We start from the raw sequence: 69,660 nt of genomic DNA, 5'->3' as shown, positions 1-69,660 counted from the left end.
GGTGTGGATCACTGAGGTCGGGTGAGCCTGAGTTTTAATGTGTATGCATGTTAGATTTGTGTGTGATGAGGGGGCTGCTTTTGAGGCCCGAAGTGCCACCTGACTGTTCATTAGTCTCTGCAGCCCTCTGCATGTCTGAGAGGGATGGATATGCAACAAGTCCAGCTGATAAAATATGTATTTTGTCCTCTATCATGTATTATGTCATAGGACCAGCACCTGCAGGTTCATGGGCAAACCTCATGACAATGTCACGTGAAGTGGTCCGAGTACATGTGAATGACTCAGCTTAGGAGATGGGTGTGCCTAACAAGCTGAATAATGTAACCTGTGTGAATAAGGATTTTAAATGAAGCTCGCACTGTCTGACACTGAGGACACATTTGTAAGGCATGTGCAGCTCACACGTCAAAAGATTATTCACTCTCTTTATTCATATAAAGGAGTCTCAGCTGTCTCTATAATTGCATTTGCACTGTTCATGTGTGATATACAGTGCAGCGCTGCAGGCAGATTTTACACTAAAGAGGAGCCAAGGCGAAGAGAGAAATTCGTCTATGTTGCTAATCTCAATTTTTAGTCAGGGGAAAATGTACATTCCAAAGAAATGCTGTAAATAAAATATTAACCACACAAAATTATTTAAAAAAGCCCCTCCTGATTTCACTATTGGAGCTAGTGCTTAGCTTTGTGATTTTAAGCTAAGCGACCAATCATATTTTACAATATTCACAGCAGATGTCTGGCAGCAAGGCAAAACACACAAACAAATCAGTGAATGTTCCTAATAACAGATTAAAGAATGACACTGGTGTGATCTTACCTCCATAGTTTAGCTGCTTAGCCCCGTCTATAATCTGCTCTGAGACAAAGACTGATCAATCAAGACTGTCTGGGACCAGTGGCCAGGGAGGTCAGAGGCTGGCAGAGGGATTTGGGCTTTAAGTAAATATAACATCATATATTCCCTCTCCTGTCCCATTCACTTGTCCATTGAAGTCTGAAATACAAAATATATTTTCTGACAAAGAACAAGCTTGAATATAGATGATCACATTTCCTCCTGTGTCCCATAGTTATTCATTATTTAGCATGGCATGGATTGATTTCCAGCACACTAAAATGACACTGTGTGACTCAATGAAGCGAGAGTGTAGACTTGCTTTCTATTCTAAAGGGTGCACGGGGGTGATAAAATGTTAATACCGTGTAGCTCCTTGGTTACCTCTTCGAATTCTCCTCACCAATGTGGACGCCGTCACTGTTTGAACGGTTCGGCTGTGATATAGAAAAAAGTCTTGGATCAGGTCCAAAGTGGGTCAAGCGAGACTCATCATCATCAGGCCTCTTTTAATGCAACTTTGCCTAGACTAATCTAGCACCAAGCTTGATGTTAAGTATCTTAGAGGAAGATGGAGCAATGTTTCTAAATACAAGGCTTTTCAGATTAGGTTTGTGGGCTGAGTAAAGGTTCTGCTTGCTCCGATGAGAGTAGAAGATAATTACACGACTGAGCTCTTAATACAGTGGCCTTTGTAATCATGTCAGGAGAAGAAGGGGTTATTATGGGGCGATGAGATATTTGGGGGATTCTTTGTGTGACCTTAATTGTTTTTTGTTTTTTTTTTGCGTATTTTTGAGACAAAACATAAGTCAGAAAAATAGCTTTTCCCTCCTTGACTTGTAAATCATTTAAGATAAACCTAACCTAAAGGTTGAGGGCCTGAATTTGAACTAAATGTGTCGTGCATTCTCAGTTAATTTTCTGTTGGCAAAAATTTCAGTTCTCAATTTTAATTAATTAATCTGTGAGAATTGTAAGTCTTACTTTTATTTCAGTTGTATCATTCATTACAGCCACATTGCAATATTCAACTCAGCTTTTTCTTTCCATGTAATATCAAAACGTAGAGTCTGCAAATTTGCAATATAAAGTAAAGTCCGTTGCACAATATTTAGCAACATCTTTGACTGTTTGCTCAGTCCAAGCTTCTTTTGTTCCATCCGACAGTTTACCTTTTATCACCCCACGACTGTCGGACCCAGAATCAAGTTCAAGTTCACGGGTGCACCATCTCGTCTGGAGTTTAGAGTGTCTGGGGCCACCGTCGCGCTCCAGACCAGAAGAGTGATGTGGCGTTGGGGGGCAGCACAGCCTTTGACCCCTGTAGTTGCCATGGGGAAGAGGCCGAGGCGCTCAGTAATGTACCAGTGAAAAGGCTGAGCTGTCAGAGCTGTCCAGCGTCTAAACCCTCTCACATACGGCGCAGGTCAGCCAGGAAATGTTTAGGCAAAAAAAGTTTGTCATGCTTCTCGTTTCAGGTCCTTGATAAACTGTTATTATATCCTTGTAAAATATGAAACCAATTATATGCTTTCTGTGCACATAATGATTACATAAAATTAATTAAGTAAATTAGAATGTTTATGTGTCTTGTATATCTTTTAGTGCTTATAGGGCTTGAATGTGGCATAAGGCCAAAAATGTAAAAACTAATTTCAGTATTATTTGGAAATAAAGTTGGCCCAGACATTCAGATGTATGTGAACAACTGCAGACAAATCATTATGAAAATGGCTGCACTAATCGTAGGAAGATGATTTGCAAGCCAAGAAAAATAAAGAAGAACAGGAAAACAAAAAATAATATTGATAAATATTTAAAAACAATTTTAGTTTATTATTTGCTGTACAAATTTGAATCATGTTTCATACATTGTGTTCATGTTAATAAAAAACATAGCCTTTTAAATATTACAACCTTAATTTATTGTGAATTCCCCATCATTCTAAATTATGCTTGACTTATTTTTTCCGTTTAAATAAATGTATTTGAAAATATGTGTATATATGTCACATGGCAGCTGATTCTCAGTGGTTTACCATTCTTAAGCTTTAGTGCTTAGTGTTGCACCACATGGTATTTGCTGAGTTATGTAAATATAATCATTTTTCAAACATGAATCTGATCATTTTCCAATAGTGGGTGTCTAGTATGTTGCTTGAGTGACCGTGCATCAGAGTGAGCATGCAAATCCAGTGATTGTAAAATGTGCACGTTTCCGTGGCCCCCCTCGACACTGTGAGCGAGTGTGGCCTCATTTACGGATGCATTCATTCAGGGGAGGGGTCTGCTGAATAAAAGAGCTTGTATTTGCATACGCTGCATGCAGTCTGCAGAGAGGGAGCAGTCCAAAAAAAAAAAAAAAGATATCAGAGGTGGACAAAGAGAAGGAGGACAAATCCTTCATTGTGGGCCGAGTTGCAGAAAAGGCTTGTCTGAAATGGGGAGTGGGTGAAAATTGACAGAGAAAGAGTAGGGTTTGGTTCCCTGTGGGGATAAAAGCCTTAACATCCCTCTATGCATACAGGCAGAAAATGGAGGAGAAAAACACACAGAGCAGAGGCCTACTTTGGAGCATATAAGACTCACAATCTTACATAAACAACTGTTTAAGATAAATCCAGTGTTTTACTTCAATATTTAGATCTGTTTTGTTTTATGTTTGGAGCATTCCTTTGTGATTGACTGTCACTAATTTATCTGTTTCTTTTCTGGTAGGAAGTACTATGTTCCCATGAAGAACTGGCCTGCGACTGAAAGGACACAGAGAATTAAGTTCAGCCGTAAAGGAAGAAGACGTGTTGTCTATGCTGACAATATAATTGGGATAAGGCCATTGTTAGCTCCAATTTTATTCAAATGATTTGTTTGTTCTGTAAAATGTGCATATGTATAGACTGAACATATTTATTCTTCCAGTCTCAATGTGCCAAATCTGTCGTTTTGTAATTTTATAATTGGTCTGCTGTGAATTGGATGCTGTTTTTCAGATTTGCTAAACCGATGAAGTATAAATACCTGACAAGCACCACTGAACGAATGTTGAATTAAATATGGTGCTATTTTTTATTTTTTATGCCTGCAGCGTTTGAGACTGCTTTCGCACTGACGTGAATGGCAAACAAATAAAATGTTTTGAATTGAAACGCAGTTGTGTGATTAATAGAGATATCCTGTCTGAGATATTTAAAAAGGTTACAGTGTGCAGGCCGAGCGCGTGAGGCTGAGTGACCCGCATTAAGTTTTAATTAGTCGCAGACAGAGGACGTGTGTTGAATCTGCGTCGATGGGAATAAAGTTCAGCAGCCACAGGCCCGCTTCACCACCTGACCTCATAAATATAGAATGATAGACATTGCGAATATTTTGACTCTTAATCTTATATAAATGATCAGATGGCGTGGTGATACACTGGAGGATAAGGGCCTAGTTTAGCGACTGCGCAACAGGCAAATATGGACTAGAGAAATATCCCGCAAATTTAAAGGATTTTTATTATTAATAGAGAGAGAAAATTCATAATTTTATGGGAGCAAAGCTTTTTGGAATTAAGGGCCGATCTGGAGCAGGAGCGGGACTTAACTCAGTGTCCAGCAGCTTTTGCGTGTCCGCAGTCAAACAACAGATGTCCACGCGTTGGGTCAACAGCGGATTAATGTCGCATCCTCGGACCAGGCAAAAAATCTGATGAAAACAAGCAAAACAGTTAAAAGTGAGGCATGTAAAACTTGTGCCAGTCAATGACATTTTGCAGAAAAATATCTATATTTTGGCCTATAGACGCAATGAGGCGTCTCCCCCGCAACCCGGCCCGGATAAGCAGAAGAAAATTGACCTACGCTATGGCAAAAAATCAAAACGTGTCCTCTAGTTTCACAGTTCATTTCAATTGGATTTTTTTTCTTTATAATTATAGATTTGATAAAACCTTGGGGAAAATATAATAGTTTTAAACTGAGCTATTTTAGCCATAGCACAGCATGGACAGGCCCGTTTACAGTTCATTGTGTTTTAGCTACTAAATTTCCAGAATAGACCTGAATAAGAATAAATGTTGCCTATTGCTGTTGTTATTTTTGTTTTAGCAAATACAATTAATTTATTGTAACTGCATTGCAAAATGTGGATTTTTTTTTTTTTAAATAATAGTCTACTTATTTTGGGGGATATCTTTTAGCCGAGAGCCCTCAAAACATCTCTATCTGAATTATTTCTTTATTTATGATTCACTTGGGAAAAAAATGTGTCTACATTAGTCTTAAATATGTCTCTGAATAGCTTATGTTTTTGAATTTATTCCAGCCTTTAATACATAGAAATATATTAGCCTATATCAAAATATGTGTTTTTACAAAGGGCCAGCAACAAATCAAAATAGAATAAAATAATACAAAATGTTTTGTCATTATCTCTAAAATGTCTTTGACAGTGCATTGAAATTCTGATCAGAAAAACTGGAAAAACACCAAAATGTGCATCTTTACCATTCATCACTACAGCAGCTGTATTTTAGTGATTAATTCTTCGCTCTGCTTGAATGCAAACCAATTAGTGGAATCAGCCTGTGTGCAACCTGCTACTGGAACCAAACCCCAAACGCTGCTAAACATTTTTATTCATAAGCTACTTTAAGTGCAGTGCACCCTTCATGTTTTTAATATACTGTATAGCTTTCGTACCATATAGGTTTACTTCAGATGTAGTGTGTTCTGGACCTGCTTGTTTGGTCCCAGAGCAGCCTTCTGCGGGTCAGAGGTCGTGACTTGGACAGTCCCTCAGAGGACATTAAACAGGCTGCAGAGAAGCCCAGGTCAGGGGCCTGTCTGAAGCACAGCTAAAGGTCAAGTGTTCACAATTAAGAGGCCATTTCCTTGTATTCCCCAGTGACCACTGGCCCTGTGGATGGACAGGGCACAGGGTCATTGGACAGGAAGTCAATAAAAACTCACTACAAACCAATTAACTCAGCTGCAACATCTTTGAAAGAAGCTTTTCAAATGACTATAAAACATCATGAGAAACACATGGATTTAAGTCTTTATGCTGATTAGATACAAGATTATCATCACAATTATTGATGTTCTTATACAACTTTATTAATATTGCACACGTTTGATGAAATTGCAGTGTGCGAAAAAAATGCACTTGAATGAATAGCCCAAAACACCCAAAATACAAACACATGAATACAAAACATGAAATTCAACATTTCATTTAAACGCAAAGGAGAAAAGATGAGTTGATCTCGACCCATTTAATGTCATTGTGCAAAAACATCTTCAACGTTCATAAAACAAAATCTGTGGAATGTGTGCAAGCATGCAAGAGATTCCTCACTCATTTTGGAGGGAAAACGTGGAGCTGTTTATGCATTTTGAGGCACTGAATGAGTGGATGTGTGCATGACCCTTTAGCATAAGAATGGTGATGGGGCCTGTGAACTCCTCTGACTTTGACCTTTCTCCACGATCTGAATGGTGCGGCTGCCTTTCACTCGGACCTGAGCCTTGGCCTTGCCTAAACTCCTAATCACACTGATTTAATGTATCCCAAGTCCTCAGTGCACTGTTTACTGGAGGGACACAGCTCTGCCTCTGGGCCCCTGCACTTTGGCAAGTTCACAGAAACTGGTCTGAAACAACAGGGGGCCCCTGTTCCTGATCCAACTTCCAGATCCTCTGACTACGGAATAATCAGTCAGTTCCTTTGGAAGTCTACACATTTATTTTACATTGGCTTACATTAGGTAATATAACTACAGCTGCTGGCACAGAGTATAAACATGCTGATATTTTGACATTTATTTAGTAAGAGGAATAACCTCTTGAGATGAGTCGATATAATCCCCCGTTTGTCCAGGAGTGTCCCATTGTAGAAAAAAGATTCAGTTGTAATCATCTGGACTCGTTTTCGAGGGGTCCTTAAAGACAAGTACAGCAGCACATTTAATGGAGAGGAAATGCTCATGTAAACAAAACCAACAAAAACACACTGTTGGCTTGTTGTGCTCATCCCTCAAAGGTTATGGATACCAATTAGGGTGGTCCACTTTATCTTAATGTCTGGATAATACTAAAGAAGAAGCAATGGCTCTATTTGGCCATCTTTGGGGCCTTTTTGAGGTGAGTTCAAGTTTAAAATACAGTGACTAAAGATGTCTTTTTCTGAAGCAGAAAACAGCTTAATTTGCAAAAAGAAAACCTAACAAAGATGTGGTAATGCAAAGCATAAAGTATAGGAGTCAATCTATATGTGCATACCTTCAGTTGTAGCATAAGCCTCATACAGTAAAATTATATAAGCTTTCTTTAAAATGTCACCTCGATGACAAAGTGGAGCCTGGAGGAAGATGGAGAAAGGCGTGTGCGGCGTGTGCGGCGCATGCTCAGTGTCGGCGTGACGCTGTGAGGGGGCGAGGCTGCAGCTGCTCTCAGATCTGCTGTAACGTCCTGCTCGCTGGGCTGGGATATGCTTGGGTATGTTGGGACTAACAATGGCAAGAGGTGGATTATAACAATGAACAGTAATATCATGTTCAATGTTTGTATAGAAAATACTATTGTTTCCAAAAACAATTCAAAGGCTCTTATGAAAACCAGCCATCAGGGCTGATATGAGGACTGTTTTTCAAGTCAAATGTGTGTTGGATTTTCTCTGTTTTGTACAGCCAACTTTTTTCCATTTGCCTCCCAATTTGTGGGTTTCAGCTTCCTGTTTACAGACGCCATTTTGAGTACCTTTGACCATTTAAAATTTATATTTTGTTTTGAATTCATAATCGTTAATTTTCACTCTGGAATCCATTGAAATCAGGCAGGGCGACAAGCAATGATGGGAAGAATTCTTTAAAAATCTATTTACTTACAGATAGCTGAAAACTTGAGTAAAAAAGTATTTTGCAAAGTATTCCCTTACATGGTCCAATGAGAGTACTTTGAACACTTATGTTTGTTACACATTTATTTATCAATGAAGGACATCTTGCACATGCAATCATCACAAGGTCATCACAACAGTGTTTTCATATTTTTTCTTTTTCCCCCCCTCACTAATACCTTGCTGTATTTGTATTCTGATAACCACCAAATTAAAGAGTAATTGGAATAGTTACTAAAAGAAAGTTTGCTAAATACATATTTACACGCCTTTAGTCACTTCTCAACACTGGCAACAAGTAAACACTAGAATGACCCTTACACAAGAACTATAAACATGAAGATTTTGTAATAATTCATGTAAAAATCATACATATTTCCACATCCTCTCCTTCTTCTCTGCAGGAATGTAAAGGCACATTCCAACAGGCTGCAGATTTGGGCTGATTTACCATTGTGTGCAGGGGTGCAACAGCGTGTCTTATGTGTGACTGCTGTGTTAGCCTCTGACCCCAGACTATGTGGAGGGTCGTCGCGACACAGAGTCAAGGTCAAGGGGAAGAAGGGGGATGTGGGGCGGCCCGTCTGGGAGAGGAGAAGCCAGACGGTCCCAGACGAGGCGTCTGTGACGTGAGTGCACCCCTCAGATCAGAGCCTTGTCCCGGGGTTCCTCAAACGCACCTCTGGCCCTCAGTCGTTTAAATGAGGGCCAGTCGCGTCTAGGAACAGTCTGGGTGAAGGTTCCCAGAGTCTGAAATAACATATTTAAATATGCAAATGTTCATTCTAATCTGCAGTTGAGTGAATCAAACAGCCATGTCTGTCAAGAAAACATTTACATTTAGGTATTTGATTACTTGATTAATGCAATAATTGTGATATAAATGTTCGTACACAAATATAAATATATATTTTTTATTTTTTTGTGTTACAGTGGGGATAATATCCATTATGCACATATTGTATTTTTTTAATGGAAATAGCTAAATTGAATTACTTCTTTGACACGTTTTTAGCAATGTTTATGAAATGTATTACATTTCCCAGCAGTTTTATTGCCTATATTTTGATGAAAATAATCATTTGTAATGTCACTCAGCTTTTGTAGTCATACATATTAAGTTGTCAATGATCTTTTAATACAAAATAAAGCAAATTATCTATATACTTATTCATCTTTATGCGTGAGATTAATGTCTGTGGAGAGAAGGCCTAAAGTAAATGGGCTCAAACGCTACAGTGAAAAAAATGACATTATATATTGTTTTGGTGGACCTCTATTCAACAAAACAGTAATTTATTTTTCTGCAGAAGGGACACTTGTTTATGTTGGGCCTTTTGTTTTGTCTACAAAGTTAGTAAAATCTTACGTTAGATCACAGAATTGACTTTATTGCACCGGAAGCAGAGAACAAAAAGCTACACTAGTCATACATCAAAAAATAAATAAATTGACATCGAGTGTCACGCCTTTTCCTTAGTGTTGAAAATTGAGTTTCCCACTTGCAGTAAAGTCATTATTAGTGACCGCCTGCCATCCCTTTAAAATACCATGTCATAATGAGCATAATACAGTTTCAATGGTTTACTGACATCAGAGTTAAAAATGCTAGGGTCTTACGTCTTTATAATAAACAATAAGCAACCATTTTTAATTTCCAGTGTAGTAATGTCAGTTAGTTTGCTATTTTACAACAAAAGATGGAAAACAATACTATTTTCCAGACTCAAAACTGTATTTGAGCTCGATTGAAGTCGATATTTCTAGTATTTGTCTTCTTTCATCAAAAATGCTAAGTGTCCGTCATAATCTCAGTTACATAAACAAACAATGTGAAACGCTATTATAAATGTGTTTAAACCAGGCTCTGACATCACTCACATGTGTCTGAGGGGTTTTCATTTCCCAAAACGACCTTGATTTTTCAGTATTTTATGATATTCTGAGGTTAATCCTGCAGTTTCTCTACTTGAATCACTTTTGCCTCTATTCTGAAATTGAGAATGCTTTCGTTTACAACTTTTAAAGGGTCTACGGTTTGCGATCCCACTTATACTTCCTCGTGGTCCAGAGTTTATCCTGCCCTTGGACCCCCGACCGCTCTCCCTGCCAACCACCACAACCCGGCACGGACATTTACACACACTTATACGCGTACATACAAACACACACACATTAGCTGAAAAGGCCATGGGACCTCCCGGGCTGGCGAACCGCACTGGAGCGTGTAGCCACCTGTCAATCAGCACACCTCGCCCAGCCTTAAGAGAGACATTTCTTCTGGGACAACAGCAGGCCCCGTCCCTCCCCATACATTCTGCCTCCCCTAGCAACCATCCCTGGTTTGACTGAGAGGCTTTGTCCCCTCACAACGGGAGTGCAGCATTGAGCCCCGCGGCCCCATAGCAACCAGAATTAGAGGGTGCCAAAGGGGTCTTTTCTCTGAACGAGGTGTAAGTTCTGTTCAGGTCCGTGCGTCTGGGATTCATATCACGACCCTGAATGGCGTCCCCTCCTCTTGGTAAATGCCGGTGTAACAGAGCGTATGAAGGGGCGAGCAGGGAACGGATAGGATCATGGCTAATCTGCTGTTCCTCGCCGCTGTGGTCCGAATGCGACACTTAAAGCCCGGCCTCTGCGGACAGTTGGAGGCGCGAGGTGCACGATGTGGGATACCTGCGGAGGGGAGGGCCGGGATGGGAACACGGACGGGTAATATGGGATGTTGATATAAAAAAACATGAGTTATCTACGTATGAAGGAAGGTGCGAGTTTATAATACGATATGTGACGGGCACGTTCTAAGATTCGTCATGATCTCAGGTGCTGGGCCTACGATACTCTATGTGAGATTGACTGTTTTTGAAAGAAATATGCAAAATTAAAAATCCACAAATGTTGAAACTTTAATATATCGTGTCCTTTCAACTGACAATGATCACACCCTTCACACGAATTTCTGACGCTTTTAGGAAAAACTGATTTTGCTTTTGTTTAGTTGTGCTAACAGAGACGATGTTAAACTTTGTGCCAGTTTTTGTTTCATGAGAATAGGCCTAACCTGTCTTCCATCTCAGTTTTATCCTATAGGGAAAAACTACTGGTATATAATGGGCCAACGTGAGTTTGGATACACTATTTTATGCCTATTTAAAGGTGCACTCCTGTATGTATGAACCCGCTTGTCCCTATGTAGATGTTATTGCTTTATCTGGAATATAACAGTATTTAACTTCAAATAAAACATGTATTCTTATGTGAGTGGGGTCGACTTTCCACAGATCTGACCAGAAACTTGGCATGGCGGCATCACCTGCGGCAGGCCCTCCACCAGAAAGGTTATAGAATGCACATTTAAGTTCCAGTACATTGTTTTTTACATATATTTTCTATCGATACAAGTCTTCAAATTCCTATATCCTAAAATACACGGTTATATATATAGTTCAGCTGCTTGAAATTAACTTTTGGAAACCCTAAATCTGCGGGGAACAGGTTTAGACTGAAAGGCTCTCAGTTGTTGATGAACTGTTTTGTAGACTTGGCTCGCCTCAGTGAAAGTTTTATTGTGCTGTTTAAAGACAGAACAAGGAGCAATAAAAAGAAGGGGGGAAAAAAGCCTGTCAGAGAATGCACGGGTATGAGTTATTCTCTTTCAGTTTGGACCTTGGGGGAATGGAGTCGGACACAAAGCACCACACCACTGACCACCATTGACCAAAAAGTCAGCCTTAACCTCCCACGTCGCACTTCGCACAATTCCCATTTTGTACATTTCCATATTCTGAAGATTACAAACTGATCTGTAAGTCGAAACAACATCTCAGCACGAAGAGAAAACATGCTATTCGTGGCATGCTCTTTATGGTTTTATGAATGAGCATCACCCACGGGCCCCTGTATGGAACGCCGCATTGTGTCGCGTCTATTCTGCTGCACCCACGTTCCCACCCTCGGCTTTTCCTGGAACTGTCAATCACAGATCATGATTGAGCCGCAATGGCAGTCACAGCAGTGGAGAAGTGAGGCCTCATTTTGTGCCTGCTCAGCCCCTCATTCATGCCCTGTTGCCCCCTTGAGTTCTTTTTTTTGTCGTCTCCCTCAGCCTCATTGGGGTCCCCATCTCTCTCCCTTGTTCGACATGGATTTCCTAAAGTTCGTCCTCTGTGGCAAAATTGTACGTAATTTTCACTACTGTAGTAAACACAGTAAAAAGAGGAAAAAAAGACTAAAAGTACTAAACTTTGCAAGTGAGTGTATGTACATAACAATAATACTAAATCACTGCTCAATATTGTGAGACAAAACAAAATCAATGGGGGGAAATTAATGCGTTTCCAAAAACTAAACTATAATCCAATATAAATAACAATGTACATTTCAGTTGCAGCAATATTTCACAACATAAAGACACGGGGAGAATCTTAAAGGATAATGAAAGTGTACTTTATCGTAAAAAGATCCTTCAATTGCTCTAAAACAAATAAAACGTGCACAATTTCCACTGCAATTTCCCACAATTGAATGCAACTCACTACCTCCTCTGACCATATAAATCCATATTTTTGGTGCACTGATGTCAAGAGAGGAACGGTTCTTATTAAAGATGTGTTTGATTTGGTTTAAAAGGGCCAAGCGTTGGCTCTTGAAGTGTCTGATGCATAAACATGAGTACAGTGGAGAGCGGGAAGGCCGAGGGGACGGGGGTATCAGGGGCCCGTGGGCAGACTCTCTTCCCAGCAGGGCAGCATCTCGTTTAATTGGAGCACTTGTGGCACCATTACCTCCTTTACTCAAACACGTTACTGATGACAAAAGAAAACAGCGCTAAGCCACCTTTTGTTCCAGAGCCGAAGGAAGCGAGAGGAGCTGTATTCCTCCAAGAGACCAATGCGTGGGAAGCGAGAGGACTCCCGCCATAACGTACTTTCAAAAAATAAAAAATAAAAATGCAACTCATAAATTGCATGTCATCAGATTAATCTATTGAAAATAATACAATCATAAAACTGCACTAATCGGGGAAAAACAAATAAAACATTATTGCTTCAACAATTCTCATTTATTTAAACAATTTATAATGCAAGCCTTAACAAAGCATCATATTAGAAACAACTTTTTATTTTTATTTTGGCCACACAATGACTTTGATAACTTATGTATTTTAGTGAAAGTTTTACTAAAATATAAAGTAATAATTTCTGCCCTCTCTCTCTCATCTGGCACATCTCATACAATTGTTGGCCATTGTTAATAGGGTTAGGATTAATAATAAAATAAATGTATTCAAATGTATAAGTGACTTCCAGTATTATGTCACAGTGATTTTGCACTTTAGTTTGAGGTTGAACTACTGACTTGTTTGTTGTCAGTGATCACATTGTCTTGTGAGAAAAATAGGGGTGTGACCTTTACCCCTGGCCTGACCTCGTCTCAAAGGACAACATCGTTAGGACAGAAATACAAACAGTTTCATTATCTTATCTTATACATTGCTTTTATTGTGGTTTTATCAGTTTATAATGTAATTTAACAAGTGACATTCATAAATACATTGCACATTTAGCTCACCACTTTTTCCTATTTCCTAAGTACGGCTAATCTTGCAGCTCCCGAAAATACTATTTGATCATAATATATTGAAGACAATAAAGAGTTTAACATTATAACAGGCATATCATGAATAATTTTTTCACATTTCATAAAAATAATAAGCAATATATGGAAAATAGGTGAAAATATACGTTCTACATACAAGCCAGGGTTAGATTAAAGAAAACAAAATGATAAAGTGCCAACCCGATTATAACTTTTTTTAATTATACACATTTATAGAGGCAAAATTGGTTTTAACAGTCTGAGCCAACGCAACTCCGTACGACCTTTTCTTTTGAATGAATCAAAAAAGCCTGAGATGATCCAGAATTTTTTATAAATACTGAAATTTCCTTATCCAACATTTAGAGATCAATTGTGTCAGTTCTGCTCCATGCTAAAATTTGACTCCACGCTGTAAAACAAACAAACAGACAGATAATACAAAAGTCAATAAACAATGAAAAGGATCATGTACACAAAGCATTACAAAAGCATTACTGGGTTCATGCGTAGTGGCTTATGTCCACAGCTTTATATGACACTGTGTTACGACCAATAATGTTCACGTTGTCTTGTTTTTAGGTCAACAGACATCCAAAAACATTGTTTATGTTTAAAGTCACGCTGAACAATGTTTAGCCAAAACCCCGATAGACAAACATGCTCCGCTTTGCCAAATGCTGGGTGTAATTTCTGCTCTATCTTCTGACTTCATTGTTTTTCTCTTCTCTTTCAAGAGCTCAAGGAACAATGACATCTGGAGCCTGAACAATTTAGGATCTGCTGCCACCGTGAGGACACGATGAGGCACAACACTCTTATACAAAGGTTGAGGTCATCAAACGAGCTTAAAGTACACTTACACATCCTTGTTCCGCATGTGGTTGTTGTACTGCAAGATTGGTGGAATGCTTTCTTCTTCATCCGGCACCTGCAAAAACACAGAAAGGAAAACAACAACATCTGATCAGAAATTAAGATATTGTAGAGTAAGAAAGGTTTGAGCCTCACCAAGACTAGCACGCACTTGAGTTTTTTAATTTATTATTATTATTATTATTATTTATTCAATTTTATTTTTATTTCCCATATCATTTGTTTTGCTTTTTTTTTATTTATTTTTACCCCCTCTTCTGGTGTAATAATTGCTGTTGAGTTTGTGTATGCTTTATGTTCTGATGAAAAATAAAATAGTAAAAAACCTAAAAATAAAATAAAAATAAAGGTTTGAAGTTCACATAAAAAAAAACATATTTATAACACAACAACAGAGCCCTCCTACCTCCCAGTAAACCTCGTCCTCAAAGCAGTTGTCATCAGCGGGATCGCCCCAGATGGGTAAGCGAAGAATACACCCTGAGAAACAGATCGACACCACTGTTATTCTGGAACTGTTTAGCTAAGTTTTGACGCCCAAAAGTTCCTCACCAACAAGGATCCCTCCTCCGATCCCAAAGCACAGCGCCACACAGAGTCCTGCAGCCTGATGCCCTCCCTGTTTAGTGGGCACCATGTCTTTGAAGTCGCCCTCGAAGTCAAAAGTGTTGATCAGTCTGAGACAGAGAAGGGAAGCTTAGAAATCAGGCTGCATTTGCTTAAAACTCAGATGTTAAAGTTGTTTTTTATTGTGTTTATGTTTTGTAATGTGTCCTTAGATGGTAAAAAAAATGCTTATGAATACATTTTATTATTACTTTTAGTTTGCTTTTAGCTTTGTATTGAATAGCTCTTTAGTTTTGAGCTGTACAACTGATATTATTTCATTTACAAACCAACAACAAACCCAGGATTCTCTAACTTCAAGAAAATACATTTCTATAGTGGTAAATTCAAATGTCACCCTCACCCTTCACGACCATAGACGGATTCAGATGCCGCCGCAGCTGTAATGGCTCCCACAATCCCACCGATGACTCCCGGCATGGCATGGAGGTTATGGACCCCGCATGTGTCTTGGATTTTCAGATACTTCTCCATGAACGGCTGAATAAAGACGGATATACAAGAATAAGGATATGGCTGAGGGCAGAAAGGCGCGGCATGGATGTGCGGTAGAGGCCTTACAGTGAGGTAGATGTAACCCAGAGTAGAGATGATTCCACAGCAGAAACCCACGATCAAGGAGCCATAGGGCATCAGCATGAACTCAGCCGCCGTCCCAACCGCCACGCCCCCAGCCAGCGTAGAGTTCTGGATGTGAACCTGAAAAACAAGAACTCTCGATTGACCTGGAGGCGAGATTCAGTTTTGTCATTTTTGTTTATTTAGTTTCCTTGTTAAGATAAGATAAGATAAGATAATTCTTTATTGTCCACACATGGGGAAATTTCAGTGTTGCAACGCAGTAGATACAGATAACTTATAGGAAGTTTGAAAATAAAAACACTCTTAATAGATGAACTCTTATTAACAAAACTCCTCTCATATCTTAATAGGGAATGGAGGAAAATAATAAAATAAAATAAAATAGATAAAATAAATAAAATAAATAAAATGAATAAAATGAATAAAATGAATAAAATGAATAAAATGAATAAAATGAATAAAATGAATAAAATAAATAAATCCTCTCCTTGAACCGACACCTTAACGTGGTGGAGGGGTTTGAGTGCCCGAATGATCCCGGGAGCTATGTTGTCGGGGGCTTCATGCCCCTGGTAGGGTCTCCCAAGGCAAACAGGTCCTAGGTGACGGGTCAGACAAAGATCGGTTCAGAAGCCTCTTATGACGACGACACGAACAAGGCCGTTTACGTCGCCCGGATCGGCGTCACCGGGGCCCCATCCTGGAGCCAGGCCTGGGATGGGTGCTCCATGGCGAGCGCCTGGTGGCCGGGTCTTACCCCACGGGGCCCGGCCGGGCACAGCCCGAAAGAGCGACGTGGGGCCGCCCTCCCGTGGGCCCACCACCCGCAGGAGGATCCATAAGGGGCCGGTGCAGAGAGATCTGGGCGGCAGTCGACGGCAGGGGCCTCGGCGACCAGATCTCCAGACACAGAGACTAACTCTGGGGACATGGAATGTCACCTCGCTGGGGGGGAAAGAGCCTGAGCTTGTGCGGGAGGTTGAGCGATACCGACTAGATATAGTCAGCCTCACCTCCACGCACAGTTTGGGCTCTGGAACCCATCTCCTCGAGAGGGGCTGGACGCTCCACTTCTCTGGTGTTGCCCGCGGGGAGAGGCGGCGGGCTGGTTTGGGCTTGCTGATAGCCCCTCAGCTCAGCCGCCACGTGTTGGAGTTTACCCCGGTGAACGAGAGGGTCGCGTCCCTCCGCCTTCGGGTGGGGGACAGGTCTCTCACTGTTGTGGCGGCCTACGGGCCGAACAGCAGTGCAGAGTACCCGGCCTTCTTGGAGTCCTTGGGAGGGGTACTGGACAGTGCACCGACCGGGGACTCCGTTGTTCTACTGGGGGACTTCAACGCCCACGTGGGCAATGACAGTGACACCTGGAGAGGGGTGATCGGGAAGAACGGCATTGGATCCGCTGGCGGAGGAGGAAGCCGGACAGACTTGGCAGACCCAAGCGCATTGTGAGGGTCTGTTGGGAACGTCTAGTGGAGCCCTCTGTCAGTAGGGTATTCAACTCGCACCTCCGGGAGAGCTTCTCCCATGTCCCGGGGGAGGTTGGGGACATTGAGTCCGAGTGGACCATGTTCTCCACCTCCATTGTTGATGCGGCTGCTCGGAGTTGTGGTCGCAAGGTCTCCGGTGCCTGTCGTGGCGGCAACCCCCGAACCCGGTGGTGGACACCGGAAGTAAGGGATGCCGTCAGACTGAAGAAGGAGGCCTATCAGGCCACTCTGGCTTGTAGGTCTCCGGAGGTCATCGATGGGTATCGGCAGGCCAGGCGAGCCGCGGCTCGTGCTGTTGCAGAGGCAAAAACCCGGGCCTGGGAGGAGTTCGGGGAGGCCATGGAGGAGGACTATCGGTCGGCACCAAAGAAATTCTGGCAAACCGTCCGGCGCCTCAGGAGGGGGAAGCAGTGTCTCACCAACACCGTTTACGGTGCGGGTGGAGGCCTGCTGACCTCAACTGGGGATGTCGTCAGACGGTGGAAGGAATACTTTGAGGATCTCCTTAATCCCTCAGTCACGTCTTCCGAAGAGGAAGTAGAGACCGGGGACTCGGAGGCTGGCTCATCCATCACCCAAGCTGAAGTCACTGAGGTTGTTCACAAACTCCTCGGTGGCAGGGCTCCGGGGGTGGATGAGATCCGCCCTGAGTACCTAAAGTATCTGGATGTTGTAGGACTGTCTTGGTTGACACGTCTCTGCAGCATTGCGTGGCGTTCGGGGACCGTGCCTCTGGACTGGCAGACCGGGGTGGTGGTCCCTCTGTTCAAGAAGGGGGACCGGAGGGTGTGTTCCAACTACAGAGGGATCACACTCCTCAGCCTCCCGGGTAAGGTCTATTCCAAGGTACTGGAGAGGAGAATCCGACCGATAGTCGAACCTCGGATTCAGGAGGAGCAGAGTGGTTTTCGTCCCGGTCGTGGAACACTGGACCAGCTCTATACCCTCCATCGGGTGCTCGAGGGCTCATGGGAGTTTGCCCAACCAGTCCACATGTGCTTTGTGGATCTGGAGAAGGCTTTCGACCGTGTCCCTCGGGGTGTCCTTTGGGGGGTGCTCCGGGAGTACGGGGTCCGGGGCCCTTTGCTCAGGGCTGTCTGGTCCCTGTATGACCGGAGCAGGAGCTGTGTTCGCATTGCCGGCAGTAAGTCAGACCTGTTCCCAGTGCATGTTGGACTCCGCCAGGGCTGCCCTTTGTCACCGGTTCTGTTCATAATTTTTATGGACAGAATTTCTAGGCGCAGTCAGGGGTCGGAGGGTGTCCGGTTTGGGGACCACAGGATCTCATCTCTGCTGTTTGCAGACGATGTTGTCCTGATGGCTCCATCAAACCCGGACCTGCAACATGCACTGGGACGGTTTGCAGCCGAGTGTGAAGCGGCTGGGATGAGAATCAGCACCTCCAAATCCGAGGCCATGGTTCTCGACCGGAAAAAGGTGGCTTGCCCTCTCCAGGTGGGTGGGGTGTCCTTGCCCCAAGTGGAGGAGTTCAAGTATCTCGGGGTCTTGTTCACGAGTGAGGGAAGGATGGAGCGTGAGATCGACAGGCGGATCGGTGCAGCGGCTGCAGTGATGCAGTCGCTGCATCGGACTGTTGTGGTAAAGAGGGAGCTGAGCCGAAAGGCAAAGCTCTCAATTTACCGGTCGGTCTACGTTCCTACCCTCACCTATGGTCATGAGCTTTGGGTAGTGACCGAAAGAACAAGATCGCGGATACAAGCGGTCGAAATGAGTTTCCTCCGCCGTGGGGCTGGGCGCTCCCTTAGAGATAAGGTGAGGAGCTCGGCCACACGGGGGGAGCTCGGAGTAGAGCCGCTGCTCCTCCACGTCGAGAGGAGCCAGCTGAGGTGGCTCGGGCATCTGTTCCGGATGCCTCCTGGGCGCCTCCCTCGGGAGGTGTTTCAGGCATGTCCCACCGGGAAGAGGCCCCGGGGAAGACCCAGGACACGCTGGAGAGACTATGTCTCTCGGCTGGCCTGGGAACGCCTCGGGATCCCCCCGGAGGAGTTAGAGGAAGTGTCTGGGGAGAAGGAAGTCTGGGAGTCCCTGCTCAGACTGCTGACCCCGCGACCCGGCCCCGGATAAAGCGGCAGAAGATGGATGGATGGATGGATGGAAAATAGATAAATAAAATAAGTAAAATAAATAAAATAAATAAAATAAATAAAATAAATAAAATAAATAAAATAAATAAAATAAATAAAATAAATAAAATAAATAAAATAATGTAAATAAAAGTAAATTAAAGTAAATTAAAGTAAAATAGCTAGCATAATACTAATACTAATAGTAAGTAAACACTCTTATTTACATCAGTTATATGCACATAATAATGGCCTTAATTGCTTGTGAGTATGACAGTAATTGCACATTGTTGTTACCATGTCTAATTTCCCATGCTTCTGGAAGACACTGGAGATAGCCACAGTTGTGAGCACTGTAGAGGCTAAAGCTAAATAGGTGTTTATGGCTGCTCTGTGCTGGCCGTCTCCGTGGTCAGTGATGGCAGAGTTGAAGCTTGGCCAGAACATCCACAAGAAAAGTGTGCCTGAAATACAACGTTTAAATGAGTTTTGGAAATGTACAACTTAAATTCACAATCGTGTGTGTGGGAATAGAACTTACCAATCATGGCAAAAACATCGGAGTGGTAGACGGAGCCCTGCAGACGACTGCTCTGGTCCAAGTTCGGTCGATAGAGCATCCACGAGATGGCGAGTCCATAATAAGCTCCAAAAGTGTGGATGACCATGGAGCCGCCGGCATCTCTGGCCTAAATTGAAGAAGACGTACTGTCATTTTGTTGTCTGTTAAAATAGTTAATGTTCTTGATAATAATAATGTTAGTAAAATAAAAAATAAACAGGTACAGGCGGGTGATATGCCTAAAATACCATGATTCAGATTTGATCATGATTCATGTTGTTTGTAGGAGTGAGCCATATTGACCAAAAATGTATATCTCAATAATTTATATAGCAATATTCAGACGCTATTATATGTCAACCAACAGAAATGTATAAAAACATGTCTTATATGTATTTGTTGAGGTGTAATTATCAGACAAATGTAAAATGTCTGTAAAATGCATCAGAAAAGTGCAGAAACATCTCTTTTATACCCTTATTTGACAGTTTACGTCACCTTTTCTATTTTTAATCAGCTCTTTTTGTGGCATTTTTTACCATAACAATATTAAGATAAGATAAGATAAGATATTCCTTTATTGTCCCACATGGGGAAATTTCATTGATGCAACGCAGGGAGATACAGAGGTAGATACAGAAGAAAAGAACAGATCACTTGTAGGAAGTTTGAAAAACACTTTCAGTAGAAGATCTCCTATAAACAAAAACTCCCATATTACACTCAACATTCAAATTTAGCACATCTTCAAAACAACAGGCACAGTTTTATCTAAATGTTGATATAAGATAAGATAAGATAAGATAAGATATGCCTTTATTGTCCACACATGGGACAATAAACATTATATATTGCCGGCCTAGTGGTTGGTCTAACTGACACCTGCCAATTTGTTTTTATCATAATATTGCCCATCTCTACTTGAACATCAACAACACCCAATAACAAGGGAACGAAAACAGCAAAAATATCAGTTGTTTCTCACAGATCTTTTAAAAAATAACACTGCACAGGAACAAAAAATGCTTTGTGCGTGTAAACCGTGCAGCTCCATGACCAGAGTGTGACTTACATGTATAAGATTGAGGATGATGTACTCTTCAACAGCAAACAGAGTGATTCCAAACAAAGTGAGCACCAAGAGCTGGACTGGACTGACCTTCCCCAGCACGGCTCCGTAGGCTATCAAACATCCAGCCACACAAAAGTCTGCGTTGATCAGACTGCAAAAAGGAGACGCTGAAGTTAGGACGTGGAAAACGCACAGTGCTTTTCTCTCGCTCCTCTTACATAAATAACTGCATGCGTTTCATTGTATATTCTCTTGTAAAACACTGACTTGGCAACGCTTCAACGGTTCCATTTCACAGAGGGTTGACTTTTGTTTACCCTACACACGGTCTCCTAACATTCTGTACCGCCAATAACAGAACAGTAGGCGCAAGACTGGTTTCTCCACCTCTGTGTGACTGTGGAAAATATGCAGGGGGAAACGACTTTTTCCCAAGTAAGAAAACAATAGGAGCCAGCAGTGAGTCTCGGTAATGCATGAATGAAATGTTATATAACACAGTGCATCTAAATACCGTACTTTCCGGACTATAAGTTGCACCGGAGTATAAGTCGCACCAGCCAAAAACTGCATAATAGAAAAGAAAAAAACATATATAAGTTGCACTGGAGTATGAAATGCGGTTGCAAGTGTGAAAATAACAAACAATATCACATATAAGGTCCGACTTATAGTCCGGAAAATACAGTAATTCAATTTATATCATATGTGTTCACAAAACCAAAAGAAACACCCACCTTTCTATTCCAATTTTGATCTTGCCATCGGTGTAGTCCAAGGAGTGGAACCAGCCCTGCATCAGAAGGGCCCACTGGAGCCCGAACGCTGCGATGAGGAAGTTAAACCCCACTGCTCCGAAACTGTAGCGCTTCAGAAACGTCATCAAGAAACCAAAACCAACAAAGATCATCACATGGACGTCCTGGAAACCTAGAGGAGAAAACACAGGAAGTCATCTGATTAAATGTTACACTGTAATGGGGAAACTTTACGCGTCGTTTGCCAAAAGGGAGAGGAGAATGAGGGCAGAGTGGCTCTCAAAGGCTGCATGTATTTATTGCTACCCACATTTATCGTTTGCATGGCTGGTGTCATTGATATGCTTAGATGACAAAGGCTGGCATCAAGTTTAGAGCTCAAAGATACAATTAGTATAGAGTGTACTGGAATATAGTTTCCATATACATGCATGTTTCTATATGTTTTCACAAAATAAATAAAATAAATAAAATAAATAAAATAAATAAAATAAATAAAATAAATAAAATAAATAAAATAAATAAAATAAATAAAATAAATAAAATAAATAAAATAAATAAAATAAATAAAATAAATAAAATAAAATCAAACAAATCAAACAAGACAGGACAAAGGAAAAAAAAACTAACTTATTTGTATGTCGGTGTAATCCCTCATTCGTCCAGGCGTGTTCCATAGTAGAAAAAGCTTCAGTTGAGTCCAGATGACTACAACTGAAGCTTTTTCTACTAACTTATTTGTAGTATTGAAAATGCCAATTAAGGAAGAAAAAAATAAGCCATAAAAGTCCAATTTCTGTTAAATTTGTCCGTTTCTATGTTGAGAATATATGCAATTTCAACAAAAAATTGAAATATTATTTTGAATATACGTTTACGCTCCAGAAATATGTGTCCCCTGAAAGAATTCAAATTAAGTCTCTTCTTTTTAGAGTCTACCTGTAGCTGTATTGACAGCATTACAAACAATATTAAGTTGACATGTATTGAAGCTCTTTCACATCTCTACTGTGTGCACTTATCAAACACACTGTCCTGCCACTGTTGGCTAGTCTCACCATATGTCGGGACAATAGACACAGACATTCCTAACCATTGTGCTGAACGATAAAAGAGCCAGTAACTCAAGCACGAGCTCACACACTCTCATACACACTGCTCAACACAGCGGACAACAAACCATGTCATGAACAACATTTATCACTGGACATCCAACACCTTCATGATAACGAGGACACTGACACCGCGAGATGTGCTGCTGCTCTACTGAACCCCACCCATGCCACATAGTGCGAACGAGTTTTCTTCGTGGAACTGAAAAGGTTATGATAAACATGTTTGAGTAGTTTTTGTTCATTGTAGCTAGAGTTAGAGGACGCGATGGCTGAAAGATCCCCTGGGAAAAATGGATGCATCTTCAGATCATTGTCAGCAACTCGCTATGTAATTAGTTCATTGTAAACACAGGATTTTGGGGATGAAGACAATGGAGAAAAATGGAAGCATCTGACCAATGTATTACTGTAATTCACGTAGATTCTAAATGTGTAGATTATCTTACTTAAAATAAAAATTAAAAAACAAGGACAGTTTTCAAGGGATTTGGATGAAGACAATGTAATAAAAAATGTTGTTGTGTGTCAAATGTTTGAAAGAATAAAGTCAAGATTTGACAAATGTATTCGTTCACATAGATTCTAAATGTGTAGATTATCTTACTTAAAATACAAAATAAAAAACAAGTACAGTTTTCAGGGGATTTGGATGAAGACAATGTAATAAAAAATGTTGTTGTGTGTCAAATGTTTGAAAGAATAAAGTCAAGATTTGACAAGTGTATTCGTTCACATAGATTCTAAATGTGCAGTATGGAGTATTTTACAGAAAACAAAAGTTATTCCAATGTCGGTATGAAAATAGTCACCTTTAAGATAAGATAAGATAAGATAATCCTTTATTGTGCCACATGGGGAAATTTCATTGATACAACGCAGGTAGATACAGAGGTAGATTCAGAAGAAAAGAACAGATCACTTTAGGACTAAACGACTGCATTATTATGAATTCACATCCCTTAGTTATGCCGTACAGCGTAAAAACGGTCAAACTTACTTGGATATCTGAAGTAGAAATCATTCTCGATGTCACTCGAAATCTTTTCGGTTTTCTTGTGCTCGACCCAGTGTGTATCCGACTCCTCATTGTACCGGATAAAAACACCAAAAAGAACAATCATCGCTATTTGCCACACAAAGCAAACAGCTGGAAGACTAATTCGCACGTTTGTATTTTTCTGGCGGTCGCACAGTTCCCTAAAGCTCTGAACGCACCCCATTTTTTAGATTATTTTCTAAATTTCTAAACTATTTGAGAAGAAAGACGCAGCTTAAGTCTCAAACGGACCTGTTCATTCTGCAAACAACTGAGGATAAGCTGGAAGGGAAGGTTGCTTTACCATCATGACGCACCTCAAAGACACACCTCCAGTGACAGTTACTTAATGTGAAGCACCTCTCTCAAGGACTCCAAGGATAAGAAAGTTGTGTTTAGTCAAGTTCTGTGTAAATAGCAACTCAATATATAGTTTAAATATACAAACACACACAGTTACATCCACTCTGACCACAAACATCACAGACCAACTCATTATCTTCACCATTTCATTGTATTGTAAATCTAAGAACAGACCCTTTGGCACTAGTTAAGATGTGTTACAATGACTTTCTATTTTATTAAACATTATTGACAGAGGAGATTGACAGTCAATGTTCAGAGTATCACAGTGACATCTGTGGGGTCATTCACTGAGCTTCTCACATTTTGCCTGAAGCAGTAAAGGAAATGTAAACAGATGTCCTGGATGAATACAAACAGCTCCTGAATGAGCTAGAATGAGGAAATGCTGGGGTGGAAAGTAACTTGTTTTTTTATCAACTTATACTATCTAAAGGATTCAAAACATACATATTATTATTCTATTTTCTTTTTACATTTATTTCACATATGTTGTGGTCCTTGGCATAAGCGTGTACTCACGTAACCATCAAACAATAGTATTTGTCGTACTAATATCAACAGCCCTCATAGTAGTAGACAGGGAAATATTGGTAATTGAACAAATAAAATGTGTTTACGAATAACAAAAATCCAATAAAAAGTATACCTTTAATGTATACCATAATGGCTCAGGATATAATCGTGTTTCATGTCATAACAACTACCTTTTGTAACAAGTTGCTCTTTCACCTCTGGACAAAGCTTAAATTAAACCTTTGAATTGTTCTGAAAACAGATGAATAATACAAGGAGCCTCTCAATAGTACTCAGAAGTGTGTTCAGTGACTTTCTTTATGTCATCTTCAAAGTCTAAATGTTGGTAACCTCTCTCAACACTCTGTAAGCTTTCTGGTGGAGGTGCTTGTCTCTGCTGGTAATGTTATTACTATGGCTGAATGTTTCACAGAATGACATGAAACATATAAATATATACCGGTATTGCATGTATTCAAAATGTATGCCATTGTTAATGTTTTCATAACTCATTCCAACTTGAGGTTTTATTGTTAAATTAGTTTAGATGTGGTTTATGTCTTTTTTATGCATGTAGTTTATTTTTAATGGGAATGAAAATGATTGTTATATTTCTAGGAAGTTACACTAAGGCATTAGTGATCTACATCAAAGCGTTGTTAAGTCAATACTGGTCTGTTTGTGAGTGCAGCAGGTGAACATAAAAGCATTTTGTACTGGTACAATGACTTCCACTGGAGGGCATCATTAAAAAGACTGAACAGATATTCATACTCACATGCCTTGCCCAGGTTATTGCAGCCGTGGTGACGTCAGTCTACCAGATAATGTGCCTTTCAGCCGTGTGTTGTTTCTAGACATTGTGTGGCTTGGTCATAGTTCCATTTGGATCCGGCTTATGGCCTGTCACAATAATCACTATGTTGACTCATTGCTCAATAGATGAGATGAACAATAATGGTTCTGATATAAAAAAAAATTTAGGGCTCAAAATGTATCGTTTGTACCGTAAAATATAATTGAAAAAAATGGTGCAGCTTATGTTGCTTCACAGCTATTGTTACTGTATTGTAAATATTTTATATTTATTTATATATCTGTGCAAATAATATTTGCACAGATATAAATGTACAAATTGTGTATATTGATATACATTTTGCTACACATATAATTTTTGAATAAATAATTATTGAGCTTCTGTGTCCAAACTCCTCATTAAACAATTATGGTGATTAGTCATTCATTATAGAGTAATAAACACTTCTTGCCTTTGCCGCTTGTCTCTCCACTCTCAGAACCTTCAGTTTTAACACATTCGCTTTGTCGAGAGCTATTTTAAAGTCAACGTTTAACCCCCATTCCCTGTCCAGTATTAGTAATGCTTGAGAAAGCATTACTAATATTTGTTTAAAAAAGCTGCGGAAACAAATTACTTGAACGAGACTTTATTTACATTTGTACTTTATGGGACAATCTAGGCATTCAAATGTGAAGGTCATAGATACAAGATCATCGTATTAAGGCAACTGTAACACAATAAGGCCTAGTCAATAGTATAGTCACGTACAATAAGCAGCCTGAAACATGTAGATTACTTTATGACTTGCTCAAATGCTCTACAAGCTGCTGCTGCAAACTGACAAACTCATCCTCAGGGAGAAGATACTTGCTGATAACTTCTGTGACGCTTTCTTCTGTTGCCCCGTCAAAGTCTGTCCTGTTTTTAAACGGCAAATGTCCGGCCAGCTCACAAAGGGCAACATTAAACGCCGACTCCTCCTTTGCACCGAAGCAGGATTTTCTGGGCCACACAAAAATGCGAACACCTCCCCTCGAACTGCTTTCTGTTCCACTGGGTTTGCCATCACAAGCCGCACATCCTCTCGTGAGAAACAAATTATGGGCAATGTTACGCGTTACAAGAAAGTCTGTCACTCTGCGTATGTTTTCCGACACGTGTTCTACAGACGTCGCTTCCGTGTAGAAGACAAAGGCGGCGTGGAGGTTCCTTAAGCGATAAAAGCCATTCTCAGGACGTAACGGCTCTATTGCGGCGGATTCCAGGGCTAGTTCGTGGTTGAGGTAATATCCGTGCAGGTGAAGGTGATTGACGGATGCAAACGCTCCAAGACTGTTAAAGCCAACACGGAATCCAGGATCAGAACTCAGGAAAACACTTTCTATACCAACCTTAACGGCGAACTTTGTCAGAACTTGGGGACTACGTTGTAACGGATCAGGAACAAAGAGACAGTGGCCAAACTCTAGAGGGCTGATATTCACGAGCACTAACATTTTGCCGGGCTCTGCAGACTTTGTCATCTCGCATATAATTTCCTCAGGGTTGATTTTGTTGAAATTGAACTGTTTGTCATTGAACTCTTGTCGAATGCTCAGAATCTCTTGAGGTTTGCGTCGCTCTACACCTCTTTGTATATTGAGCTGAGCCACATAGCCATGGCTGCCAGGAAGAACGCGTGTTTGCAGGTCGTTCAGTGGATAGCGAAACAGACCCCTGTCCATTATGTCTGTCCAACCGTCTCGAAGGACAGTGTCAAATGGGGCAGGTTTCTGTGCAGTTGTGTCCCCGGGTCGGTGCACGTGGGTGAGGAAGTCTTCATGGCTGTACACGAACTGAAGCACCATGGCTGGACCTGTTGGAGACCAAGCACAATCAAGGTTTATTTTGACAACAAGCTCAATTGAAAAGACAGGGAAACAAGCAGAATTATTCACAATGGAGGCTTTGTTTATGCCATTGCCAACATGGGTCAGTTTAGCAAACACCATATTGTATTTATACTCGACCCAACACATTAAAATAGTTAAAGAATACAGCCAATTGCAGTTCATAAATGTATGACTAAGTAGTTCCACTTTCATCTTACTCTTGTTGATGTCTAGCTCAGTGTCACATTTCAACCATTGACTAAGCAAAATAAATGCTCACCTTTTCACAAACTGAACATTAGCCAAGAAACGACTCACAGTCTTCAGATAAACACAATGCTGTTGAAATAGAACAACAACTATTTACTTAAACTAGTTTAGGTTGTAAATCCATGAGCTAAACTCGATCTACACATGCTCTCGTGGGTCATTCCTTATTGTGTTTCCGGTTGAGGTTTTTCAGAATAAAAGGCCAGATCCAGCGTACAAGAAAACGTGTCGTTGTAAAAGTTGTAAATTATTATTAAAGTTACATTCTTAATCAAGGTATGATGAGTTAAAAAAAAAATACACACAAGACAAACAATCCTATAAAATATATGTAACATGTGAAAAATTGGGTTATTTACCATAGCCTATGAATGATGTTCTATAGGCCTGAATGACCTAGTAAAAGTCCTCACTATTCACACATCCTTTTGTGTTTAATCAGACTGTAACTCTGGACTATTATTGCAAATGAGCAGCTGTCCGATGTATCTAGAACTGACCAATCAGGTGTCGGGTTTATTTCTGTCTCTGCGTGCCTTTGGTGATACAACAGGGGGAGACTGGCTCTGTCACAAACAGTTTGGGACAGCCACAAACTGCGTGCAGCACACTTTAAAGCTACTTTCACACACGAGGGAAAGTTGGAAAAGTGAGAAATAATGGAAGAAAAAGACAATCAGGTAAGAACGTTCTCTCCTAAATTTATTAACTGTCAAATTGCTTTCAAAATATATTTTTGTCAGGAAAATCCCAGTTGGATTAGCCATAGCTCTGCTGTGTTTCATTTTTAGGTTTAGGCTTGTCAACTTCATACAGATATGTCTCATACACTGCTTTATAGGAGTAAATGGTTTTCATCATGCTTTTTTATTTACCTTTTTTTATTTCTATTTTCTCAAAGGCAGGAAAGAGAGCTGCTGGTCTTCCTCAAAATAAAACCATGACATCAGAGCCCAATACAAAGGATTCACCATCACCCACCAAATCTTCAGCCCAAGGTTTGTCCCTGACTCAATGGGGTTCTATTTTGATATAAAGGCCTTTGGAATGACTTACTCATAGGGTTCCAATAATTTATTTAATACACATTATGACGGTAATTACGCCTATTTTTCACCTTGGATTCAAAGATAAAACATAATTTGATGTACCATTATTATTTACCATTATATACAAATAGGCCTAAAGAAGAGTAGACGGTAGTTTACGTAAGTAGAGCTGAAACAAGTGATTTGACTTATCTCAACTCATAGATTATTGAAAACATTGTCATTTATCTCGATTTGACACAGAGTTTTAGGACTCGAACACAAAAAGACCCTGGAAATTTAGAACTTTTGATGAAAAACTTTTAGATATCCTCAACAGTGTGACTTTAGTTTTATCTAGAACAAATTTCAAGAAAATCTCATATTCAAGGGCAAAAGTAATACGTCAATTTAAGAAAATAATCACCAGATGTGGCAATCAATAGTTTTAGGCCACAAACTTCTTATTGTAGATTGCTGAGTCAATGTCGGCATTGTCTAAGCCAGGTCTTGTCCAGTGTTGTCATGATTAAAAAGCTTCATTGTATTTTAACATGACTCAGTGATAAAGGTCAGACACTACAATTTATTTCAGAATATCTATGACAAAGGGTTAAACCTGGCAACAAATCATTTATATTTTATCTTTTACCAGGTCAATCTGGCACCAGTGCCAATCAAGAAAATGCCACCAAGCCATCGCTCCAGATTTTATTCAACACATTTACAGTCAAGAACGGAGAAGACATTAAAATAGAGATTCCTGTAATGGGACAACCTGCACCAAAGATTGAATGGAGAAAGGGTGACCAGACGGTCAAAGAAACATCCAGACTCATGATTGTAAACAAGCCGACCATGACACTTCTTCATATACGACACGCAGCCAGAGAACACTCAGGACAGTATGCAATTGAAGTCAGTAACAGTGCTGGGAAAAGTGCTGGAGAAATTAGTTTAGTAGTTCTGGAAAAGCCTGACCCTCCAGTCGGACCAGTTAAGATCGATGAAGTTAGCTCGGACTACGTTGTAATCTCATGGGGGCCACCGGAGTACACGGGAGGATGCCAGCTTGACAATTATGTTGTGGAAAAACGTGAGACTACATGTATGGATTGGCAAACTGTGTCTGCAACCACAGTTCGAAGCACAATCAAAGCCACAAAGCTGAAGACAGGCAGCGAATATCAGTTCAGAGTGTTTGCCGAAAATAGATATGGAAAAAGTACTTCAATTACTTCTTCTATTGTAATGGCACAATTCCCTTTCAGTGTACCCTTAGCCCCAAGCCCCCCGTATGCTTCCACTGTCACTAAATACAACATGGTAGTCGAATGGGAGCCACCAACCAATGATGGAGGAAGCCCGATCACTGGCTATCACATCGAGCGAAAGGAAAAGAACAGCATTTTATGGACTAAGCTTAACAAGCTAATCCTTAATGACACTCGCTTCAAAACTACAGGACTTGCGGAAGGCATTGAGTATGAATTCAGGGTGTATGCTGAGAACATTGCCGGACTTAGCCCACCTAGCAAAACATCTGAGACTTTTGTTGCTAGGGACCGATGTGATCCACCAGGTAAACCCGAAGCTGTTGTCGTAACTAGAGAGCATATTACTTTGAAGTGGGATAAACCTAATTATGATGGCGGCAGCACGATTACTGGCTATGTTGTTGACAAGAAGGAGCTCCCTGATGGTAGATGGATGAAGGCAAACTTTACCAACGTCATGGAAACTGAATTTACAATCACAGAGTTGACAGGAGGTCAGAGCTATGAGTTCAGAATAACTGCTAAAAATGCTGCAGGAGTTTGGAGTGCACCATCTGAAAGCATCACCATAATGGCTCAGGATATTATCGAAGCACCCACGGGTGTCATAGACCCTAAATTAAAAACTACCACTATTGTTCCTGCTGGAGAAACATTCTCTATTGAAGCTGATTACTTTGGAAAACCACTACCACAAGTCGCATGGCTAAAAGAGGGCAAGGAAATTGATAAGAGTACAACCAGAATGGAAATCAAAACAACGCTTACCCACACAACTTTGCTCGTTCGGGATTGTATACGCGCTGATGGTGGGCACTTCATGTTGAATCTTAGTAACATTGGAGGTACAACCACCATCCCTATCAATGTAAAAGTATTGGACAAACCAGCTCCACCAGATGGCTCTATAAAAGTCAAAGTTATTAGCGCAGAGAAATGCAATCTGCATTGGAATCCACCAGTAAACGATGGCGGTGCAACTGTAACACACTACGCAATTGAGAAAAGAGAAACAAGCCGCGTGACATGGACAGGAGTTGACTCTCAAGTTGAAGGTGTGACTTACAAAATGACAAAACTGGTGCCCGGTAAAGAGTACATATTCAGAATTGCAGCTGTGAATAAATATGGTGTTGGTGACTTCCTTGAAACAGAGGCATTTGTTGCACAAAACCCTTACACTGTACCGAGTGCTCCCTCCATCCCTTCAGCCAGTGCCATTACTGGGGACTCAGTTGTGCTCACCTGGGAAAGACCTGCGAGTGATGGAGGATCAGAAATTGATGGCTATATACTTGAAAAACGTGACAAAGACGGCGTCAGGTGGACAAAATGCAACAAAAGACGACTCAATGACTTGCGTTTTCGATGCACGGGACTCTCAGAAGGACACTGCTACCAGTTCAGAGTTTGTGCAGAAAACGCTGCTGGTGTTGGAATGCCGAGTGAGCCAAGTGACTATATCAAAGTTTGTGATGCTACCTACCCTCCTGGACCGCCAACAAATCTCAAAAGCACTGGCCATTCTAAGAGCACAGTTTCTTTAACCTGGTCAAAGCCTATTTACGATGGTGGATCAGTCATTACCGGGTTTGTAGTTGAAATGAAAGAGGCAGGAGAAGAGGAGTGGAGTACATGCCCACCAAGCAAAGCAGAAGATACAAACTACACTGTTAGAGGACTGAGAGAGAATGCAGCGTACAATTTCAGAGTGTGTGCTGTTAATGTGGCTGGTGCAGGTGAATTTGCGGAACTCCCAGAATCAGTTGTGGCTACTGAAAATGTTGAGCCACCTGAAGTTGAATTAGACTCATCTCTACGAAAGATTGTCAATGTTAGATCCTGTTCTACTTTGCGTCTTTGTGTCAACATCAGAGGAAATCCAGAGCCTGAAGTGAAGTGGTCCAAGGAAGGCGGGGCACTCAGTGAACGTGCCCAAATTGAGGTAACCCCTTCTTACACTGAGCTAATGATTGAGAACGTCAACAGAAACGACACGGGAAAGTATGTGTTGATAGTTGAAAACTGCGCTGGCTCAAAATCGGCTTTCATCAATGTCAGAATACTTGACTCCCCCAGTGCACCGACGCAACTGCAGGTGAAGGATGTAAAGAGAGGTTCTGTGTCCATCTCCTGGGAGCCACCTCTTATTGATGGTGGGTCAAAGATTACTCATTACATAGTGGAGAAGCGAGAAGAGGCCAGAAAGGCTTTTGCGAGTATATGTAGTGACTGTGTAAGGAATTCTTGCAAGATTGAAAACCTGAACGAAGGGAGTTTCTATTACTTTCGCGTTCTAGCTGTGAATGAGTTTGGAGCTGGGATGCCTGCAGAAACCACTGAGGCAGTGAAAGTTGCTGAGGTTCCTCCAACTCCCGGAAAAATCGCTCTTGTGGACGTGACCGCCACCAGTGCAAAATTAACATGGGAAAAACCTGAACATGATGGAGGAAGTAAAATAATATCCTATATTCTTGAAATGCAAACTGAGGATGATGATTCATGGACAACATGCTCAGAAAGTAGAGCCCTTGAAGTAACAGTTGAGGGACTGATAAGAGGAAAGGAGTATTTTTTCAGAGTAAGTGCTGCTAATGAGAAAGGAAGAAGTGAACCAAAGTTATTGGCAGCTCCTGTTACTATTAAGGACAACAGTGCAAAGCCAGTTATAAATCTATTGTGTAACTCATTCAGTGTCAAAGTAGGGAATGACTTGAAGATTGATGTCCCATTTAAGGGTACTCCACAACCAATAGTTGAATGGAGAAAAGATGGCATTGATTTGAAAGAGACCAGTAGAGTAAATGTGCAGACAATGGAGGAATCCTCTCAAATAACCATCAAAGACGCAACAAAGTTAGATGTTGGAACTTATGAAGTGTTTGTTTGCAATCCAGTTGGCACGACATCAGCCGAAATCTTTGTCAATGTGTTCGAAAGACCTGGACCCCCGTGTGATCTTACGATAGAGGAAGTGAGTGTTGACTTTGTGAATTTATCATGGAAACCCCCAACGTATACTGGTGGATGCCAAATCAGCAATTATGTTGTTGAAAAGAGAGACACTGGAAGCACCTTTTGGCAAAGTGTGTCTGCTACAGTAGCGAGAACATCTATTAAGATATCTCGGCTTACTCAGGGCATTGAATATCAGTTCCGTGTTGCAGCAGAGAACCGCTATGGTAAAAGTTCATACGTTGATTCCGATTCAGTTATTGCACAGTATCCTTTCAACCAACCTGGTCCTCCAATTGACCTTCATGTTATCAGTGCATCAAAGTCTGCTGTTTTGATTGCATGGAAAAAGCCAGAAACAGATGGCGGAGATCCCATTATGGGTTATCACATTGAATGCAAAGATCAAAGCAGCATCCTGTGGACAAAGTTAAACAGAAATCTTGTCAATGAAAACCAGTTTAAAGTGACAAGCGTTGAAGAAGGTCTTGTTTATGAGTTCCGAGTTTCTGCTGAGAATATGGCTGGCATAGGACCATTCAGTAAGACATCCGATCCTGCTGTGGCACGAGACCAATGTGACCCTCCACGAAACCTCACTGTCACTAATATAACTAATGATTTAGTTTCCCTCTCTTGGGACAAACCAGAATATGATGGAGGAGCAAAAATTACCGGATACATTGTTGAGCGGAAAGAGTTGCCTGACAGTTGCTGGCTGAAGTGTAACTTTAACAACCTCCTGGACACTTTCCTGGATGTCACTGGCCTTACAGAAGGGGAACAGTATGATTTTAGGGTTATGGCGAGAAATGCAGCAGAGCTCCTCAGTGCTCCTTCTGAAAACACTGGGCCTATTACGGTACAGCATGACATAGAGCCACCTAAAATTGTCATGGATGATAAATTTAGACAGGTGATAGTCATCAAATCAGGGGACCTCTTAAAAATAGATGCTGATATCTCTGGTCGCCCAAACCCCACAGTAGCTTGGGTAAAAAATGGTAGACAAATTGGATCTAAAGGAAGAGTTGACGTACACATAACCAAGACACATACATCTTTAGTCATCAGAGAATGTGTGCGAAAAGACTCGGGACAGTATACTCTTAATTTACAAAACGCTGGGAGTGCCACATCAAGAACGATCACATGCAAAGTTCTAGATCGACCAGGCCCACCAGCGGGACCTTTGAACATTTCTGGTATTTCAGCCGAGAAATGCACTTTATCATGGGAACCGCCTATGGAAGATGGTGGAGCTGAAATAACACACTACATCATTGAGAAGTGCGAAACCAGCCGAGTATCTTGGACCCTAGTTTACAATGACAAGATGGCAACAACCTGCAAAATAACAAAGCTACTCAAAGGAAATGAGTACTTGTTCAGAGTCAAGGCTGTAAATAAATATGGAGACGGTGAGACATTGGAGAGTGACCCAGTCAAAGCCCTTGAGCCTTACACAGTTCCCGCCGCTCCTTCTGATGTTGAAGTCACAAGTGCAAGTGTCGATTCTATGACCGTGTGCTGGAAGAGACCTGAGACGGACGGTGGAAGTCGTATAAGTGGTTATGTCATTGAAAAGAGAGACAAGCAAGGTGTGCGATGGGTGCGTGTGAATAAAAAGCCTGTTTATGATCTTCGAGTCAAAGCTACTTGCTTACATGAAGGCTTTGAATATGAATTTAGAGTCTTTGCGGAGAACGCGGCTGGGCTAAGTGAACCGAGTGCCCCAAGCCCATTAGCTATGGCAGAAGACCCTATGTTTCTACCTTCCCCACCTGCAAAGCCAATTGTTGTTGATTCCACAAAGACCTCTGTAACTCTCTCATGGAATAAACCACTCTTTGATGGAGGTGCAGCAGTCACTGGCTATATAGTTGATTTCAAGAAAACGTCTGAAGAAGAATGGGTCACTGGAGTTTACAGCAGTGATAAAACGGAATTTACTGTAACCGGACTCACTAGTGGTGCAGAGTATGTCTTCGTCGTAAGGTCCACAAACAAGATTGGCGTTAGTGAGCCCAGTCCGGAATCAGACCCTCAAGTCGCAATAGAGAGAGTGGAAGAACCCAAGTTTGACGTGGGCCCTGAAATGCGCAAAGCTCTGCTGGTTAAAGATGGTGCTACCTTCACTTTGACTGTACCGTACTCTGGTAAGCCTACTCCCACTGTATCTTGGGAAAAAGCAGACGTGGACCTAAGAATACGTGGATTGATTAACACCACACACACGACCACCTCGATAACGGTGGAACAAGCCACACGAGACGATTCGGGCAAGTACAAAGTCAAATTCCAAAATCTGGCCGGAAGTGCCTCATTAACTTTGAGTGTGAGAGTTTTGGATTCACCCGGTCCACCAACTCGGATAACAGTGAAGGATGTGACCAAGATTTCTGCTACTGTCACATGGGACATACCAGAGAATGAAGGAGGGGCCCCGGTTACGAATTATATAGTAGACATAAGGGACATCAGCAGAGTGGGATGGACCAGGCTCACCGACAAATGCCACAAGTTGTCGTTCAGAGTGTCAGACCTGGAAGAGGGCGGAATTTACTTCTTCAGAATCACTGGAGAAAATGAGTATGGGATCGGAGTACCGGCAGAGACCAAGGAAGGTGTAAAGTTAACAGGTAGATAAGATTTATTAGAAATGCATAGGCCTACCCATGTTACCTGACTTTGACACTATACCAAATGTTGCTGATTTCTGGTTTCTCTTCTTTGCAGATCCCACAGATTGGGAGACAAATCCAGGAGCATAGCTTCTTCAGAAGTAAAATTGTGACGATGAAGTTAAAGCAACAGCTTATGTTAACTTTGCAAAGTTTTATAGGCATATGATTACATAGTATGGGATTAATAACACCTATAATATAATTTTGTAAACAAATCTGATTTGCGTGTTTTATTAAATGTTGTTTATTGACCACGTTGGCCTGTTCTTTCTCAGCTGATGTGACCTGTTGTAAACCAATGTCAATTTCAAATTTAGTCTTAGAATGTAGTTACACTGTGTGTGTGTGTGTGTGTGTGTGTGTGTGCGTGTGCGTGTGTGTGTGCGTGTATATTTGCAAGTACAGGATTTTGGAAGGGCTTATACTTTTTTGAGCACTGGAGTCCCAGTTCTAGAATGACTAAAATGCATAATCCAACACCCTTGTAAGAAGGTTAAAATTGATTTTGCAATTTTGTAGTATTGCTAACATTCTCAGACTTCATTGTAGCTTTGGACCAGGGGAAGTGGGCAAAAATAGTTTTTAACTATAATTATTACACATTTAACTATTTAGTTAAATATATATTTGTCAAAATGGCCCCATTTATATTGAGTCTAGTTCTAAGAAAACCACAGAAACCAAACACCACGTGACCACAGAAAGGCGGGGCGGAGAAATCTGACACCGACCGGAAGTAAGTGATGCACTTCGACGACGCTGTCCTGCCTAGAAGTTGAGGACGCTAAACAACAACAACTAAACTACCTTTTAAAGTCATTTCACAATGGGCACCACTGCAAGCCAGCTCGGGAAGGAGCTGTTGTCAGAATACCAAGTAAGTGCCGTAAACGCGTTTGTTTTGTGCGCTGAAGTCGCTTGCGTAGTTGAACAAGTTATGACAACCCAGCCTGGGTGTAATAACATTAACTATTAACCAAGTATTACCATTTTGTTGTTGTTGTAAGTATTTGCCTTTGAGAGAAACATGGCAACGTGTTAGTTTACTTCCAATTCGTATACAATATGCAGATGATCAAAAGTTAGTTTGTTAATTGTGGCTTAATGCATTGTTTTCTTCCCTCTTCAGGAGCTGACATTTCTGACAAAGCAAGAAATCCTCCTGTACGTCTTTAAACACCTGTCATTTTTAATTTTCAAAACATTTATTACATCAGGTTTACTCTTTTCTGTTTTGTGTAGTGCTCACAAACGATTCTCAGAGCTTCTTACCAAAGATGAAAAAGACATCCCAAATATCAGGGTCCCAATGGAGCGGATTCTCACCCTCCCAGAACTCAAGGTAATGTTTCAATCCACACAATTTAAAGATATGTTTGGGATTTTTCACACCGATACCAGTATTTGACCTTTGCTGTTGTTCTCGTCACAGTCCAACCCTTTCAGGAAACGGATCTGCCATGTCTTTTCCACATCGCAGCACAAAGATGGAAGCCTTACGTTTGAAGATTTTTTGGATCTTTTGAGTGCCTTCAGCGATTCGGCAACAATGGAAATCAAATCCCACTATGCCTTTCGTATATTTGGTAAGTGGATAATTGAACTGTAATCTGCAAAAGCACTTTATGATACATGGAACTTATTGAAACTGTTTTTTCAGACTTTGATGATGATGGGACCCTAGACTCCGATGACCTACAGACGCTGGTGAACTGCCTGACCGGAGATACAGAAGACACAAGACTAACAAGTGAAGAAATGAGACAGCTCATCAGCAATGTAAGTCTTTAGACAAACATAGGCTACAGTTTTAATGTTTTATTCTTCTTCTTACGAGGATGTTCATTATTATTATTTAAGATCCTTGACGAGTCAGACATCGACAAAGATGGAACAGTGAACCTGTCAGAGTTTCAGCACGTCATTTCAAGATCACCAGATTTTATCAGGTAAAGCAAACATGGGATTTAGTGGTAGACATTTAGTAAATACCCAATTAATAATAAGAAAACATGTTTTTTTTCCCACAGTTCTTTCAAAATTGTTCTGTGAAGACTTGTACTTGAATGGCCTTAATGATGTTTGACAATTATATTAATGATTTCATATACCGGTTTTAAATTATATACAACCCTGTGGATCTTTTAAAATCTTTTTTATTTTCAAATATTTCTACTGAAAAATAAATCATGTCTTTTAAAAATATTTACTATCAAGTGTTTTCATGAGACACAAGGCCAACATGAGTTACAGAGTAATACTTCCTCGTACGCTGTACAAAGTCCTCGTCTATTATCATGAGGGGGGTTTCTTTATTTCTTCCTTCCGGGCGACAGCTGCAAAGGTGTTCCACGCTCCACAGACTACGTCAGTAACATGCAGCTGGTTCTTTTGAAAAAACTCAACACACTGAGGCTCATCTGAACTTATTAAATTCTGGTGTCCAAGTTGTCCATATCCTCCTATAAAAAATACATTCATAAACTTTTGTGGTAAATATTAACATTACAAAGTTTCCTTGCAGTAGAAGCAACTTACCCCAACCCCAAGTATAAAGGTTCCCTTCAGCTAAAAGGAGACAAATTGTTACACATACTATTATGTATTACGTTAATACTATTATGATTTTATATTTCTTAAATGACACAAAGAGGTCTCACTTGTTACTGCAGCTGTGTGTCTTGAGCCACAACTCACAGCCTTTATATCAGATTGTGGGTTTAGGTCAAGGAGAGCAGGGAACGCCTGGATAGATATGAACACCTCTGTGTCGTCTTCAGCTTGTGATGGTTCATCCTCCGGCCTTACGTCCACAGTTTGGGATTGTGAGGCTGTGTATTATAAAGTGTGTTATGGCTAAATACATTTTTGTGAAATCATTCTTTAATAGGATACTACATTTCTTTCAAAAAAATATTATTTTAACTTAATTATATGAACTCAACAAATATTATGTTGCAGAAAATAAGATTCTATAAGGTTTGAAGAAGTCTAAATCCTTTATTATAATTATGCAGTTAAATTCACCAAGAATCATTTAGGATTAAACAAATATTTATTATGAGAGAATGTACAAGAAACAAAAATGGAAATTACATAAGCCACCCGCCCACAGGGAACTCTTATGGCAAGTAACTGCAACTAATATACTTAATAATGATGATTTGAGAGCTTGGTATATAATAAAATATTGTATATTTATATGCCTTGTGTTAAATTGTCTACCTTTGTCATGGCTTTTCTGCTGCTGGAGTTTTTTTACACCCCGTGAAGGAAGTCCAAGTTGGCCAATCTCGTTCCAGCCCCAAACATAGAGATCGGCAGTGGCTAAATACAAGATAGACTGATGAATATTTTACATACAATAATAAATACAAATCGATGCATCTCAAGTACTTACCGCTAATACAACAAGAGTGCCAGCTTCCAGCAGCTACAGCTTTCATAGGTACTCCCCAGAGAGCCTCCACTGCCCTGGGCTCGTCCTCAGAAGTGAGGCTGCCATGGCCCAACTGACCATGACTGTCAAGCACACAGTCACCATCACACATCATTCTGCTGCTACAATAACCAACACAAAGATGGTGTTTACCTGCCCTGTCCCCAAGTGTAGACAGCTCCAGTGGCACTCAGAAGAATCACATGCTCTGGTCCCAGGGCGATGCTCTTGGCTTGAAGATGTGGGGATAAAGGGCGAAAGAAGGGCGGCTTTGAGGCGATGTAGCCTTCAGGAGCTAAAGGGAGCTTCGTGGGGGGGTCTGAAAAATGAATAATATCATTTAACATCGTAGAAATTAAGTTTTCAATGGTGGTCGTCCTGACATTGTTTTTGAAACTGAGACATTTTGACATTTCTTTTCAATCTGACATTAACATGATCAAAATTTGTAAACAAAATCATAAGAAGCCCTTACTGTGTCTTTGTTGGGTGGCCCCCAATTGTTTAATTTATAACTTAATCTTAAACCTGTGATTTTAATTTGTGGTGTGATTCTGTGAAATAATTGTAAGGAAGAAGTCAAAGCAAATTTGAGTGTAATTTAGAAAGAAATATAAAAAAATAACAATGGATAAGTATGAGGAAATTGCCTCAAACAAACAGCAACAGTTTATACTTTGTTGTTGTTGTTATAAGTGGGAAGAGTAGTAAAAGTACAAAGTGGTGGTCCAAGAAACTACTTGAAGTGTAATGTCTGGATTGAAGTTTATATAATTGGAAAGATAAAACATAGACAGACACAGAAATGAGAAAAACAAAACAATATCTGGTTGTGGTGCAAGAAACATAAATGTTCAAATCATTTCATTTTTTTTCATTGTCACTTGTAGATTTACCCACAGGGGGAAGAGGAACCAACACTTTCACTCAAATTAGAAAACCGTTTAATCAATTGTTAAAAATAATATAGCAGGAGTAAAAGTGTAAAAAACGTAAAAGCGTCAAAACGAAGTACAAATTTTTGAAAAAGTTACTCAAGTAAAGCCCACCTCTGGTTACAATTGATTTTATATTGTATGGAATATTTCTGTTTAGGGATTCATGGAAAAATCCAACAAAACGTTATGTAACAATGTTTTAATGTCAAAAGTGTGCATTTTCAGTGGATACTTTTTTTTAAAATGAGGGAGCAATGTACCCATTTGCATCCATATTGCCTGATGCCAATACACACTGACACTGTTGTGCAGCACGATTGTTCAACTTCATTTTGGACCGGTGCGTTTAATGTTCTGCCATATGACTGTGAAGACTTTACCAGACGTGTGAGACGAAGGCCTTACATCCATGCTCCACACTGGGCCATTCTCGCTCTTCTCAAAGTCCCACACCTCATTTCTGTCCTGAAAAGCGAGGATCAGTTGCGATTCACTGCTGAAAGCGTCTTTGCATCCAAGGCTCTGCTCTACAAAACCACAGCACTTGTTGGCTCCGAGGCCCCTGAAACCGTCCAGGAACACACCACTGTCACCTGGAAAACAGCAAGGAAATACAGGAATGTTATAGGTCAGTGTGGATCAGATTTGGAAAAGAAGTCAAATTGAATAGTATTTGAATATGAAATGTTCTTTGCAGCAAATTTTGAATCCTTAAGAGTGTTTATAAAAGGAAGATTATGTACGTCAGAATATCATTAAAACAACAAATTAAAGGCATATTTAACATATACATCATTGATTTAACAGATCAGGAGATGCTCAAGACAATAAAGGTTTGGAACTAGTGTTTTAAATGGTCAAATGCCATGGCAAATGTGCAAATTCTGTAACGATTATGACTTTGTGACCATCAAGGAGCTTTTACCCTTCAGTGGGAAAGAAAGTCTTCCACTCCAACTTGCTCGGATTTGTTGTAATTCGGCGGATGCGTCACGTCCACAAGTGCATTTGTTTACACTTTGAACTAACGTGGGGCAGAAGACTTTCCCCTCTTGTGCAGTGTCGGTTTTGTCCTCGGTGGCAAAGATCTGTCCAAATCCATTGAAGCCGAACCCGAACCAACGCATTGAAGAAACTGTAATGGACCTGGTGGATAATAGTGGATAATAATGCAGGAGTAACAAACATTCACAGGCAGCGCGTCATCTCGTCTTCCTTATGTTGTTTTGCCCTGTCACGTGATACAAAAAGGACGACCGCGGTTGCCAGATTGGGCGATATTCAACTTTTTCACAATTATTTTGTGTTTTTATTTTTAGGTGTTTATTTTTGTGTGTGTTTATTTATTTATTTTTACATCGAATTTTATTGATTAAAAATAATAATAATAGTTTTTTATTTTTTTACATCGAATTTTATTTGTATTCATATTTATTTATATGAATGAATATCTTTTTACTAGATTCGATGTAAAAAAAATAAAAATTCGTTATAAAAACACAAAATAACCTTCATATGTTTTAGTATACAACTCGCAGTTTGCTACCTTTACATATATTTTAACAGTCTTCGAATTTAGTATTCACTCAATACTTTTTACAATACATCAGTGGCGCTTTGAGAATTTTGTGAAAGTAAATGGACAACACAGTGATAAAAAGTCAGAAAGTAGGCTTCATAACACTTGATATAGTTTTAATAAATTTGATGTGACAAATAAAAGGAATGATGACCATGTAAAACAAGGCAGTAAGTATAAAAAAAACAATACACACAAAGAGGAATAACTGTAGTGCATAATGACAAGCCATGATACATTGTGCATTTGTTGTGGTCATAAAATCTCCATTGTGGATCTTGTTTTTAAACGTGATATACAACTACATAAAACAATGTTAGTGGATTGGTGAAATGTTTATTGGTCAAGGATAATACTTAAACGCATTTGGTCTCCATTTGTTGTGCTAAAATATATCTATTCTTTCTCTCGATTCTTGATTATACCATATTCAACAGCTTGGTCCAGACAGTTTTGGGCGACCTTAGAGACTTGGCTGTTTACACCTTCTTCTCCCTTGGATAAAACTGTCAGAATTTCTAAAACCTCACTTTCTATCAATTTTTCAGTCAAACTCTTGTCTGCAAGCATCATGTTCTGAACAACAACCACACCTCGATGTCGCAGATCTACAATATCACAGAGGAGCAGAGCCTGGATGATCTCCAGCCAGTGTGTCGTCTGGAAAGAAAAGACAAGAGGCACTGTGTGAGTATATTTACTGTACAAATTACTTATCAACAGTAAGTAAATAGTAAATATAAGTAAATATAAAACATAAAGAGAGCTTTTCAAATCTGTAGAGACGCAATCATTTGTGCACTAAAACAAATGACCTCTCACAGTAGAAACAATACATTATATTCACATTGTGGTAATAACTCAAGAGAGACATAAGGGACTGACACATCAATTGAGAAGCACTGGACTCGTTTAGGCTGATTTAACAGGCAAGCTTTGATTTATTCTTGTCACTGCAAAAGGCAATGCTCACCCAGTTCAGATTTCAACTTAAATAACTTTCAAGGGAAGCGATCAGTACTTACAGTTTCGGGGATGCGTGCACACAGCTCTGGCTGCTCAGCTGTCAACATGGCCAGTGTTCCTGAAGCTGCTCTACGAAGTCTCTCATCCTCCTCACCACTGTAGAGCACCAGCAGCTTAAGACGATCATTTCCTGTGGCCAGGTATAGTTTCTGTACCTAAAAACAAATACAATTGCTACACTTTGTACATATGTTACATATAAAGTTAGGTACACGTTAGGTAGAAACGTGTTTCTCACCTCTTCACTCAGTACAAGATTACACATACATTCAGTGGCAGCGGCTCTGACAAGGTCATGCTCCTCAAACATGTAGCCTTCAATTTTTGGCATGGCCTTCTCTTTGATAATTTTTTGCCTAATAAAGAACATTTTATTATTTATAACTGATAATGTTCATATCAACAATAATATATTAATAAAAAATACTTTGTTACGTACTAAAAAAGTATTGAAAGCATTTTAAAAAAACATTAGAACTGGTACATTTTCATATAAAGATGCACTACGCCTGCTACTTAGTAAAGAGATAAGAGGGTAAACATCTCCCCCTTGTGGCCAACCTGAGTCTTTCACTGATGCCAGCCAGGTTGGTTAGCCCCATGAGTGCCTCAAAGTTTTGAAGCATGGTGCATTCCAGACACAAAAGACTGACAAGCGGACGCACCACTTCATAAACCTGCAAACACAAATCAGGAACATTTAAGAAAAATAAGTTGTAACCATTATATGTCTGCACACAAGAGATGGCAACTGGTCACAGATCATTTTTGAGAATCGGTTAAATATTTATTGTTCCTACCCTTTCTCCTGGGAAAGCAATTTCTGGATTGGACGTAATAGTAATTTTTGCCAAGGCTTGAGCCGCTTTTATTTTGCCCATGTCTGTGTTGTCAGTGGCGAGAGGGATTAGAGCCTGTAAAAATAGAGAAAGGAAAAAGTACAACAACAATTGATAGTGCAGAGAGAGCAAGTGAAAGCAAACCGTCTACCTTTCCTCCTCCCTGTGCAACCACGGTTCCTCTGTCCTCCTGACGTTCTACCAAAGCCAAAAACACCCTGTGGTGGCAGATGTGGTTAATTAGCAGATATACATATATTTATACTGAAAATATAAGTAATAATGTATACCTGGCAATGGATTCTCTACAAGCCTCAGTAAGAGCTGGACTCTCATTTTTGACCATACACACTAATGCAGAGATTACACCAGCATCAAGCAGCTTCACCAGCCTCTTCTCCACAAAGGAAGGAGCATCCTGGTGAGGACAACCCAATGTAAAATTACAAAAACTTTTAAGTTTCTTTTAGTGATGATGAAAATTGTTATCATTATTTCTTACTTTAGGATGTTCTTCAGGAACGTGCTGCTTTGCATACTTGGCCAGCTCCACCATTTGAGGGTCTGGTTTCTCCACATCATAGCTGTTGGTGCAGTTTACCAAAGTAGAACCCACCGCAAACAGGACGGTCTTATCCTCAGACTGCAAAGAAAACACATGCTGGTTTACAGTATGTAGCTTATAGGTGAGCGATATTGCAGGAACAAGCTAAAAAGTGTCCTTGAGTGGCTTTGTTGAGGTTCAAGTTTAACACAAAATGATAATTGACCTTAAGATGAACCACAAAAGAGCATAAATGTCACTTTATACCCTGGTTTTGGAGACAATACTGGATGTTTTTTCTCTTTCTGTGGTCATTTTTAAATAGTTTTAATCTTAGACAATGTACTAGATATTCTTATTTGCATATCTCAAAAACAGCAATTGCACCTCCAAGTTTTAATTAGATGGGATTGTAATTTGTCTGTGCGGAATTGTACTGACACAATGTTTCCACATGCAGGTGAATAGAATGAATTAGCATGCTGACATAGACGCACAATAATCTTTGGCAAACTGATTAAAAACAACACACTTTTAGAGCAACTGTTGGTATCAGTATCAGCAGTATGGAATAAAAATCTACAAAACTTACAGGTCTTGAATTGATACCTTTATACTGATCAACCCCTTCACCTGAAATCGTTTCTTACCTTTGCTAGTTCGAACATGGCCTGCAGAGCACTCTTGTCTGCAACCAAATCTTCCTTCACATCTGCATCAAACGTGAGATACGCAAGCCCTTCGACCGACCAGCGTCGGGATGTTGGGGGCAAGGATTCATTGCACAGCCACCTGCAAAGAATTGTTATTTGTTTTAATGAGTTTTCAGTAGACACCAAACTGGAGGGAAAATAAATCCTTTTGATCATATTTACTTTCTGCACTGCTTTGCGAGCTTCAGCGTGGATCCCTCCGCAAACTGCTTCATGCTGAAATCTGTCCCTCCAGCTGATCCAAGCTTGCACAAACCCTTCATGAGAACATTTGACAATTTGATGGATTAAAAAAAGAGAGTTCATAGTTTTACTTGAAAGTTTGAAAGCTGGCATCACTGGAACACTCACCACCAGGGCGCGCACACGTATCCTGTCATTCTCGCTCTTCTTGTAGAGGTCTTTTAGCAGCGCCACTCCGTTGGCTGTGATAAATGACGCCCTCTTGGCTTTACCGGCAGCGTGGATGAGAGCCTCCACTGCTACCTGCTGGTGAATTACATCTTCGGACGCACACAGAGCTATCACGGCATCCATCATTCCGGACATTTCCAGAGTTCTGTTGCCGACCTCACTTGGTCCTTGAAGTAGGACCGAGACCGTCTGGATGGCGCGGAGCTTAGCGTCCAACACCGACAGTTTAAAGTGTTGCCTGTTAGAAAGCAGCGGTTAATAGGGAAATTGTGAATTTTGTAACAAATACCTTTAAATTTTACTCACTGGACATATTCTTCACATAGTTTGTTAAAGTTCTCCCTTTCTTTGTCACTTCTCAGGTCATCGTACAGTTTGGAAAGGAGGACAGAACAGCTCATATGGGAGTTATCGGTCAGGGGCGGCCCCCTTGAAAGCTCTGCAACAGTTCCAGCCACTTCCAAAATCTTTTTCAGCCCTGTAAAACCACAATACACGATGAGGTACCCAAACAATTCAGATTACGGTTAAGAGGAAACATATTATGCAAAATCAGCTTTTGAACTTTTAACCTCCCTCATCATTAGTTTATTCAAAGTTGCCTTTAAATTGATTCATGTAAGTCTGAGTAATACAGTATTGTCCTGCCTTTGGGTGTAAAGTGCCCCACCCAATTCCCTTTACCAACTTAATTCAAAATGCCTTAATTCAAAATAGGAGGGGCTTATCAATTCTGCATCCCATTTCTATTGCTAAGCTGTTTTAGATCAATGTTACAAAATATAAAATAATGATCCATGTTATAGTTTATTACTAAGTATCAGAAAGTATGTTTTCTTTCAGTGTAACACATCTGGGGTGTCCAAACTTTCTTCACCAAGAGGCCACATTCTGAAATATAAAATCAGCAAAGTGCCACAGACTGACAAAATGTTGCTTTTGATGTACTTTTGATGAGCCACCACACCTTTAATAGGGCTTGGGACATAATTTTTTTGTCTGTATAATGTCAAAATGTTTGTTATTTAGATTATAATGGGAAATAGAAAATATTCAGCCAAGTACCAGTTATTTGGGCCAATTCAGCAGGAAACTTGAGGGCCAACAAGACATGTGGCCCCTGAGCCATAGTTTGGACACCCCTGATGATAATAATGAGCAATTTCCAGTGAAGGACAATTGTTTACAGGGACAAGAAAAAGTTTTGGACACACCTTGATCAATCACCCATAATGTGAGTGAATTGTCGGGGTTTGTGAAGGACTTGCGTGGAACCTGCTTCACCAAGAGGTTGATGGCGTTGTCTCTGCCAGGCCCGGACACATTTGCTGCCGGCATCATATCCAAGAGATGGCGCAGCATTGAACGGAGCTCTTTAGAGGGTTCTGTGGCAAAGGTACAGAATAAAATGTTCAATCAACATGAAAAGAAAAAAAAAATAAAAAAACTGAAGAAAACTGGTTGAGACTCTGTGAAATCCACCCACCAGGAAGTATGGCCTCTTCTTTCCCCCTGATATCTCTTTTCATGCCTTCAGTCAGAGCCTCAAACATAACCTGCAGCAGATGGCAGGCAGCGAGAGACACGGTGGACGCTCCGGTTCCCATTACCGCACAAAGTTGATGCATTCCCAACTCGTTCACTGTAGCCATTGTCTGTAAACGCCACAACACACGTATAAGTATGCAAAAAACCCGATACACAATCCTTGGTAGATATTAACAAAACGCTCTGAGCTGCTTACCCTAGATTGGTGGCCAGTGCACAGTCCGACGAGCGTCCTCAAAGCAGAGAGAACTATATCGTCGTGTTTTGACTTGAGAAGCTTTTCAATTAATTTCACCCCGTCATTGCGAAAGATCTGCTCAGCTCCAGCATCTTCTCTGGACAGCACCACAAGGTTCTGAGCCGCCTGGTGTTGAGAAGAGGGAATGTTTCATGGCGATTGTATGAGAGTTAGAAAACAGTGAAACTATTGTACAAACGGTACCTTCTGCCGGTCCGTCTCTTTTGCAGCGTCATCCATCAGGAGAGTAAACATTTGCTGCACTCGGGCATCTGTGGAGTTTAGCTGTGCGGACTGGGGGGAAAAGAATCGAAGCATTGGGGTTTAATTGTCTTCCAAACTTAAAAGATGCACTGTGTAACTTTTCGGATGGAGCTTGTGTCCAGCTTGTGACGACGTTATCGCTTTGCCCTCAAATTTATGGCATTGAACTTTATGGAGACAAGTAACAGATCCGTTGAGAGGCAACAACACTTACAGAAAGAATATATGTTTCCTTAGGTATTTTAAGCAATAAAGCACCTATACATTACTTGAATAAATGCCAAAACAACCAACAACAGAGAACAGCTCTATGATGACAAAAAGGTGGCAGAACCCCCACTCAAAAAGTTACATAGTGCATCTTTAATAAACTATTTGGTTTGGTATTACCTTTTGCTGAATTTGTGTGCCTAACTGCCTGAGCAGATCCTGGAAGGCTTTGTTTTTGGGCTCCAGCTGAGCACATCGCTGTGTGTCTACAAAGGCTTGATCCAGTCGACCAAGTTTCTGATAAGCCTGAGCCCTCCGAAACCTTGCTTTTACATCAGATGGATCAGTATCCAGGGCTGGAAAAGTGAAACAGTACATCAGGTTTAAACGTTGCAATGATCCTGTTGCAGTCGTCCATTACATTCTTATTAGACCTTTTGAGTTCGCAAACAAATATTCTAAGTTTAGGAATGGAAGCCCCTAGAGGCAAACATTTTATGGAATGTAATGCAATTCAATTGTGATTCATCATAGAATATCATACAATATCAAAAATCAAGGGGGCCCAAAACCAACTCAGACACATGTAAGTAACACCAGAGCATGGGTTTAAAGACATTTACAATAGCCTTTTATATTGCTTGTTTATGTAAAAGGAGATTATATTAGATAGATTACTTGATAGATGCATTTGGAAGGAGACAAATTCATGACTTTTAGGGTTTTAATGGACAAATATTAACAAAAATGCTGACCACACAATAGATTTGAATTGTATCTACTGATATATGACTATTATACTTTTTGACATTGAGACTGGACATTTAAAACATGTTTTTACTTTACTTTAGTTATTAATGCATACAAGCATTTGCATTTAGATCTAATGTCAGTTAATCACTTAAAATATAAGATGGGCTATCATTTAGCTGAACTCTTTATAACATAGCCTTCTATAGGGTCTATAACTATATAAAACTCACCTTTAGACGCATCCGCCTCTGCTTTGCTGTACTCCTCTTGTTTCAGATAGCAGGCACATCGATTGCGATATAAAACAGCACAGTCTGCTTCGTTTTTACTCAGTTTTAAGGCTTTGGTGTAACAAGAAAGCGCTGCGTCTACGTTTCCTGATTTGAAATGTGCATTCCCCTTCTCCTTCAAGCCTGTAGGGTCCTATCATGGGAAAATATTACCAAATAAAAGACAGATTACACACTACTACGCTGGTCAAAACCCAAACAAGTAGCTTACCTTTTCCTCTTCATTCATTTTTATAGATATTTCAAGAAACGTGGCAACAAAAACAATCTATATGTCACGCGAAAACACGATAGACTTCAGCTAAACTAAAGAAAGAGCTCCATGCTAAAAACACATTACGTTATTTGTTACACTTCCGGGTTTCAGCGGCAAAATGGTGACGTTTAAATATAAACCCCGCCCCTTAGGACACGCGGCATGCCCATATTAGGAAGAGAGCGCGCAGCCTGCTTCTACCTCAGTTTACAGCTTTATTTGGTAATTCCTCTGGCTTGAAAAAAAACCCTCACATTTTAACAGGGCTGCATCACGAGTTTTTCAGATTACCCATGAAAATAAAAACACAGAGGTAAATTTTTACAAAAACTTGAAAATAGAAATGGTATTGTAAAGATTACCGACTCACTTTTAAGGTCTTTTAAGGTTTATTATCCAGTTACACTCCCACGGGGCTACTCAATTACACCTTAACATATTGTCCTAGTTTCCCAGGAAAAAGTCCCATGAACACCTGGTCAACCTCTCATTGACTTTGATAGTTTTTTAGAAAAAATGCTTGAATATTAGGTTGCTGTGTGTCAGGTCTGATTACATTCTGGAAACAATGAGAAGACCTAGCCCTACACACACTGTGTTGTCTAAAATGGCAGTGAAAAACTGTGCATTTTGGAGCTCTGTGTGCAGCAATACCTAATTTGAAAAATCCCAGCTAGATAAGTTTCTCAAAAAATATCATTCATTTGTGTTCACTGGAACTTTACAAAGTAATTCTGACATGTTATAGATATAATCTACTTGTGTAAAGGACGCTCTTAAAACATGGTAGGAGACGTGGCTAAAAAAAAATATTCTTAAGGCTAAAACATTAAATGAGTCATGGGAATTGAAGCACAGAAAAGTAGCGTATGTATATTTAGAAATATTGTCTTTTAATCTAAATAAGGCTGATGTATCTATGTATTTTAGGCTTATACACCTTCAGTGATGACATGTTTACTTACCACAAACAAAAACAAAAGCTAGGGAATTGTATGCCAATTTCTTATTTAATATGATCTCAAATAAATCCCCTCAACATTTTTTGTATAATTTTTTTTTAATCACCTTTATTTTACTCGAAAGTTCCTTGAAATAAACAAAAACAAGCATTATTAATTATGCTAAATTTAGGAATTCAAGCCAGTGGAAGCAAACATTTTATGGAATGTAATGTCATTGAAGAAACTGGGATTTATCAGAGAATATCATACAATATCAAAAATCATGGGGGATTGAAAACCGACTCAGACACAGGTCATATTAGAGCATGGTTTAAAGACATTTACAATAGCCTTTTATATTGCTTGTTTATGTAACAGGATATTATAAGAGACACTGCCCAGGAGCCACCTCAGCAGACATTTAACAACTGTAAAACAGATTAATGAATACGTCTGCAACAAGCAATACAATACATTTGCAATACATTTATACCTGGCTCAAACAACTTTTCAGATAAAATTGTGTCATTGTGTAATTCTGGCATTCATTTTTTTGTTTACACATTAAATGCCTTATTGTTAATATTTTTATTTTTTTCTTTCTTACATTACAATAAAAAATAAAAACTACAAACATTTGACTTTGATCCCTCTAAACGTAAACGTGATTCCACAAATACGTCACTTGTTTAAAGGTTTTTAAATTCGGTTTAAAAACTCTGCACGTCTTGGCCAATCATAAACGGATGCGCAGATTTGCTCCCACTTCCCGTGAGCCTTTGCTGCAGCCCCTCCGTGGCCGTGTTAGCCGGATGCTAGCCCGGTGCTAACTCACTGACAGTCCATAATCTGCCGCCCTCAAATCGGAACACACACCTCACCCTGAGCTGCTGGACACGGTTTTATGGCTCACTCGGTGAGTGATTTACACACGTTATCGTCCTCAAATGTTTACAGAGGTTTAGCAATTTAGCAAGACCACAAGGCATTTGAACGCTTCAGCCAGGAAGTGCAAATCGTCTTAAAGATAGTTAACGTCACCGTTCGACGTTTAAGTTAATATTGCTGTTGTATTGTTCTCGATCTATCCACCTACAATGTTTTAATGCATATATATCTATACATCTATATATCATATATATATATATATATATATATATATATATATATATATATCTCCACGAGCCCTTCAGCCACATGCTAATCTTCTGGAGACATGCTTTTGTGTGTGTGTGCTTTGGATTTCATTGCACAAACAACTGAATAATGCTGGTATTTGGTAGTTCGCTTTTATAGCCACAGCTGTTACATTATGTTACCTGAGGCCGAAATTAATTTGGGTTAAAAAGGCTGTCACTGTGTCAGAGGTGATCGGTGTTATGTTAACATATTCTATCTTTATGCTATGAATGTGCTTCTGGTGTTAAGCTAGTTGTGGTAGTTTTACTGTCACTTGGCCAAGCACTGACATTTCTGCTGAGTTATTTATTAACACAAAATCCAGTTTGTGTAATTGCTAGGACTAGATAAATAAAATTGGCATAATCACATAAATAAATAGCATATTGGCAAGTTTTTCATATGTAAGGTGAGATGCACATGTTGTTTTTACATTAATGTGTATGTTTGTGTAAGTAGCTGTCAGTCTTTTTGTGCTGAAGCTGAGCGGATTAGTTTACGCTGGGATTTGTGAGACAACTCCTGTTCCCTCTTGACTGAAAGCCCCGTGAACTGCTTTAAGACATCCTGCCATACTTGTGTGTCAATGCTAGATTGTGTAACGCAGACAGCTTTATTGTGAAAGTCTACAATAAAGCTGCTTTCGTTTTGATTTTTTAACATTTTTATTTACACTAACCCGAATCTCTTTTCACAGCGAGAAGACTGCAACAGGGGACCAAGACGGGTGGACTGGCCGTGACGCTGCTTAGGCACTGAAATGTTTTAGTTCATGAGTAGATTTGGTGTTTCATGGCGGTCGGTGTCCAAGTGTTCTATTACCGCCACCTATTCTTTAGACTTTAGAATGTCCCTGTGATACCTTTTTAGAGCTGTGACGCTACAAAAAGAGCGCACAGAGGACACAAAGTCAGAACTACAGGGACCAACATCTTGATGGCAGGACACTAGGCTTGCTGTTTAAATCCCCCTCAGTGTGGTGCTTGTGTGTTTTTCTTTTCCTGGATTTTTCCCCCTTTTTTTTTTTTTTTTTTTTTCTTTTTTTCTTTCTCAGTTTGCATGGTTGAGCACAAGGGCCACTTTGAGGGTGTCCACCAATGGCTGTGGTCTTGCCAAAGCTTGCCACCCATTGCTGATTTAGTGGCACGGTTCACTGTTATCGGTGCTGCAGCTCTGTCTCTGCGATGTCCAGGAGGATGAGCACAACCTGGAGACCGCCTTTTGCAGTAGAACTGTGGTGTGTGTGATCTCTGTTTCTACACTGTGACCAGATTGGGCCGCAGAGCGTCTTTTTGTTCAAAAGAGGGACACTGAATTAAAAAACAAACAAACTGAAACTCTGAGAGGACTGCATAATGAAGCTGAGGAAGCAAGTGACGGTGTGCGGAGGGGCCATTTTCTGTGTGGCTGTATTCTCACTATATCTGATGTTGGATCGAGTCCAGCATGACCCTGCAAGGAGACAGAGCGGGGGAAACTTTCCAAGGGTAAGAGTCATCACTGCTGGCATAATGTGACCATCTCCTGTTAACCTCCCAAATGCTTTTTCATTTCTTACTTAATGTATTTGTACATTGTAGAGGTTAGCGGTAACAATATTCAGGCAACATTACTGTGTCAATCCAACAGAATGTGGGTCTAAACGTAGTAGTTGAGGTTTAATTATCAGATAAATGTGAAATGGCTTCAATCAATCACAGAAGTTTTTTCCTGCTGCTCAAGAGTATACAATGAACACTTTATTAGCCTTGTTCATGTGTCATCTCCTTTTGTAACCGTAACATAATGCAAATGATGGCTTACGGAAGTCAATTTACCATCGTTTATGACATCGTCTGTCGTCTGTCATCATCACAGTATGTGTGTGTGTATATATATATATATATATATATATATATATATATTTTTTTATTATTATTATTATTATTATTATTATTATTATTATTATTATTATTATTATTATTATTATTATTATAAATAGAAATAGAAATAGAAATTGATTAATATTATAATATTGTAACGATACAATAAATAACTGATATTTCTATGGTATGTGTTCTGCACTCCAATCACCCATGATCACAGTCACTTATTTTACGAGTTTTTTATTTTTTTTTGTTCTTCCTGCACATTGTGTTAGTTAAGTCTTTTTATTGCATTTGTTTATTCTCCTGCTGTTGTTGATTTGCATCACGGAAATGTAAATAAGTGATATTCTACTCCATGTAAAAAGTTTGCATATTTTCAAAACGGGTAAAACCGGTATTGTCTACAGTAAAACAATGTTGATATATATATCCTATGCCTGAATATAATGTTTTGTCTGTATTTCTATGAAGTGGGTCTCAGCAGGTAACGCTGATGTGATTTTCTTGCAGAGTCAGATCTCGGTGCTGCAGAACAGGATCGAACAGCTGGAACAACTGCTGGAGGAAAATCATCAAATCATAAGTCACATAAAAGATTCTGTGATGGAGCTCACAGACACAGGCGCCGTGTCCCCCAGTGGCCACCTGCCCTTCAGGAGCGCCAATGGATCTTGGGTTCTGCCCTTTGACGGCCGACCCACATTTTTAGCTATCAAGCCCCAGGACTGCCAGTTTGCAGGGCTTCGCCGGAGCCATCCGGATGTGCAGGTGTGCTCGCCGCGTGAGCTTTTTCTTTTGAGACCTGGTAGTTAAGTTATCGTGTCCAAGTGAAGGTCTGTTTTTGTTTAGATGCTGGATGTGTACTCCCTGTTAAAGTTTGACAATCCTGATGGTGGCGTTTGGAAACAAGGCTTTGACATAACGTATGAACCTGATGAATGGGATAACGAGCCACTGCAAGTGTTCGTCATTCCTCACTCCCACAACGACCCAGGTGAGTTCAGAGGACACTTTGGACTTTCTCACCTTTCTGCATAGTTGTTGTTTTCTGGGCAACACAGTTTCCCTGTCCTCAAAATCTGGCTCGCACCATCAAGCTATACTTGATTGCTGACACTGAAGTGATAGATGTTCATACCACTAGGTGTATGGTTCATTTTTGAGTAGTTTTATATTGTTACACAATTTTTTTTAATATAAAAGTATGAGATACAGCAGTTTCAATGACATGTTCTGAAATTCCTGGGGTTCTTGAAAAGCATTAGTTTAGCGCTTCATATTTAAACTACCGGTAATCTCTTAAATGTTAATGCTACTCGACATGTGAAAAAGTCAAGAGAATCCCATTATCAATTGCAATTAGGCATTTTTCCATAATAATTCTGTTCATTTGGCAGCTTTAGAGGAGCCCGGCTCATTTGACCAATACATTTTAACTGTAGAGCTTCAGTGAGGGCCCTCACTGGCGCTGTACAATTTTGGAAATTATTTGCGAGATGTAATATGGCTGTTACTGCATTATTGATATTATTGTGGTTTTGGACTATAGTTTTTTATGCCACATTGTTAAAAACATAATTGTATTTTGAACAAAGTCGAATGTGCAAATTTGTTTTCTTTTCTCTCTTAGGGTGGATCAAAACATTTGACAAGTACTTCACAGACCAAACCCAGCACATATTAAACAACTTGGTGGTGAAGCTGGCCGAGGACCCCAGAAGGAAGTTTATCTGGTCTGAAATTTCCTTTTTGTCAAAGTGGTGGGAAACTGCGGACGCACAGAAGCAGGAAGCCATGCGCAAGTGAGTCGACCGTTAAACTCTGCCTCAGGCAATTTACTGGTCCTGTTTAGTCTGCGCTCGTGTTTCTATCGTCGACCAGTGTCAAACGTGTCATTACATGTGTAGCTGTAACATTTAGCCTTGGTAATGACAAAAGGAATGGGGGGGAAACTAATTCTACCACTTTCGAAAGAAGAGCCTGCTGTAATATTCCCAAATCACAGACACACCCTTATGTCTCTGTTCTATGATCTGTGAAGAAAGCTCTCAGTTTTATAACATTTCCCCCCCCAGCAAACACTGACATACTGGCATACACTGAAAGGATTTTGTGTTATTCACTGTTGTACTGCTTACAGTACTTTGGATTTGTTGCTAATGCTTCAAATTACATTAAAAGCAGCGTAGTATCTACAGTATAAAGTCGGTCACTGACCCTTGTAGGTTTTCTAAAATTAGCTTTGTTTTCTGGTGTAGGTCTGCCTTTCTTTAAAGCCGGATTATCTTCACAATTCTGTTTTAATCCTCTCTTCAACAGACTGGTCCACGGGGGACAGCTAGAGATTGTGACTGGAGGTTGGGTGATGACGGATGAAGCCAGCGCTCACTATTTTTCAATGATTGACCAGCTTATTGAAGGTCATCAGTGGCTTGAAACAAATTTAGGTACAGTGACGTGTGTATTTGGGCAACTGTGGCAAAGACACGATAAGAAACTGACCCAGACTTGTCATTAAAATATATATTCCTCTGCTTACTCTACTCCAGGTATTACTCCTCGTAGCGGGTGGGCAGTAGACCCTTTCGGACACAGCGCGACCATGCCCTACCTGTTAAAAAAGGCCAACCTGACCAGCATGCTAATCCAGAGGGTCCACTACTCCATCAAAAAGCACTTTGCCTCCACACAGAGCCTGGAGTTTATGTGGAGGCAGGCGTGGGGTAAGTGACGCACCGCCTGCTCGGCTCTCCGATTCACGCATGCATTTGTGAAACTACCATCTATTATCAGCCAATTTCAGAGTGATTCAGGCTAATTGTCATAGCCACTAACAGGGTAACCTTTTTGAAGGACGGGCCATGCTCAATAGTCCATACTTGATGAATTATATGAATAATTGTGTCATTTCATGATTTTATGAGTCATTAAAGGGTCTATGTAGTAGTTCCCATATTGCATGTGGTGGTATTTAAGTTGGCAGTTATTTCCATATGTTTAAAAATGACTAGCAATGTTTTAAAACAAAATTTCTTAGACTTAAAGTTTGTTTTTTAGATTTATGATGATTTAAAATGTAAACATCTAGAATACGAATGTTTTCATTTGTTCCCACCATTAAAACAAAGACTCAGTTGGTCTACAGAATCTTTGTTTCCCCCTTAACATTTTCACTTGGCAACCAAGTAAGGCTACCAAAAAAAATGTTCAGTTTGTGTGTGGTTTATATCTTAATCTATTGGGAATTAACAGGTATTTTTGGAGTTTATAATTTTACTCGGGAGGAACTGTAATGGATATTGGCCCGTTTCGTTCCTTCTGTGACAGACACTGGAGCCAGCACAGACATGTTCTGCCACATGATGCCATTCTACAGCTACGACGTGCCACACACATGCGGGCCAGACCCAAAGATCTGCTGCCAGTTCGACTTCAAAAGATTGCCAGGTGGCCGCATTAACTGCCCCTGGAAAGTGCCTCCCAAATCTATTGTTGAGGCCAATGTTGCAGAAAGGTGAGTAGCTCCAAAGAACTTGCCCTAGATTCAGACGACAAAGCAAGATCCGTACAATTAACAAGCTTCGTTAAGTATTGCGTCGTTTGTGCATTTTATTGGGAAATTCTTTCGCACAGCTGATGTTGATTACTCAATTTGATCTAGCCTTTAATAAATAAGCTAACGTTGAGTCATGCCAAAGCCAACAAACATGGAGTGATGATAAATAAAGAGGAAATGTCGTAGAATATTGCATTGCTTCAGGACACAAACATGTTATTTAAGAAGACTATTTCCTTATTGCATTTTTCGCAATCGCCACTTCTTCTAAACTTGTGCTGCATAAACAAAAGCATGACAGTCCAATTTTTTACTCTCGCCCTCTTTCTCAAACAGGGCACAGCTGCTCTTGGACCAGTACAGGAAAAAATCTAAACTCTATCGCAGCAAGGTGCTTCTAGTTCCTCTGGGAGACGATTTTCGCTATGACAAGGCCATGGAGTGGGACCAGCAGTACATTAACTACCAGAAACTCTTTGACTACATGAATTCACACCCTGAGATGCACGTACAGGTAATGTTTCTGGTGTGCAGGGCGCTGTGGCTCGATGACTCGTCGGTTAAAACTGATTTTTCTTGTTTCTTTTTCCCTCTTTAGGCCGAGTTTGGGACACTCTCGGAGTACTTCAGCGCTGTGTACAAAACTTCCGGCGTACCTGAGGGAACCAGACCTACAGACTTCCCTATTCTCAGTGGGGATTTCTTTGCCTATGCTGACCGAGAAGACCACTATTGGACCGGTTATTTCACTTCTAGACCTTTTTACAAAAGTTTGGACCGTGTCATAGAGTCGCACCTCAGGTAGGTCAAAGTCAGTGAGCTATTGCATAAATAAAAGACATTTTCCCCACAATTTTAACATCAGCCTGCGCTTTAGCTCGATTTCTCTATTCATAAATTGCAATCAAATAAAGACTCATGAAGAGTACTTTGTCATTCTGAATTTGCTTTAGATCATGTGAATTCATAATTTGCAGTAAAACCATTTGGAGTCAATTCTAAACTGTAATAATGTATATAGATCACTTTTTTTGTCAATTAAGAAACATAAACAAAAAAACTTGTTTAGACCAACTATATTATGCCATTATGTGTTGTAGCCTTATATTTTTACCCTAAAGTGTCTTTTTTTTTTTTTTTAATGGTTCTTTATCTTTATTTTGATTGATCCTTTTCTGCTGCTGCTTGAATAGTGTTGCAATATGGTAATTTCCCAACAAATAAAGGTTCCCTTATTTAAATACATGTCTCTTTCCTGTAGGGGAGCAGAGATTCTTTACAGCCTTGCAGTTTCTAATGCGCGACATGCTGGTATGGAGGGACGCTATCCTGTGTCAGACTATGCCCTCTTGGTTGATGCAAGACGCTCCGTTAGCCTCTTCCAGCACCACGATGCCATCACTGGGACTGCAAAGGAAAATGTTGTCATTGACTATGGCACACGGTAGGTGCACCGCTACGCAAGCATCCACTCAAAGAACTATGCCTCTTTTCTGTTTCCTTGCTCAATAGTTTTCCATTCAATGCTTGAAGTACCAAATGAGCCCAGTGTCAGTGTCACTGCTGCAGGGAACAATCGATTCTTGCTTTTCGGTTGCAGATTACTGCGTGCACTCGTTGGCCTGAAGAGGGTAATCATCAATGCTGCTCATTTCCTGGTGATGAAGAACAAAGATTTTTATCGCTTCTACCAGACCGAGCCCTTCTTGGAGACGGTAAAAGGAAGCACAGATCGCAGGGACCTAGAAATGAGAATAGAAATGAACAAAGTAAGAATAGCTTTGCTACTTTGACACTTCTCTTTGTTTTCTATTATCTTGTGCAGGACGATAGGCGAGCTACACAGGACTCTCTGCCTCAGCGCACTCTAATCGAACTGGACCCAGCAGGACCGAGGTATTGTTTGTACCCCTTGGTCTTGATTTATCTCCCCTCCCCATTGTCTGCTCCATCCTAGAGCTTTTGTCTTGCTATCAGGTACGTGGTTCTGTTCAACCCGGTGGAGCAGGAGCGCCTGTGTGCTGTGACTGTGCTGGTGAACACGGTGAGGGTGCGAGTGCTCACAGAAGACGGCCAGACGCTCCCTGTGCAGCTGAGCGCTCAGTGGAGTTCTGCAAGTCAAATGAGCGCTGAGGTATTTGAGGTGAGGCTAGAGGCACAAAGCCACTGTTTGTTTTGCTTATCTGCACAGGCTGCATTGCAGTTAAGACAGTTTGTCCTCCCACACGGTGCAATAATGTCTACGGGCCAATGGGAAAGAAGCACTAAAACGGTCTGAACATTTCCATCACAGTAATTGGACCTTGAACAATTTTAAAGGACACATTGAATGCATTAGTTGTAACATTATTGCCCTATAAACATTGAAAAAGACTTTGCTTTGGCCTCTCGTGGTTTAGAACTGAAAAAGATCACTACTTGCCACTTACCATTGCCATCAATTTGATTATTCCTGTTACTACTCTTTTCAGGCGACATTCATGGCTCGCCTTCCTCCGCTGGGTCTTGCCGTGTTTCACTTGTATGACTCTGCTGACTCTCCCCTGACGCTGCGCTCGGAAACCCTGCTCAGGCTGCCGGGCCGTGGGGTGACGGCCCGCGCTGCAGACCCTCTCCCCGTCCGCTCTCTACAGGCCGACGGACAAACCTTCTACATCAGCAGCCAGTCTCTCGTCCTGGGATTCTCAGGAACCACTGGACTCTTGGAGGTTTGTGTCTGATCTGACTTCCCCCCCCCACTGCTTGAGTTTGGAGATTTGTCTTATTATTGTCTTTATTGGCTGTCTTTTTGGGGGAGAAATTTGAGGGAGAAATCCCCTTAATGTTTTTGGGAAAAGTCCCCATGAACTTGATGAAAATTTCAGGGTCTTATACTGAACTGTACTCTTTATTTTTTTCTGTTTAATTGATTTGATTTCTGATCACTTTCTTAGAGTATCAGGCGAAGAGAGGATCTTCAAGAAGTGAAAGTTCAGATGCAGTTTATGGTCTACGGCACCCGCCCTTCTAAAGACAAAAGTGGAGCATACCTGTTTTTACCAGATGGAAAAGCAAAGGTGATTTAATTTGTTTTTACTCTTATTATTTAAATACTTTGAATCAATTATAGATACAAGACATTTCTTAGTCTATCAGTGTTAATTAACCATACATTTTTATTAAGTTTTATTCTGAATTCTAATCATTTTTTGATATAGGTTTAGTCTACGAAACTATCATGCTAATTTAGCTCGTTATATCTAGTTTAGTCACACAGAAAATTTTACATTTTAATGAATCATCTAACCCATTAACTATGACGACTGATACTGCATCGCTTAATGTAAAGCGCCACGCAAGATGTGTTTTTTGGACATCGAGTTTATTTATGGTCTGATTTAGTGGTGGGTATTGACATTTTTAAATTTGTTCTAAGCATCCCAATAACTATATTCAAATTATATTATGAACAGAAATATCCAACGTTCATGATATTATCTAAATTGCCCACCCCTAGAGTGATTTTGGGGCTCTGGGATTGAAAAGTGAAATATACGTTTTTTAGTTCACAAAAATATCAGTGAATGGATGTCATTTTAATTGTATTTTCATGTTTTTATCCTTCCTTTTGATTTTGTTCAAGACAGCAAAGAACTACTAAAACAATTTGACACAATGAATACCCTGTGCGTAGTCTTATTCTGTGATTCTATGTTTTAAACCTGCATTTTGTTTCCACTTGGTTCGATTTCGTCTGTGTCAACTTGTCTTTGGCCACTATTGATTTTCTTTCCTCTCCTCTCTTTTCAGCCGTACAGTCAGAAAGAAACCCCTGTGGTTCGTGTGGTGGAGGGGCCTCTGTTCTCTGAGGTCGTGGCCCACTATCAGCACTTCCAGCAGACCATACGGATCCACAATGTGCCTGGTAGGAAATGCACTAATGGAAAACGGTGGTGTGTGCGTAATGCCGCAGATGGTCTGATTAAAAGGACTGATATGAAACACTTGCTCTATTTTAGGCGTGGAAGGTTTATCTCTAGACGTGTCCACCACAGTCGACATCAGAGATCAGACCAATAAGGAGCTGGCGATGCGGCTGGTAACCGACGTCCAGAGCAGCGACATCTTCTACACCGATCTCAATGGCTTCCAGGTCAGTGTGCACCAATAAGGTTTGTTTCATAGCTGTATTTTCAGGAATTGTTTGAAATTTATATATCTTTTTTGGTGTAGATCCAGCCTCGTCGTCACTACTTAAAGCTTCCTCTTCAAGCCAACTTCTACCCCATGCCAAGCCAAGCCTACATCCAAGACAGCCAGTACCGCCTTACTTTGCATACGGCTCAGTCTCTGGGAGTCAGCAGCCTGGAAAGCGGTATGTGTATTGTGTGTACATTTGGTATGTGTATTGTGTGTACATTTGGTATGTGTATTGTGTGTACATTTGACAACATATGAGTTCTTTGTGGAAAAAGTTTCTGCACAATGTTTTAAAATCACCTGGACAAATGAGGGATTACACAGACTGCTGTAGATTTCTGGTTTGCACATGGGTCATTTTCTTTAATAGACTTTATACATCTTGTTTTCATTTATTTTTTCTTATTTTCTACTTAGGATTACTAGAAATTGGCTCAGCTTGAATACTGCCTGGATTGACATTTTTTGCAAAATTTGGTGTAATGACCTTTTTGTTGATGTTTGCAATAAAGCTGTGGCTGCTCCGCTTTGTGCCCCAGGCCAGCTCGAGGTGATTTTAGATCGGCGGCTGATGCAAGATGATAACCGTGGGCTGGGTCAGGGCTTGAAGGACAACAAGAAGACCGTGAACCGCTTCCGCCTGCTGCTGGAGCGCAGAGGCATGGACAACAAGGTGAGTGATGGTAGAAGAGCACATTAAATATACATGCTGTCTATTCCGTCATTTTAAATATCAGAAAAGGGTTTGTCCTTCACTTTAGGTGGCCCACATTTCTGTGGCTCACTTTTCTGTTCTCGTTTAAATCACCATCTATCTTTCTGTCTAATAATCTTTTTCATTTCCTCTCTTTCCACATCATTACTTTTTCAGCGCGATGGCTTTTTCTTCAAATACTCATTGTTTCGTAGTTTTTCTCAAATTTTGAGTGACGAAGTGCAAGAGGTACTGTTGCCGTAGTAACAGCCAGGATGCTCATTAGAATGAATCCTAGTCCGTTTTGATATAAGTTAGTTCCAGATTTTTATTGTAGTAAAAATAGAGTGGATAGATTAGAAAGAGTTTGTTGATCTGTTTGTCTCTTCACTCCAACTAAATGTCTTTTGCAGATGATGGACACCGGGGTCACTAGCTTCCCTTCTATTCTAAGTCACATGACAAGCGCCATTTTAAATCATGATGTTTTGGCGCTGCCCGTCCTTCCCAAACGCAGAGGAATACCTCCTTTGCAAACGTTTGCCCCTCTCAAGTCTGCGCTCCCCTGCGACATGCACCTGGTGAACCTGCGCAGCATCCAAAACCAAGTATGGAGAAACCCTTTATTATCAGAATGTAGTTTGTTGGACCAGGGCCCTGATTGGTCTGTTTGTGTGTGAGCAGCAGGACCCTCAGACCCCTTCACCGTACATGGCCTTCATCATTCACCGCCTGGGCCTGGACTGCGCACTGGAGGCTCAGAACATGGCCTTCAACTGCAGCACCACACAAGGACAGGTGCGAGCAACACACAAAGCACCTCGTCAAACTTGAAATGAAATGGTCTCCAAGGAAAAAAGTTTGAACAAAATAGAAATGTGAAGGGCACTGATTATGTGCTTTTGTGAATGGGAAAATTGTTTATAGATTTATTTTTTGCTCAAAACAACGTACTGTTCGTGGCTTTCCAGGAGACGAGAGCAGTCGATTTTTGTCACAAATTTCTGCTTTTACAATACTTCCATAGGGGGAAAAACATAAGCATGACCTCTTAGATTTTACATTTTGACTTGATATTGTTTTTTTGCAGCTTAACATCTCTGGACTCTTCAAGAACCTGGATGTCCAGCTGCTGCAGCCCATGTCTCTGACTCTGATGCACTCGGGCTCTGCTCTGGCTAACGACTCCAGCATTAGCCTGGACCCCATGGAGATCTCTGCCTTCAAACTCAAGCTGCGCTAAGACAGCTGTCCCAACAACAAATGCCAGGGCTCCCACTGGTCCGGAACAGCAGCGAGACCTGAGCTGGTCTCGGACTGACTCTTGCTCCTCTGGACTGTCCTGTTGAGTGCACATTCAGAACCATAAAGAACACGAAGCAAAAAAATGTCTGTACCGAGTGTGAACTGACAGCAGGGGGCAGTAGGGGGCTGTAGCTGTGACACTGGCTCTGTGGGGAGTGGAGACAGGACTAGTAACTTAGAGCCTTCTAGAAGCTGATGTTTCTGAAACACGCTTTCATTTAGCCCTACTATGTAAGAATTCACTTTTTTCTACAGTTTGATCTTTCTTGGACTGAAATATTGAATGTAAATATCCACTAGGCCTGGACTAGTGCAATTTCAAGCTTTATCTGGCTGCAGGCGATTGATTTGTTTTGCACCGGTCAATCACTTCCTCCTTTTTCACTGAGAGCAGCTCAGAGAATGTGTGGTCTCATTTGCTCAGAACTCGTCACAAGACCAATGCACAGCAGTGACAAAGTCCAAGAGTTCCTCAGCGGCTGCTAAGAGATAAAATGTGACCATTAATCATATTGTGCGTAATGGATGGCGGTTGTGCCCATTTTTGTAGATAAAGGACTTTCTCTCTTCTCTCCTCCCTGCGCTTGTCGCTGATGAGGAAAATGTGCAGGGCCCCAGAGGGAGCCGAGCAGATCCTCCCAGCCCCTGTTCTGTCATTCCCACGCTGATCCTTCGCCGCTGAGACGCTGGTTTTTGTGCAGCGGACGGTATTCATCAGGAGTCGACTCGGTGACTATTCCTCATAAGCACCATGTTTATCCATGAGCGTTCATGTGGAGTATGTGCTTTTTTTCTGTAGCCTGGCCATCCAGAACATCTTTTTCTCAGTCAATGGATGTTGTCGTCAGCCTTCTATTAGGGGAAAGGGCTGTATTGATAAATGTTGGCATATTTATATGCCCACAAAGGAACAATAGGAAACTAGGTCTATCAAAGGTCTTTAGACACGATGGTAAAATCTAGAGGTAAAGGTAATTTTATTTTGTTTTCGCAATATGCAACCTATGGGCTGGTTCTTTGTTTTGTTTACTTTATTTTTATGTTCCACTTATTTGTTTTTTATAAAGTCTCCTGTAAATCCAACTGAAATCTACTTGAACCAAGCATTTTGTTCAAAAGGAAAGATGATGTGATGGCTGCCCAGGCTGCCTTCTTTCTACACTTTCAGGGACCATACATTGTACTGTTAGGCAGTTGAAGCTTTGAAAACTCAAAAGGACCTGTTTAGATGTATACTTTCCATTTCTGCATCAGCGAGCAAAAAAGTTTCCCCAGGTTAAATTATACTTTCAAAACCCTTTTTAAAGAAATCTTCTCATCTCTCCAGTTTAAACAGGTAAACTCGCAATCATTATTATGAAAGTCTCTGGCTACAAACTTCTGGCAATGCTTCTATTCAGTTCATCCTTTCCACTTTGCAAAAACTTCGTCAAAGAGGCTAAAAGCACTTGCTACGCATTACGCGCTACATCGATGCTGTGAGAAATGGTTTACTACTTTTAAATGCAAAAGGGAATGTGACATTCAAGGCAATTTGGGTGGTGCACCACAAAAAGATTCACCTCTGTGTGTGCGCGACCACTTCAATGAAAGCATTTCTTCAAATAGTCTGCACTCTTATCATGCTGCAGTTTTGGGCTTTCTTGTATCTTATCCTTCACAGCCTTTTGGAGCATGTGATGGGCACATAAGGATCACATAATGGTCACATAACGGCCTCATATAGTGAGTCATCGCAAAGTAACAATTCTGTATCGCCACAAGAAGTCATATGCTTACAATTTCTGAGACCGGGCTAATTTCACTCGTGTTGTATGTCATTTTCACTGTTTGTAATGTGAGTTAATCTCTGTAATTTTTTTTAAATGTGATTTTTGTAGCACTGTTTTGGAATCAGAGATAATATATGAAGGCAGTGGGTTCTTCTGTGTTGCAGAGGTAATGCGGGATGAATAAAAATGATTATTCAGTACTAAAGTGTGTAACTTTTTTTTTTGACGAGCTTTCAATAAACTGTTGATTTTTGGTTTAAGATAAGATATTCCTTTATTGTCCCACATGGGGAAATTTCATTGGTGCAACGCAGGTAGATACAGAGGTAGATCCAGAAGAACAGATAGACTTGGGTTAAAGCAACAGTATGTAACTTTCTGAAGGTGCTATGTAACCTGCATGATTCCAAAGAAATATAATGTAAAACCTATACTTCTATAACATTCTATGGAGATTGTGTGTTTTATTCCATTCTGCGGAATATTAAAGGCGCAATGGACGATTGTTCGGCGATTTGAGAACTCCGGCTCCCGTGTGTGGACTGATACAACACACACGTGCGTTTGTTTATTAGCGCGACGGATTGCATCGCATCTCTCGTCTCCCGTAGATTTCAGTCTACTTCTGAGAAAGTGTCTTTCTCAGTCTTCATTTTGCTCCGTACACTGAGGGAACTGTATTATGATAGATCAATGCGCTTGGAAATGTGGGACAAGCCGCACGTGGCTGCAGGTGAGCGATAGGTGCGTTTTATGATTGATACGTGGCAGGACTAATCGGCAGTCCACGCCACGAGGAAATAAGACTTAAATTTATGCCAAAAAAATTGTCCATTCAACCTTGAATGTGTGTCGTGACACATATTCATGTGCAATTACTGTCGTGATCACATGCAATGGTATTTATGTATTTGTTTATTTTTATCTTATTTTTTCCCCTTCATCCATTGTTGGGTAATGGGAGGTTTTGTCTGTGGGAGTTTTTTTTTGTAGGAGATCTTCTACTGAAAGTGTTTTTCAGACTTCCTATAAGTGATCTGTTCTTCTGTATCTACCTCTGTATCTACCTGCGTTGCACCAATGAAATTTCCCCATGTGGGACAATAAAGGAATATCTTATCTTATCTTTAAGTGATATGACCAAAATTATATATGAAAAATATATACAGTACAGGGATTATTTGTTCAATTTGTAACAGATTATTCAGATCGCAGAATAGTAAAAACAAAAAACAAAAAATTGTGACAAAATCAAGTAATGTCAATTCAATCTGACTCCAAATGGTGAAGACAAATGTACAGGAGTTTTCTAATTGTTTATGTCACATTACTAAACTAGAGCATTGGTGACTTCACTAGGTTAAATTAAAGAAAAGTGGGTATTTTACTGCTGCTTGGTCTTGTCACTAATTACAATTAATGGGAGAAGACCAATCACACTTTTACAAATATTTGCAACTCTATAATTTGATATTGTGACATCCCTAATTGGTTTTGTGTGATTTCAGTGTTCAATTCTGTGATTTCTATTCATCAGAGGTACGCTTTATATGTGCAGCCAATCTGTCAGTAATTTATGTGATTTCATACCAACTAGTTAATGCCCAATCTCATCAGACCTGGAAGCGAAGCGGAGAACAGACTGGTACTTGGATGGGAGACTATTAGCGGTAGTGCCCATTGTCTGTATGTCCTTGGACAAAAGTCTAACATTACTTTTCCAGGGACTATTATTTAAGGCAAGCTGGCACTGAAGGCTGACTCCTCTATTTTTTGACTCTTCTTCAAAAAATATCCTATCTATCTATCTCAGGTTGGTACTGTTTGGCTTAAAACTTTGGTCATAAGCCAAGATTTAAAGCCTTAAGGCGGAATACACATTGGAAAGGGGCAGCTCATCACCAACTGACCTATCACAAGCCAGAGAACCTGGATATGCAGACCTCACGCAGAGAGATCACGTGTCGGTCTGTCCCAGGATTCAAACCCATGATCTCCTTAGGCCGCAGTTATTTTATTACTTGCTTTACGGATTTTTTAAATTAAATATATCAGACTTCTGCAGGAGTTTAATACCGCTTTTTACATTCAATTTAATTCTATTTTGCGTTGTCGGCGGTACTTTATTAAAAAAAAATGATAGTAATTTAATTTATTTATATTGTAGAAATCAATCTAAGTGCGGCGGATCCGTAAACCAAGTAATAAAATAACTAAGGCCTTATTGGCAGGTGCGAGCTCTAACTGCTCTGCCACCGTGCACCCCAGTGACATTTGGAGTTTTCAAAAGAAGACTACGCGTATACAAAGAGTCAGGGGAAATGAGCGCTGCTGAGGTAACAAACAATTACTAAGCAGGGCCGTACTTTCCAGAAGAAGTTCACCAGCAACATCCAAGGTAAAAGTGAAGATGCGGACATGATAATATGTTACAAATGTGAGGTTTGCAGTCTCCTCCATTCACATTATCGACGTCTGTGTCTCTCTGTCGTCGTTCTGCGTGCATTTAGTCCTGCAAATTATGCCATGTATAGATCATAATTATGCAATTATATAGATGACTTTGACACATTAACGTACATTCTGGTGTGGCGCAGAAGCAATTTGACAGTGTCGCGCAAGGCAAGGACCACTTCAATATGAACTTGATATGTGTAACCAAATTATTTATATTGTTATTTTTTGCAGTTGTTTTGGCTCTTTCCTCAGATCAGAACTGAAATGTACAAAACATTCAAGACCTTTGCATTTCACACACATGAAAACACTTCCCACTTGAAAGAGCCACAGATCCCCAGGTGCCAAGATGTGATCCTTTATTTTCTTGCTAGGAGAAATCTGTCTTGGGAGAAGGCACCACATGCCATGACACAAAACATATCCTTGGACTAGATCTATAACTTCCTTTTCTCCTTTGATTTCTGCAGTTCAGGGGTGAGACTTCTCAAACAGTTCACAGCTTCATTTTGTGAAGTGTTGAAGGGCGAGTACTGGTTCCTTTGTAGATTGCCCAGAAAATAGAGCAGTGAGTTTGACCCAAGGATTCAGTGTAGCAGCGACAGTGAGGACAGCGAGGTGACTTTATATTAGAGGTTGTTATATTTTTATTATGTAACCTTGGGTAAAAATACCACTATATAACCAGTTCACTATTTATTTCAATGCATAATCATGTCATGCATTGAAATATATAATGTTAATCCTTAAAATAATTGTCAAATGTTTCTTATACAATCTTATCGATCCATGGCCAAAGAGATCTGTGTCATCTCCACCACGCCAAAAGTCAACACTTTTGATGTCAGAAAAAAAATTATCAATCATATTTACCAGCCTAAATAATTAGTGGAGATTGTGGAGAATGACTCATTTGATAACAAAATCCTTTCACTAAGCTGATTTGTTTGACTTGTTTTAATTAAAAATAACTTTGCGTTGCCAGCTGTAGTTAGTGCAAACCCGAGTACAATAAACAGCTAATTATTACAGGCCAAAGGCCACATAGCGGGTGAGAAGCAGAATGGTGTGTAATGAGCATGTGGTGAAAAGACCTCCCCTTTAAAAGCTCGGAACACATTCACTTCTACATAAGGCCCATTTATAATGCAAAACATGACACATCCACAGGGCGCTACTTTGTGCACAAACTCCCAGCAGATCTAATTATAGAGCACACAATGAATGTACCTTCACCCCTGAACCCAGTTACTTGCATCTAAGGCCCTTTCTTTTAATGATAAAACCTTCTTTCTCGCACCTGCACACAGAACTTTACTGTTTGTTTCATTTAAACTCCAGATTAAGTTTTGAGTAGGACCTTTTGGCGACAGGGTCACAAGACCAGAATGTTGGGTCTGTAGAAAGTGAGAGAAGGAAATACACTTGTAACAGTGATTTATGACCATGAAAAAGTGACAAAGCATCTGTTCTCCTGAGAGCGAGTGAGTGGCAGGTGCTGAGGTTTGAAATCCGAAAAAACTACAACAAAACATTTGAGTCAATAACAAAACCAAGCTTGCCCCTGCCTGTGTCACCTGTGCGCTGTAGTACTCTTCATCTCCTACTGTCTGCCTGTCTGGTCACTCGCCACCAATGATGAGCTGGAGCTTGTGGCCAGACTTTATAACAGGGCTTTTAGAATTCATTGTACACTTAATGGTTAATACAATGCATTGAAATGTATATAAAGAGCAGGCGCAGGTTTTATTTTCAGACTAAAATAACTGTGTGCCCCCATCCACTGGCAGCCTTAATCAGTAAAAACCATGCACTTGAGCAAGTCCCAGCGCTGCCTTTAGAAACACCTTTGGACAGAGGTCTTTCTTCCTCACCTGCATCACGCTGCGGCTCTATTTCTGGACACACAGCCCTGATGTGTGTGGGTATTATAGTGTTTGTGTGGGTGTCTGCTCTTGATGTGGATATTATCTGTCCTGCTGCAAAACAGGAACACAATTGAAAACTGTTTTTAAGTCTGAGTCAGGCCTGATTAAACATATTCTAATATTTTAATAGAAGAATATCTTATGTGTGAAAAGTTTTGAGGCCTGATCTGGTGGTGGAAGCAGAGGTTGAGAGAAGGCGTGTTTGGGAGAAGCAAAACATCGCAGATCCGATTGTGTCGATCTACAGTGAAGCTTCTGGTTTTATTGGTCTGCACGAGGCTGCTGGGTGTTTTTTTTTTTCAATGCCTTCATTGGACACTTCAACTGGCGTCAATCATCACGGCTTCTCAAGGTAATAAACAACCTGGATGGCAGTCTCCAGGGCATTGGAGAACTGTAAATAATAGAATAAAAACACTGTATCAACAGTATGCATTTGATTGTTGATGGTTACATGTTTAAGTTATGCCCAGTAAAAACAAAACCAACCTCTCGACAGCTACAGAAATATATTTTACTGAGAATTTGAGAGTGAGAGAATAAATACTAAAAGGCGCTTTGAGAGGCCTGTCAAACTGTACAAAGGCCTCTCAGACTGTAAGGCATTCTTGAAACTCAGGCTCATGCTATTAATAATGGCAGAATATGCATCAATAAAAAAAATCTATGCTAAATACTCAATATTTTCTTTTGTTCAGGCGTTTAAAAGACCCTTCAAGTAACAAAAGTGTTTTCAACTCTGAAAAGGCTGAATGTACAGGATCACTGACATTTAAAAAAGGAAAAATCACTCAACTGTTTTTAATCATGATTATTTTTGATGAGAAAACTAAAAGCTACATTTTGCATCAGACCTTTGATCAACAGGATGATAACAATGCATGATGAACGAACCTAGCAGCGCACAGGCATCCGTATGTGTCACTTCACGGCGTTGGTTCTTCATGTCCTGCGTGTGTCTGTGTGGGCTTGAGATGTTGATTTGTCTCCCTAATTAACTGATTATCAAAAGCCTAATTTGCTGAAGAGAGAGTTTCCTGGACCATGGCCATGTGTGTACGAGCTTGTGCGCACATCTCTGAACACATCCCACAAGAGCACAGCCCGCCGTTTGCGATTATATTTACTATTAGATTAAAAATAATCATCATCATAAAAGCTGTTGACAATAACGCTACAATAGAACGCTCATTTATCACAGTAACTGGAACTGCATAACTCTCCACCGAAGGACACACAGTGAGTTTATGTGAGGCATCTGCACTGTCTGGAGAGTGGCTCTTAAAAGAAAACATATTCTGCATTATTTATATTCTTATTGGCTTCTTGAGCACCTTTACTTTGGCATCACATGTTTTAGAACTAAAATAAAAGACTTGTATGAATTATATGAATAAGGAACATTGAACTTTGCATTGGCATTTAACTATAGAATGATGTA

At 40.4% G+C, this 69,660-nt stretch overlaps 7 protein-coding genes across 9 annotated transcripts; 3 read left to right on the top strand and 4 right to left on the bottom strand.

Annotated features, from left to right (window-relative positions):
• Positions 1–13,589: 13,589 nt before the first annotated feature.
• On the bottom strand, positions 13,590–23,789 carry rhcgb (Rh family, C glycoprotein b). The gene is made up of 11 exons (XM_072435227.1): positions 23,482–23,789; positions 21,349–21,541; positions 20,612–20,762; positions 19,519–19,666; positions 19,275–19,441; positions 15,383–15,520; positions 15,165–15,301; positions 14,747–14,871; positions 14,601–14,674; positions 14,182–14,249; positions 13,590–13,730 (listed from the first exon to the last, which is right to left on the bottom strand). The coding sequence occupies exons 1-11, from the start codon at positions 23,702–23,704 to the stop codon at positions 13,697–13,699; spliced, it is 1,458 nt and encodes a 485-aa protein (XP_072291328.1). The 5' UTR covers positions 23,705–23,789; the 3' UTR covers positions 13,590–13,696.
• Positions 23,790–25,908: 2,119 nt separating this feature from the next.
• On the bottom strand, positions 25,909–27,496 carry gdpgp1 (GDP-D-glucose phosphorylase 1). The gene is made up of 2 exons (XM_072435860.1): positions 27,350–27,496; positions 25,909–27,053 (listed from the first exon to the last, which is right to left on the bottom strand). Exon 2 carries the CDS (start codon positions 27,043–27,045, stop codon positions 25,996–25,998), a length of 1,050 nt encoding a protein of 349 aa, XP_072291961.1. The 5' UTR covers positions 27,046–27,053; positions 27,350–27,496; the 3' UTR covers positions 25,909–25,995.
• A 388-nt stretch (positions 27,497–27,884) lies between these two features.
• LOC140348645 (titin-like) lies at positions 27,885–35,540 on the top strand. Its single transcript, XM_072434641.1, has 4 exons — positions 27,885–28,019; positions 28,241–28,337; positions 29,023–35,241; positions 35,339–35,540. The coding sequence occupies exons 1-4, from the start codon at positions 27,999–28,001 to the stop codon at positions 35,371–35,373; spliced, it is 6,372 nt and encodes a 2,123-aa protein (XP_072290742.1). The 5' UTR covers positions 27,885–27,998; the 3' UTR covers positions 35,374–35,540.
• A 454-nt stretch (positions 35,541–35,994) lies between these two features.
• On the top strand, positions 35,995–37,427 carry LOC140349159 (calcium and integrin-binding protein 1-like). Of its 2 annotated transcripts, XM_072435393.1 has the most exons (7): positions 35,996–36,163; positions 36,416–36,450; positions 36,529–36,628; positions 36,719–36,872; positions 36,947–37,065; positions 37,147–37,235; positions 37,317–37,427. In XM_072435393.1, the coding sequence occupies exons 1-7, from the start codon at positions 36,113–36,115 to the stop codon at positions 37,336–37,338; spliced, it is 570 nt and encodes a 189-aa protein (XP_072291494.1). In that variant the 5' UTR covers positions 35,996–36,112; the 3' UTR covers positions 37,339–37,427. The 2 variants fall into 2 exon arrangements, with proteins under 2 accessions (XP_072291493.1, XP_072291494.1); XM_072435392.1 differs by having other exon boundaries at positions 35,995–36,163; positions 36,416–36,628.
• On the bottom strand, positions 37,427–40,882 carry LOC140349158 (RCC1 domain-containing protein 1-like). Its single transcript, XM_072435391.1, has 8 exons — positions 40,589–40,882; positions 40,044–40,256; positions 38,879–39,044; positions 38,687–38,808; positions 38,512–38,613; positions 37,947–38,117; positions 37,825–37,854; positions 37,427–37,748 (listed from the first exon to the last, which is right to left on the bottom strand). Exons 1-8 carry the CDS (start codon positions 40,788–40,790, stop codon positions 37,582–37,584), a joined length of 1,173 nt encoding a protein of 390 aa, XP_072291492.1. The 5' UTR covers positions 40,791–40,882; the 3' UTR covers positions 37,427–37,581.
• A 543-nt stretch (positions 40,883–41,425) lies between these two features.
• On the bottom strand, positions 41,426–48,392 carry unc45a (unc-45 myosin chaperone A). Its single transcript, XM_072434816.1, has 19 exons — positions 48,293–48,392; positions 48,022–48,214; positions 47,219–47,394; positions 46,769–46,858; positions 46,523–46,690; positions 46,265–46,433; positions 45,993–46,163; positions 45,085–45,256; positions 44,716–45,016; positions 44,527–44,621; positions 44,302–44,443; positions 43,610–43,750; positions 43,398–43,525; positions 43,259–43,325; positions 43,069–43,182; positions 42,830–42,945; positions 42,507–42,624; positions 42,268–42,423; positions 41,426–41,902 (listed from the first exon to the last, which is right to left on the bottom strand). Exons 1-19 carry the CDS (start codon positions 48,308–48,310, stop codon positions 41,639–41,641), a joined length of 2,799 nt encoding a protein of 932 aa, XP_072290917.1. The 5' UTR covers positions 48,311–48,392; the 3' UTR covers positions 41,426–41,638.
• A 2,934-nt stretch (positions 48,393–51,326) lies between these two features.
• man2a2 (mannosidase, alpha, class 2A, member 2) lies at positions 51,327–64,039 on the top strand. 2 transcript variants are annotated; one of them, XM_072435929.1, is made up of 23 exons: positions 51,327–51,947; positions 52,839–53,096; positions 53,178–53,322; positions 53,959–54,130; positions 54,648–54,775; positions 54,878–55,051; positions 55,656–55,842; positions 56,221–56,398; positions 56,483–56,685; positions 57,146–57,328; positions 57,485–57,599; positions 57,710–57,780; positions 57,862–58,027; positions 58,356–58,592; positions 58,818–58,940; positions 59,674–59,788; positions 59,883–60,016; positions 60,097–60,238; positions 60,603–60,736; positions 60,935–61,006; positions 61,171–61,365; positions 61,442–61,555; positions 61,848–64,039. In XM_072435929.1, exons 1-23 carry the CDS (start codon positions 51,816–51,818, stop codon positions 61,998–62,000), a joined length of 3,531 nt encoding a protein of 1,176 aa, XP_072292030.1. In that variant the 5' UTR covers positions 51,327–51,815; the 3' UTR covers positions 62,001–64,039. The 2 variants fall into 2 exon arrangements, with proteins under 2 accessions (XP_072292030.1, XP_072292031.1); XM_072435930.1 differs by lacking the exon at positions 60,935–61,006 and having other exon boundaries at positions 51,328–51,947.
• Positions 64,040–69,660: the final 5,621 nt, after the last annotated feature.

This window comes from Eucyclogobius newberryi, unplaced genomic scaffold, assembly GCF_026437365.1.
Source record: "Eucyclogobius newberryi isolate DKJ021-1_F unplaced genomic scaffold, fEucNew1.0.hap1 SCAF_7, whole genome shotgun sequence".
In the NCBI taxonomy this organism is placed as follows: Eukaryota; Metazoa; Chordata; class Actinopteri; order Gobiiformes; family Gobiidae; genus Eucyclogobius; species Eucyclogobius newberryi.
Note: the sequence above shows the minus strand (reverse complement) of the source record. Positions and strands in the feature narration are given on the sequence as shown.

Coding starts and splice junctions, on each gene's coding strand:
- rhcgb (XM_072435227.1), bottom strand. CDS start 23,704: ATGGGGTGCGTTCAGAGCTTTAGGGAACTGTGCGACCGCCAGAAAAAT. Junction 14,250..14,600: donor AGGACGAGGTTTACTGGGAG/GTAGGAGGGCTC, acceptor GTGTTTTTGCAG/GTGCCGGATGAAGAAGAAAG. Junction 13,731..14,181: donor CACATGCGGAACAAGGATGT/GTAAGTGTACTT, acceptor TTTGTTTTACAG/CGTGGAGTCAAATTTTAGCA.
- gdpgp1 (XM_072435860.1), bottom strand. CDS start 27,045: ATGGTGCTTCAGTTCGTGTACAGCCATGAAGACTTCCTCACCCACGTG.
- LOC140348645 (XM_072434641.1), top strand. CDS start 27,999: ATGGAAGAAAAAGACAATCAG. Junction 28,020..28,240: donor TGGAAGAAAAAGACAATCAG/GTAAGAACGTTC, acceptor ATTTTCTCAAAG/GCAGGAAAGAGAGCTGCTGG. Junction 28,338..29,022: donor CACCAAATCTTCAGCCCAAG/GTTTGTCCCTGA, acceptor ATCTTTTACCAG/GTCAATCTGGCACCAGTGCC.
- LOC140349159 (XM_072435392.1), top strand. CDS start 36,113: ATGGGCACCACTGCAAGCCAGCTCGGGAAGGAGCTGTTGTCAGAATAC. Junction 36,164..36,415: donor AGCTGTTGTCAGAATACCAA/GTAAGTGCCGTA, acceptor TTCCCTCTTCAG/GAGCTGACATTTCTGACAAA. Junction 37,236..37,316: donor AGATCACCAGATTTTATCAG/GTAAAGCAAACA, acceptor TTTTTCCCACAG/TTCTTTCAAAATTGTTCTGT.
- LOC140349158 (XM_072435391.1), bottom strand. CDS start 40,790: ATGCGTTGGTTCGGGTTCGGCTTCAATGGATTTGGACAGATCTTTGCC. Junction 38,118..38,511: donor GCAGAAAAGCCATGACAAAG/GTAGACAATTTA, acceptor TATAATACACAG/CCTCACAATCCCAAACTGTG. Junction 37,749..37,824: donor CCTTTATACTTGGGGTTGGG/GTAAGTTGCTTC, acceptor TATTTTTTATAG/GAGGATATGGACAACTTGGA.
- unc45a (XM_072434816.1), bottom strand. Junction 47,395..48,021: donor AGAGGCGGATGCGTCTAAAG/GTGAGTTTTATA, acceptor TCACTTTTCCAG/CCCTGGATACTGATCCATCT. Junction 44,622..44,715: donor TACGTGTGCGCGCCCTGGTG/GTGAGTGTTCCA, acceptor GTTCTCATGAAG/GGTTTGTGCAAGCTTGGATC.
- man2a2 (XM_072435929.1), top strand. CDS start 51,816: ATGAAGCTGAGGAAGCAAGTGACGGTGTGCGGAGGGGCCATTTTCTGT. Junction 54,776..54,877: donor GTGGCTTGAAACAAATTTAG/GTACAGTGACGT, acceptor ACTCTACTCCAG/GTATTACTCCTCGTAGCGGG. Junction 58,593..58,817: donor GAACCACTGGACTCTTGGAG/GTTTGTGTCTGA, acceptor TCACTTTCTTAG/AGTATCAGGCGAAGAGAGGA.